The sequence below is a fragment of the Podarcis vaucheri genome (genome assembly GCF_965113315.1).
Source record: "Podarcis vaucheri genome assembly, chromosome: 7".
In the NCBI taxonomy this organism is placed as follows: Eukaryota; Metazoa; Chordata; class Lepidosauria; order Squamata; family Lacertidae; genus Podarcis; species Podarcis vaucheri.
The window spans coordinates 39,675,163-39,747,251 of NC_138765.1; the positions used below are offsets into that span (position 1 = coordinate 39,675,163).

The 72,089-nt window shown below is 44.4% G+C and overlaps 1 long non-coding RNA gene across 1 annotated transcript; it reads right to left on the bottom strand.

Annotated features, from left to right (window-relative positions):
- Nucleotides 1-10,536: 10,536 nt before the first annotated feature.
- On the bottom strand, nucleotides 10,537-51,810 carry LOC309538209. Its single transcript, XR_014222130.1, has 3 exons — nucleotides 51,416-51,810; nucleotides 12,391-12,948; nucleotides 10,537-12,040 (listed from the first exon to the last, which is right to left on the bottom strand). It is a non-coding gene; the product is annotated as an uncharacterized lncRNA (long non-coding RNA).
- Nucleotides 51,811-72,089: the final 20,279 nt, after the last annotated feature.

Genomic DNA, 72,089 nt, shown 5'->3' on the forward strand with positions numbered 1-72,089 from the left:
TTAATAAATTAAAAAATTGTCCAGTAGCACCTTAGAGACCAACTAAGTTTGTTCTGGGTATAAGCTTCTTCTTCAGATACACTTCTTCAGTGCACACTTCTTCAGATACACATGAAAGCTTATACACAAACTTAGTTGGTCTCTAAGGTGCTACTGGACAAATTTTTAATTTATTTCGACTGTGTCAGACCAACACAACTACCTACCCGAATCTAGATAATTTAATGTGTGTGTTAGAAAAGAGAATTACAGATTCAGTTTGCAAATACAACAATCTCACTACACTCTAAGCACAAATACAAACTATCTTAATACTGTTTAATACACAATGCCCAACTTTCCTCCACTCCTATTGAACTAAAAACTAGTTGATCCTGATACCCTATAGAAAAGACTTTACTATACAGTGGTACCTCGGGTTAAGTACTTAATTCGTTCCGGAGGTCCGTTCTTAACCTGAAACTGTTCTTAACCTGAAGCACCACTTTAGCTAATGGGGCCTCCTCCTGCTGCTGCGCCACCAGAGCACGATTTCTGTTCTCATCCTGAAGCAAAGTTCTTAACCTGAAGCACTATTTCTGGGTTAGCGGAGTGTGTAACCTGAAGCGTATGTAACCTGAAGCATATGTAACCTGAGGTACCACTGTAGTCCATAAATCACCAGGTGCCTTCATTCAACATTTAAAAAAATATTAATAGTAACTAAATTAGGGGTAGCCAATGAAGACCAATCAGTAATAATCAAAGAGCAGGTAAATAAAATATAATTTATCATTCTGGCCATATTTATCTATTTAAAGCATTTTCATTTAAAGCACTTTACATTTTAGGAAATCCCAAAATGGTGTACAAACAATAATAAAAGACATCATAAGGAATAAAAAGTCACAATATAAAACCCAATATTAGAACACCCTTCAAAATCAGCAGTGTGCCCCAACCCAGCTTAATGGCTAGAGAATGCATCATACAGTGACCCCAATGCCCAGTCACAAAAGGACAACCAAGATTCCATTTATGTATTTATGTATTTATTTCATAATACAGTGGTACCTCGGTTTAAAAACAGCCCTGTTTATGAATGATTCGGTGTACAAACGATGCAAAACCAGAAGTAGTGTCCCGGTTGTGAACTTTACCTCAGTCTAAGAACAGAATCCGAATGGTGGAAGGGCACTGGTTGCAGGAGGCCTCATTAGGGAAAGCGTGCTTTGGTTTAAGAACGTTTTTGGTTTAAGAACGGACTTCCGGAACAGATTAAGTTCGTAAAACAAGGTACCACGGTACCTTAATTTAGTAACTGCATGGACTTCACATTGTTGGGCTCCAGCTAAAGATACATTGCCTAACTAGGTGCACAAATCAGTATCCGACTGCTGTGATCCTGTGTCTGATGAAATGGTGTGGAATGGTCTCCAAAGCAAAACTTAGGAGGGATGGCTGAGGGAGCTGAGTTTGTTTAGCCTGGAGAAGAGGAGATTGGGAAGGGTGATAGGATAGCCACCTTCAAATATCTGAAGGGCTGTCCCATGGAAGATGGAACCAGCTTGTCTCCAGAGGGTAGGACCCAAAGCAGTGAATTCAAATGACAAATAAACATTAGGAGGAACTTTATGATGGTAAGAGCTGTTTAACAGTAGAACAGACTCCCTCAGAGGATCGTGGCCTCTCCTTCGCTGGAGGGTTTCTTTTTAAAAAAAAACAACAGAGGCTAGATAACTCTGTGAGGATTCTTAAACTGTGATTTCTGCATTGCAGCAGGTTGGACTAGATGACTGTTGGGATCTCTTCCACCCTCATAGTTCTGTGATTCTGTGGGAATTTGTCAGTGCGATTGCACTCCCCACTACCATGCCCTTCTCCATCCCAGGAAGCTGCAGCAACGCTCCAGACTCACTCCACTGACCTCTACCATAAAAAGGTGAACTTCCCTCCATCCAGTTTAGATGTGCACAGAGCACATCTCGAATCATAAATAGAATGGTTGGCTCCCTCAAGTGTAGGGCAGTCCACTGGCCACTTGACAGTTATGGACTTCTAAACTTCTATTTTATGCTGTTGTTTAATTTTTTTATGGATTTGGATTATCAGTGAACAATACAGTGGTACCTCTGGTTACGTACTTAATTCCTTCTGGAGGTCTGTTCTTAACCTGAAACTGTTCTTAACCTGAAGCTAATGGGGCCTCCCATGGCTGCTGCGCTGCCGGAGCATGATTTCTGTTCTCATGCTGAAGCAAAGTTCTTAACCCAAGCTAATATTTCTGGGTTAGCGGAGTCTGTAACCTGAAGCGTATGTAACTTGAAGCGTCTGTAACCCGAGGTACCACTGTACTGAACATATGAACTAATAAAGTAATACAGAGCTTGGCAAATGCAAGTAGGTATCAGCTGAAGGTTGCGACCACTTCCGTTGCAATATGGACAATCAGATAAAACTACTGCTCTATAACGTTACTTTTAAACTTCTCAATGAGCCAGTGACTCCACAATGAATTCAGAGCACAAAACAATGCTGTCTTCTTCCTTCAACTACCTCCTGTAAAGCCCTCAGCTTATTAGGGGTCACGACGAGGTTTTGACCCTGGAATAGCAAGAGCCAGTTATGCAGAGGGCTGCTGCTGCTGCGTCTGCTCTTCCTTACAGCTCTTGGGGCATTCCCTTCCCTCACACCAAGTGTGTGGCTGAGGCACACGGCTTTCGACACCCTGAAATGCACAAGGAAGTGGAGCGGCGGGTAGCAGCAAGACATCCTTGTGACTTTTTCACCCAGAGGATCATAGGATCCTAGAACTGTGGTGCTGGAAAGGATCTAAAGGGTCCAGCCCCCTGCAACGCAGGAATCACAGCTAATTGCAGCTCCAGGGCTGCATTCCCTTCTGGGTAAAAGGTTGGTAAGGAGGCACTCAGCTCTGGGAAGCAGGCACAAGGGCTCTGGCAGGGTGCTAGAGCCTTCCAACCTCCTTCCCAAAGCTGGGAAAGCACTAACTAGGCTTTGGGAAGATGGAGGAAGTACTCTAAGACCCTGTCAGAGCCTTATGCCTCCTTCCCAAAACCCAGTGCCTCACTTACCAGGTTTTGAGATGGTGCCCCATTGGCTCAGCGCCCAATGCGTGCCCACTGCTTGCACAGCTCTAAATCTGCTCCTGCTCTTATAGTTATTTACACTTCCAGCAACCCCTGCTGCCCCCTTATTTAATCCCCTCACCTCCCAGCGGGTGGTGCCACCCACTTTGGAAAGCACTGTTCTATTGGGTCTCTTCTTCCTTTCCTTTCCTTTAAACAAAAAAGCCCTAGATGCTGCAACCTCTCCTCTTGAGGGATTCGTTCTGTGGAAATGCCCGGCATGAGTTTTCTAGGCTAAGATCCACAAAGGCCACCATGGAACAAAAGAGGTGAGATGGGGATGAATGCCAGCCAAAGACGACAGAGGCACGGGGTGGTGGGGAGGCGGGGCACAGAGAACAGCTCTGGCAACTACGGCGGCTATCAATCACCGTGTTGAGATGTTTAGGGCTGCCAATGTTTCTGCAAAATTCCTTCCCTCTGCTGGAGCCCTGGAGTCAGCAACATTGGCTGGGAAAAGAAGCCAAAACTCTCCCCTTAGAGGAGTCAACCGTCTCCCGGCTCCAAGACAGGGTGCTGGCATGGAAAAGGAGCTTCACAATCCCCATTGACTGGCAACAAGCCCAAGCAAATTTGCACATCGCAGTCATTCCTCCGGGGGAATCTCTGGCTCATGCATTCATTTATTTGTGTGTATATTTGGTTACTAAGGTCAGAGCTGTGTCATCTTGAAGGGTTCCAAGTGGGCATTTGGCTGTGCTCCCCCCGCCCACCTCCACCCCTGGACCACAACTTTTCTGCAACCCTGTTAATAATAGGCATGCACTTTGCTTTAGTTGAACTAAATATAGATTTGGCTGAAACTTCATTGCAGGAGGCAGAGGGGAAAGTCAAGCCAGCTTGCTCTAATTGAGCTTCTTCAAGCTGGTGCCCTCCAGATGTTTTGGATAACCAGCATGGTAATCAGCTTGGGTAAGACTGTTCAAAAGGAAAAACAGCCATACTCCTGGTTCTGTAGTATTATTTCAATTGCTTTGACCATTGTGTGCCCCCTCCTGGAGAGATCCAGAGGGTGGCAACACAAGAATGGGTCTGTTCTGTGATGGCTCCCCATGTGTGGAATGTTCTCCCCAAGGAAGCTCACCTGGTACCATCATTATGTATATTTAGGTGCCAGGCAAAAGCTTTCAACTATAACCAGGCCTTTGGCCTTTCAAGATCTATGGCCTTTTAGTAGGGAGTGAGGTGTTTTTAATGTATTTATTTCCCCGCTTGGTTATTATTCTTATTATTGATTAAATTAATGGTTTTCTGTGGGGTTTTTTGGTCTGTCTGTTTGGTTGGCTTTAAGTCACATTGGGTTGCCCTGGGCAAGATAAAGTGACTAACAACTTTAAAAAATGATCATCATCATCTTCATGGAGGAGAAGACTATCAATGGCTGTTAGTCACAGGGGTGTACCATGGTCCCAGGTGCCCAGTTTTGAGGGGGTGTGGACTAGGTGCCTTCACGCAGGTGTTGGCTTCTGCGGGCATCTACATCCTGCCCAGGCGCATCCTGGTAGGCCCCATCCCCAGCTCCCTGTCCTTCCCTGCCTGCCTGCCACCAGGGGTCTCTTTTCCAACACTATATAGAGATGCCAGGATTGAACATGGGGCCTTCTGCATGCAAAGCAGAGCGCTGCATTGGGTTGGTCCACTGCAAAACAGAAGTACCTTAAGCAAACAAACTGCTCTGCTGCTGCTGAGCTTGAATGTGGCTGGCAGAGCCTTTCAATAATTTCTCCATTTGTTCTGTTCCTTTGGCCGCCAGGCTTAGCCTCATTGCTTTACTCTCCTCCTCCCCATACAACATACTGTTTTATTGCCATTACTTGCAATGAAGGTGGATATGGACCATTGCACGCGCTCCTCTGCAGCTGAGTTTTCCATACAACCTCTGTTTTTACCATCCTCCTGTGCCCCATAAACAGAGGGATAATGTTCCTGCCAGCTTAATCTGTGTAACTACAGCTATAATGGGATCCTGGGAGATAATCAATAAATCTCTAGGCAAGGTCTTGTTTTTAAATTTATTGTCATTATTTCTTTTATTATTATCATCAAGTGAATTCTGGTGCATCATCAAGAGTTGTTTGGCCGTCATGGAGATTGTCCTCCGCTCCCCCAATTGACAGCCGGAGAAACATATCCATTGTGTTAAGCCAAGCCTTGTTCTTGCAGGGTGTTGGTAGACATGAATGTGTAGAAGGGGAGTGGGATGGGAGCATGCCTGCCCTGCTCCCAAATGATTTTAGGTTTAGGAAGTGTCTTGGCTCCCCCCTCAAAAGAAACCACACATATGACAACCCTGGAGAGCCAACATACTGGGTGACCTTAGGCTAGTCACTGTATCTTAGCCTCACTTGTCTCCCAGGGCTATTGTGAGGATAAATTGGAGGGTGGGGAGAAGAAACATGTACACCACCTTGAGCTCCTTGGAAGAAATGCGGGGTTAAAAATTGAAAGAATAAATAAAATAAGTAATAACTTGATTAAAGCAGACACATGTTACAGAAAAATAAAATGGAAAGCATTGAAAAACACGAAAAGCATCTTTCTTTCTTTTTAAAAGAAAACATTGAAACTTTGGCCTGCTCCATGACACCAGGCCCCTCCCTTGAGATCAAACCCTGGGAATCACAGAATTGCAGAGTTGGAAGGGACCACAAGTGTCATCTAGTCCAACCTTCTGCAGTGCAGGAATCATTTTGCCCAGTGTGGGTTTCACAATCCTGAGATTACGAGTTTCATGCTCTACTATCTGGGCTATGGAAAAAGTGGGGGTGACCATGGGCAACTCAGCCTGCTTAGGGGTATCTGGTTCCTAGCTTGGAAGATGACTCAACTGTTTACATTGAGTAGAGAGTATGTCGCAAGCCGCCCTGGAGAGTTTCTGAGGGCCAGGCAGCAACACACTCATGTGGGGATGGTGTACTTCTCTTGGATTCCCTGCAGGTCCCATGAAAGAACAACATGGGGTGGGGTGACTGGAACCCAAGGAGATGCTTTGAGGCTTCCCCAAGAACTGCCTTGTCTGTCCCCCATGTAATCAGTACGTTGAAAGGCAGGGTAGAAATGATTGATTTGGTAAAGGCTCTGCCCTGTAGGCTCAGAGTTACTTAGCTACAACGTTAGGCCACAGAGTGAATCACAGAAAACAGAAGCAAGGCTGTGCCATGCTTTTACATTAACCAAGAGAAGCACCTCCCAGGAAGCCTAAGCAGATAAAATTAGTGCTAATACAAAGCATTATTTGGCACACAAGAGTGTTTTGCAAACACCCAGCAGGTTAGATTGCTGCAGCTGGCTCATCTGCACAGATAAGTGTGCAAGTGGTCTAGATGTGTGAGGAGCGGGATGGGTGGTATCTGGGGACTCACAGAAGAGCACAGGATGCAGCAGTGGCTGCCATCTTTCATTTTCCCTAGCACCAAACTGCTCACACATAGATCAGCTGGATGCAGTAGAACCTGAACAGGTTCTTATTATCCAAATCCATCTGATGAGGGAGGCAGCCTAAAGGGTTCATTGATGGGAAGAGATGGATCTTTTTGATCATCACTTAGACTGCAATCCAAGGGACCAGTATAACCTGACATGGTGCCCTCCATCAGACTCATGATACACCATCAGTCCCTTCAGACAGCATGGTGGTGTGTCCTGTTCTGAACCCACAGGGAGAGTGAACAACTTGTCCCAGCAAAGGCTAGAGTTGGACTGAGGCCTTTGGGGCCTGTACCTCTGGTCCACCACTCCTAGGCTCAGCCTCCTCTTTGAGAACTACCACTGTTAAAGTACCAAGCCCCTGAACTGCCGATGAGCACATCTTCTGTGCTCCCTGGCCTGGAGCACACCCTGGTGAGGTAGGTTGACACTAGGTTCCTTGAGCCCAGGTGAAGCTGCCTGCCAGGGTCCTGACTCTAGCTCTATGGGTCCCAGTGCTCTGGAATCTTGCCATAAGAACAAAAGGAGAGCCTGCTCTGGCTCCTTAGCCAATGATTCCACAGCCCAGAACTCATGGTTGCTGCTAGACTCTGGGGTCATGGCAACTCTGTGACAGGAGTGCTGTCCAAAACATCCGGAGGGCACCAGGTTGGGTAAGAGGGCAGTGAGTCTCATTTAGCTCAGTGGGGTTGCTTCCAAGTAGACATGCCACAACCTTATGTGCACCCCTCTACTTCCTGGTGATCACAATCTAGTTCAGAGTTAGCGTGCTCCACCAGACAGATTCCAATGGGTTGAACTGTGCTTGAAGTTGTGTTGGAGGAGAGCCAGTGTTTGCAAGCAACTTCCCACGTGCAAATCCCTCATTGACTGTAGAGAAGTGGTTTGCCTTGCCCAGATGTGATCCGTGGAATTTGTGTGTGTAGGTGGAGGCCTCCTCAGTGGGGAAATGCTAAGTTATTTCCATCAGACTGAAAACAATGGTTTAACTGCTGTTATGAAAAGAAGAAAAAAGAGAGAGGATTAAGTGACTGGAAAAGGACCCATGGTTCTGGCTTTCTTGTGAGAAAGAGGTGGCAAGACAGCCATCTGGGGATGTTTACCTTCCTTCCTCTAGGGATCTCAGAATGCCACAACTGGAGAAGAGAAGAGGGCTGCATTTATGCAAGGTGACCAAGACGATTTGAAGAACCACACTGGAAGAGCTCTGCTGGTTCAAACCAAGGGTCCCTCTGGTTTACTATCCTGCCTGCAGTATGGATGGGGAATGCATTCAATTTAGAGCACATTTATCAAATGCACACTTTCCGAAACAACGTGTGAATCACAACACAATTCTCCTATGAAATTTGCGCTTATCTGAATTTTGCGATGCAATTCTCCAACTGAACAGTGTTTACAAAAATGCACATATTGGAGGAAATGTGCACTAAAATTAAGGTAGTAGCAAAAATAACATGCAACATATTGGGGGAAATTGCTTGCAAGCATTGGCATATTAGTTAAAACTGAATATAAGATGTGTTTGTTAAGAGAAATTTGCACTAAAATGCAGGTGAATTTTCATGAGGTTTTAAAATATCCCCCCATAAATTTCAGATAACTGGAATTTAAGGTTTGAAAAATAAGAAACTGGGAGAACTAAAATGGACAGATCATTCCACCTTTACCCACAGTAGTGGCCAACCAGATACCTCAAAATGTGTCCAAGTAGAGCAGGAAGGCCTTCACCCCTCTTGTTGTTTGCTTCTGGTGCCTGGCACTTGGAGGTATACTGTCAATGAACATGGCAGTTCTATTTAGCCATCGAAGCTAATAGCTGTCAATAGGCAGCCATCCACCCTCTGATTCACTATTCTATCCTGTGGCAGCAAATTCCATAATTATGTGCTTGATGAAAAGCAATCATGGAGATGAAGGCAACTCTAGCACTTTCCTCCAAGCAGGAGCAATGATGTTACCTGCTGAAACACCAGGACCCTCTTTGATCTGGTGAGTGAATGAGGTGCTTGTGAGCCTCTCCCCCCAAGATCGTTTGGTTGGGGACTGCTCAGAAGTGACAAATGAACCCAGTGTGCCAGCCTTTGCCCAGGATTTTCCCCTTCTTTCCCTCCATGCAGCAGAAATGCTTCCAGTGCTTTCATGCCTGCTTGGCTCTCTTCCGGCATTGGAGTATGCGGAGGATGAAGTTTAGGGGAAAGATTGCAGGGGAGGGAAATTGAAGGATGCGGGGGAGGGTTCAGCATTCCTCACACTTTTTGGTCAGATCCTCCCCATCCCTTGCTAAGGAGCAATCTAATTCATGAACAAAGTACGCCTGGTTTGGCCTTAATTGGTCTCTGCTCTCCAAAACCGTGGCTTCTCTTTGTGGAAATTTTTATTTAAATAAATAAATAAGCACCCTGAAGGTGTGATCAAGGGATGGATAAAAAGCATTGGCTTCTTATGGGAAATCTGAGAGGTGACATGACAGCCATCTTCAAATATCTGAAGGGCCGTCACGTGGATGAAGAGCAAGCTTGCTCTCTGCTGCTCCAGAGAGTAGGACCCAAACTGATGGAGTCAAATGACATGGAAGGAGATTCCGACTAAACCTTAGGAAGAACTTTCTGAATATAAGATCTGTTCGACAGTGGAATGGACTCTCTTGAAAGGTATTTAAGCAGAGGTTGGATGGTCGCCTGACAGGGATTCTTTAGCTGTGATGCCTGGATTGCAGGGCGTTGGACTAGATGACCCTCAGGGTCCCTCTACAATTCAATGATATTTTACCAAATGCCACATTACCCCCATGGCTCTCCTATAGCTTTGTTGCACAGGCCTGCCCCACACATTTATAGCTGGAGGGCACAGAGACCACAGCAGATCTTGTCCAGAAATCCAGAGAAAGATTTCTGAATATTTTTTGTCGGTTGAATTTGCAGTCCTGGTGTTTGTCATCTCTCTCTCTCTCTCTCTCTCTCTCTCTCTCTCTCTCTCTCTCTCTGAAGGTTGGGAAATATCTTGGCTCTCATCTTTCCTGTTATGATACATAACTGATCTGTGGTCAGAGCCCTCAAGTTCACAACCTGTTCTGTAAAAAAAGGAAAGAAAAGAGCAAAAGGAGCAAACTTTCCCCTTGCAACTTCTGCTGCAACATTATGTAAAAATCGCAAACCTCTTTTCCTGGGGAGGGGTTCTGGTTTGCGACGATTTCTGAAAAGAGGAAGCCATCGCTCTTTATCCTGGTTGACCCAAATGTGCAACGCTTCCTGTGGAGAGACCCACAGCAAAATCAAAGGAGGGCAGCTCTTTTCTGCGGTCGATTGCTTCCTATCACACATTCTATGGAGAAAGGAAGACAATGACCATTTATTATAAACCCAGCACCTTCTGAGGCTGCTTATCTGATGCATCAATTAAAACAAAGAAGCTCGGGTAGTAAGACCACCCCCACCAGGGGTTATCTATCCTCCACATCTGCAAAGTTCCATAGCCAAAAGTGTTGGCAGAAACAGTTTTAACATAATTAGCAAGACAAAAACGAATGAGAGAGGAGGCTGTGTAAGGAGGGGGGCAGACAGCAGAGGAAATCTTAACTGTGCATGGCAGGAGGTCAAATCGAGCAAACCTAGAAGTCTCAACTTTGAGACAAACAGCTTGATCAGGGCTGGGCAATCTAAAATTAGACCCCAGCCAGCAACAGCATTCAGGGGAACAGGAATATCAGTCAGAGACTGTTACATAAACAAGCCACAAAATAGGTGCAGTCCCACATCTGACAGTGCCTGTTCAGTGACCACATGGTGTGTGTGTTTTGGGTGTGTGTATGACTGACAGGACCTATGTTAATGTGGCAATGATCACTGAAAGTTTAAAATTTGAAAAGCAAAACAAAACTCCCAATTACTCTTGAGACAAAGTATAGATAAAGGTATCATAGAACATTCATTATGGTCAACTTTTAATACAACTGGAGTAGAGAATATTACTTAATGCATTATATCAGCACTACATTGTAAATACATGAATACAGGTCATAAGCAAAAAAGAAACAAGCTGTTATCTTCATATGTGATGCACTTATGTGAATAGAAATAGTCCCAAACAAAAAAATATATTCTAAAAATGAAATAAAAGAAATAGCCAAAACAAGCAAACCCTAAAAAGCGCACTGTAGGATAGCGTGGTAGGAGAGAGATATGTTGGACTGATGATAGACAGTTCACTGATAAATAATGGTACAGCAATCAGTCATTCACGAGTCAATTCTCTGGTGCCCTATTTAAAGCAATAAACTTTTTTGAGCCTTTTTGGACACAAAGTTCTCAATCAAATCACTGTAATCCAAACCTCTCCCAATTTTATGTTCAGCTGAAATCATGTCTAATCCTACTACAGGCCCTTGCAACATAGAAGAGTACAGATAATGCTTTATGAATTTCAGCTCTCACCAGTTGCAACTATTACATATACAGTGAGAACAATGTGAAGTACTACACATAAATTGGGGTAAATACCTTAAATATTATACTCATAAATACATTGAAGGACTGTCAAAGCTGTGCATTTTTCTTGAGCTTCATTCTTTAACTTGATGCCATCTTTGTTTGCTCAAAATGAGAAGGCAGTTAATTGCATGCAAACTCTACTTTTGGTACTGTGTTTGCAACAATAAATATCAAATGCATGACAGAAATGCAGAAATGGCCTCTTCCCTAAAAATTCAGTGCTGCACATCCTAATTAGAAGAAAATGGTGCAATTATATGCATTACTCAGAAGCAAGTCCTTCTATATTCAGTAGGATTCACTCTCAAATGTGTCTAGGATTACAGTTTTCTTTGGGCATAGACGTTTGCATTGGTATGTGGCATTAAAAGCTCAACAACTTTTGCATCCAGATTTTCACTTTTTGAAATATGGCAACCCTACTGGAGGCTGGAGATCCAGCCTTCCCCAGCCTTATTCTGTCGAACAACTGAATTGTCTTCCAGTGCCATCTGCACCCACTTCTTCAGCTTCTAGTCAGAGCCAGTGGAAAATCCTCCACTCTGCTGAGATTTCATCGTGAAACAAGAGCTTCTTTTCTGTTTTCCCTTCTTGCTAGAATGAAATGGCAGCCTCCTCCTCCTGATGCCTCGAATGAACAGGGCAGTTGGCCTTGTGCAGGAAAGGGGCATAAGGGCAGCTCTTGGCCGAGGAACTGGCATACTAGCGATGTGCATGGGTCTGGCTTAAGGCGGAGGGGCAGGAGGAGGGCTTCTGCTTGTGTTTCTGTAGGGAAGGTTTGCATCCCTGTTATGCTGCTGGGTTTAAAGGCAAGGCAGACCGAGACTGACTGATGGTCAGGCAGGCAGGCAGGATTTTGTACCAGACTTTGGAGCACCCTAAGTGTGGGAACCAGTGTGGTGGCTCAGTTTGCCCACCCCAAAAGCCACCCCTGCCTCTTGTGGAAGCAAATTCTATAGTTTAGCTAAATGCACAGAGTCCCTTAAAATTTATTCTCTCCTATGGGACGCGGGTGGCACTGTGGGTTAAACCACAGAGCCTAGGACTTGCTGATCAGAAGGTCGGCGGTTCGAATTCCTGCAACGGGGTGAGCTCCCGTTGCTCGGTCCCTGCTCCTGCCAACCTAGCAGTTTGAAAGCATGTCAAAGTGCAAGTAGATAAATAGGTACCGCTCTGGCAGGAAGGTAAATGGTGTTTCCGTGCGCTGCTCTGGTCTGCCAGAAGTGGCTTAGTCATGCTGGCCACATGACCCAGAAGCTGTACGCCGGCTCCCTCGGCCAATAAAGCGAGATGAGTGCTGCAACTCCAGAGTCGGTCACGACTGGACCTAATGGTCCCTTTACCTTTACCTATGTGTGTTTAGGATTGCGGCCTGTGTGTAACATTATAGCGTTGAAAATAATATTTACCAAACTGGTACCCTCCAGCTGTTTTGAAATAAAATCATAGAATCGTAGAGGTGGAAGAGACCCAAGGGAATCTCAGCTGAAGCATCCATGACAGATGGCCATCCAACCTCTACTTTAAAAACTCCACTGCCGAGAAGGCCCCATCAGTACAACCAACATCAGTTCCAGTCCACACAGCTATGCTGACTAGGGCAGAGGGAACTTGTAGTGCAGAACATCTGGAGGCCACAGGTTGATGAAGAGTGCTGTAGAGTTGGTGGCAGCATCAGATGGTATTCCCTGCCTTGCCTGCTTCCTCTGCCATTATTCCTTATGTTCTTCCATGGAAACACTTTTTTGCTGCTTCTTCTTCTTTGCCTTGCTGATCTAAGACCAGTTAATATATCAGCTGGAAATCCATCATGGTCATGCTGGCATTTATCTGTCTCAGAAGCAAATGGAGGGGTGTGCCTTTGGGGGTGAGGTCAAGCTGTTGGAAGGTTGCAGCACCTGCTGTGGCTGTAAGTAACATAACAACATAAGAAGAGCCCTGCTGGATCAGGCCAGTGGCCCATCTAGTCCAATATCCTCTTCCTCTTCCTCCTTCACCTCCATGAATTTGTGTAATCCTCTCTTAAAGCCATCCAAGCTGGTAACCATCATTAGGGCTTAGCCTTTCTCTTGACCTTGCTATGGACCTGTGGTTGGTCGCCTAGGTTGCCCAGGGGGCCTGGTAGGAATTTTTCCAACTGGCATTAGGCCTTTGGGTTTTTTCGCCTATCTTGTAGCAATCGTCACAACTTTCTTGGTATTTGGCAGTTAGGCATTGGAATGTGTTGTTGGTGTGTGGAAGGGCAATGTGTGGCCATCGCCTACCCCTTCAAATTTGGGTATTCCATTAAAGGAATCCGGCGGTCGTGGATCCTGTCCGATGCATGTGTGGCGGGGGGGCCATGGCACGACCCTCGGTGACATCAGGGGAGAGCTTATAGTTGTATTAGCATCAACAGGCTCTTCCTACTGGTGAATAACCCCTCTTTAGGCTCACCCCTCTCCGAGTGGGTGGAGTCAATCTTCCGTGGTCCAGTGCCTAAGCCAATACCTTCTCACTTGCTGTAATCAATAAAGTTGTGGCCTTTTCTTGCCCATTAACCTTATACACTGTGTCCACATATCTGTTTATTCCTCAAAGCGGGGATTGGGTCCTCGAACCACAATTTAACCTTGTGCTGCATGCAGAAGTCTTTCTTTTATCTGCCCTGAATCTTCCAACATTCAGCTTCATGGGATGTCCACAAGTTCTAGTGTTATGAGAGAGGGAGGGAAAACTTTTCCGTAGCAACTTTCTGCATGCCATGCACCATTTTATAAACTAAAATGTGAGGTGTAGGTGACCTGATTGGAACCATCGCCTTCCTTGGTGGAGAGAGGAAGACGCCCTGTTGCAACACCGAGTTATGTTTTGGAATAATCATTATTGGGAGGAAACCAGCCCCTGCCGATCACTTTTCAATTAACAAAGGGTGCACAACAGGACAGGAAAAACTAACACCAAAGGAGTGCTCTGCATGTGCTCATCCTTGCACATGGGAACCGTCAGGCTCAGCAAGTGCAGTCCAGCAAATCAAAGCTCCGCAGAGAAGGATAAGACTGAGTTTATGGTATCCTGGAGATGCCGGCACCTGGGCCTTGCATCACTCGCGGCCCGGCTCAGGCAGCTGCTTTTGCTCGGCAGTCAATTAAGCAAAATTGTCAGGAGCAAACGAAGGATCTGCATCCTGGCAGCAGCGGCGTCCAAGTGCTTGTGGTGAAGAGCTGGCAGAGCAGGGGTGCAGGATGCTGTGGAAGGTACAATTATCCTTTCAGCCAGTGTCAATTAAAACCTGCACCTTCTCCACACATCTGTTTATGTTTCTAAGCCCCTGTCATCACTCTCTTGGCATAATAAGAATTTGGACACTGATCAAATCCCTCTTTCTCTGGAAGAATAAACACTGCTGCTCTTCTCGCTACCAACTCCCTGAGTAGAACGGTTTGCGATAAAGTGGAGCAGGGGGAGAGATTATTCATTCAAAATCAAAATTGGATATTCTTTTTTTAAAAAAGCAGACAAAACCGCAGGGTTTATGTGTGTGTGTTTTGATGTTTTGTGTGTTTTAAATTTTGATTTTGTTTATGATTTTTGGGTGATTCTTATCTCTTTTACATAATGTTCATTGTTTGGATATACCGCATTTTTCCATCTATAAGACGCCCCCGTGTATAAGATGCTCTCTATTTTGGGGGACTCAGATTTAAGAAAAGGGGAGGAGATGACCCAGAGTATAAGATGCCCCCTAATTTTTGACATTATTTTTAGGGGGGAAACCTAGTCTTATACATGGAAAAATATGGTAGTTAAATTACTTAATTTTGGTATTGTTATTGGCCTTTATGGGCATATGTTTAAACAATAAAATCATACAAAGTCATCCAAATGCATTGATAATCCAAACACATACAATATATAAAAGACTAGATAGCCACCATTTAATAAATCAGGCAACTTTAGCTTTAAAGATCTCGGCTAAATACCCTGAAACAATCTTGGTAGTTTCAGGAGTATCATCCCTCAGCAAATATTGGATTGATAGAATCATATTATGATTCTATTTAATAGAATTGTAGAATTGGAGGGATCCCCAATGGTCATTTAGTCCACCCCACCCCCCAAATGATGAGGATTATTATGATTAGGAACATATTGGTGGTAGTAGTACTATTTGGTTTGAATGTAGAGTTGGTATTGTATTTTTTTTATATGATTCCTTTTTGTTGGAAATTGTAAACTCCTTAGAGATTTTTGTTGAAATGAGAAGTGGTATATAAATTAATGAAACAAACAAATTATAAATTAACTAACTAAATCTACTACATATTTTAGAAGTTACCTGTCTGTTTTCTATCCATTTGGACACCTCTTAAATTATCATAACTAACATGATGATTTCTGAGACCAAGGAGCAGATATTCATCTATGTTTGGCTACATGCAAACACCATTTTAAATGAAGATGGAGGACTAGACATTTCAAAATGGCACTTAGTATGAAGCTGCTAATAAATTACATTTAACATCTGCTTTTTGATAAAACCTCATTTAAAATGAAATCAGAATCTAATAGAAACAAAGTCTAAACATAGCAATATCAAAACTGAGCCTCTATCAAAACACACTGAGTTCAAGACTAATTTTTTTTATATAAAAAATAACCACAGATTATTTGAACCATTTCAAACATGTCCCAAGAAGTCATGGTAAGTTACAAATATTTGTGACTGTCAAACTGATAGTTTGGTTTGCTTTCCCTTCAGCGCTGGCTCAAGGCATTTAGCTTGCTGGAGCAAGATGGCGTCCCTCCTGTCTCATTTTTCAAGAGCTGACCAGGCTAAAACAAGTGTGGTTGGAGTGATACATTAGGATGTGGGAGACGAGAAATCCCTACTCAGCCATGAAGCTCACTGGGTGACATTGGGCCAGGCACCATTATTTGCCTAACCTACCTCACAGGGTCATTATGAGAATAACATAGGGAAGGGGGAGCTGTGTATGCCATCCTGAGCTCCTTGGAAAGGTAGGATATCATCAACAACAACAACATAATTTCAGCACTGGGGATGGGACAGCATTCTCCACAGCCACTGAGGATGGCTGGCTGGCTTACAAGATATAGTGCAGGTTGCGTGGCACACACAGAGCTGTCCCCCATCACCTTTCTGCCACATCCTACCCTTCAGTATCAGTTCCCTGAGGAGGTGGCTACACCCTGTCTTGGTCTGTTTCCATGGTAGAGAAATTCTGCTCTACTGAGGGCTTAGGTTACAGGGGTTCCTGCCCTCTCGGCCTAGTTGGGCCTCCTGGATGCAGAAGTTAATGCCCGGTGGCTCAGGGTTGAGCCTGATGGATGGAGTGGAGCAGAACAAATAGCAAATGCTCTCAAGCCAAAGAACAAATAGCCCACCCCTTTGATTCTGCCATCTCCCATAATTGGAGCTGGCAGACAGTCCTGAACTCTGTAGCCATTTCAGAGCCTCAGTACATGTCAGTTAAAGAGCACCAGACCACCTTTTCTCCTAAACTGGGCATATGTCTGTGTCACCTTTCAGCCAGAAGGAGCCTATAGCATCCAAGCTCTGCTGCTGTTGACACTTCAGTGATTGTTATTTTGGTAACTAGCACGACGACTTTGCTTTGCTAAAACTTGTTGCTGATACTGGTGTAAAATTCATTGGACTAGAGCTATTCAGTGGTCTTTGTTGCAGGATTCTAATCAGCCATCTCTGTTTTCGTTGGAAGCTGCAGCAGTCAGTTCCCCCCGGGGGGGGGGGAGCTTATCCTAAGCCTGACATCTAAATTCTATCAGCCCCAACAATTGTAAAATTATCAGCACAAAGAATACATTCAACTTCCTTGGTGAAGTCTGGCAGTTCAGAGACAAGTAAATTGGTCCAAAAACAATTATAGATCGAGACACTCTGCCAATTGTTATAAAATCCCCCAAACCTTGGAAGACATATTTTGCCATTAGCAATATTTCTGTGGAACAATGAGGATCTGAAAATTACAGAACATATTCTTGGAAGAAGAAAGAGAGAGAGAGAGAGAGAGAGAGAGTCCTTTATTTTCAAGGGAAAGTACTGGAGTTAGTTTAACTTCGTAAAAATTCTCACATAGACACCATTAAAAAAGAAAAAGAAAAATGGCTGTAGGGAGAAAGGCAGGACTTAACAGGAAGCATAATTCCAACTGTTCTACCTACTGTCTTCTCAAAATAAGGAAGCTTCATTTGTGCCTGGTTCAAAAGAAATAACATCATGGGTTAATTAAAGAAATAAAGGAGTCAGGAGTGCCAGCTTGTCCCTGTGACTGTGGGTGCCTGGGGCCATGGGTGCCATGTAGTGTGCATGGTCCTGGCACCAAAATTTGTGGGTGCCTGGCCCCTTCATGGGGAATTTTGTGGGTGCTCATGCACCCAGTGCCCCAGGGAGTTGGAACCTATGTAAGCAGTACAACTAAACAGGTTAAAAATTGCTATCTATATATTAAATTAAAATATATTATATTGCCAGTGTTGAAAAGTCACTAAAGACTTGCTCCAGAATCATTGTGGACCACATCCCGGCTTCAGTTGTAACTCTTGTAGCAGAGTATTAACAGTATGCTAAGGATTGGCATCTAGCAGCAGACACCAGTTGAGGAGAGACTCCAGGTTCTTTCAAGGTTTGGCTCTCACTGTTTCCCATACAGTGAGCCTAGTGTTGCTTTGTTTGAGCAGCTTTTGCCAAATATTTTCAAACATGATGGCAAGCTAAGACAGAGTCTGCTACCCAATGATGCACATTTCCCTGAATCTGAGAAATGGGATCTCTTGGCAGAACACAAGGAATTCAGCTTCCCTCTTTGCAGAGATTAATGGGGTGTGAAACTCAATTAATGCTTTGTTTTTTTTCTCATTCAAATTCGTTTTTGAAACCTTCACTTATTAGAAGGGCATTCATTTTGGCATGAGATTTTGTCCTTCTTGGTCGCTCCAATTCATTTTCATCCCCATTGATTTTAATAGGAGAGCCAGCTCCATTTCTGCTGCCCATAACTTCAACGTTTTCAGTCCAATTGGCATGACATTTGATCACAATCATCTCAGGGGCAGCACCTGCAAAATTTCAGACAGGCAAGGAAAAGGGCACCTAAATTATAAGCAAGTGTCTTTTGGACACACAAGTCGCTTAATATAAACTATTAGGCAAGTCAGAGAAGTATTGTGTGAGCAGATCTGGATAATGCTCCAAGGCAGCAGAGGTTTCTAGTTGCACAGGAGCTGGCAGGCAGACAGTCCTGGGTGAGTTTTAAGCAGAAGACTTTGGCAAAGTAGAAGAGCAACCAGATGGATAGAAGATGATATGATAATATAAGATGATAAGATGATAAGATATAAGATAAGATGATAAGATAAGATAAACTTTATTCGCATTAGCCAACGGCCATAGCAACATAAAACAAGCCATATATATAAATAAAATATATACAAATAAAAAAGACAGCAATGGGTAAAAAGGGCAATCAAATGGCCAAGATTATCATTCAGATAGTGGCCCTTAATCTCATTGCACCCTCGATAAATCTAGCAACCTTTGCTGTTGCCTGATCATTTTGATCTGATGAAAGTAAGAACAATGTGGCCTCAGATGGGCGGCCTGGGATGGTAAGTAAGTGTGGGGTGATGATCTTATTCCTCAGATCTTTATAAAGGGGACAGGACAGGAGAACATGAGCCACTGTTTCCAGATTACCATCTCCACAGGGGCAGAGTTGTTTCTCAGTTCAAATCTTTTGGTATCTGCCCTCAAGTACGGCAGAGGGCATCACATCCAATCTGGCCAGTGTGAAGGCACGTCTGTATTTTGGGATAGTTAATTTATAGAGATATGGTGCCAGGGAATCAAACTGAGAAGGGGGGGGGGGAGGCATACCAAGGACAGAATTTCTTTATAATGGAAGATGAACAGAAGTTGAACTGGAACAGAGGCTCACACATATGTATGTGTTTGGGAGGGGACAAAGAGGCAGAGAGCTGGCCTTCTTACTGCAAAAGGGCCTATAAGAAAGGACCCACAAATCACACTGAGAACTTGGATAAAGTGGATAGTTGAAAACTTATCTCGTGACACTAGAGACATCTAGTGAAGCTGAATGTTGGAAGATGCAGACAAAAGACAGTAATGCTTCATGCAGCACATAGCTAAACTATGGAACTTGCTCCCTCAGGAGGCCACCAACTTGGATGGCTTTGAAGGTGGATTGGACAATTTCATGGAGGATATGGCTGTCAATGGCTTCTAGCCACAGTGCTCTGCCTCCACTGTCAAGTGCTCTTGTGCTCTGCTCAGGTTCTGCTTGCACAAGCAACTGGCTGGCCACTGTGAGAACAGGATGCCATTGGCCTAATCCAGGGGTCTGCAACCCGCGGCTCCGGAGCCGCATGTGGCTCTTTTACACCTTTGCCGCGGCTCCAGGGCGGATACTAGCGAGGGGAGGAGGCGCATTGTGCGCCCCGACACTCCCCACTGTGGCGGGCGCTGTACTGGCTGTGACGTCGCATGGGGGCGGTGCGTGCGTTAGTCACCTTCCCGCCCGCCTGCTACATTGTAAGGGGCATGTACGCTGGTCACTGCATTGAAAGGGGGCATGTACGCTGGTCACTGTTTTGAAGGGGAGTGAAGAACACACACACACAAAAAAGGTAACTTGTTAATTTAACGTTTATTTCTATGAGGAGGACTAATTCTGAGGGGTCAAACAAGGAAATAATAAAAAAGTGACAAAAAAGTTATTTTTATAATGACGAGTTTTGCGGCTCCCAGTTTGTTTTTTCTTCGGAAACGGGTCCAAGTGGCTCTTTTTGTCTTAAAGGTTGCAGACCCCTGGCCTAATCCAACAGGCTCTTCTTATGTTCTCATGGGTTTCAGCCCCAAAGGTTCAGTCCTGGCTGCACCCTATTTCCTTCACACCAAACTTTGGACCCATCAATCCCACAGCATCCCGGCATCTGGAAGAAGAGAGGAGGAAGTGGTTACTTGATTCCCTTGCAGAGCCAGGAGGCAGAGCAAACAGCTAAAATGCAAGCACCTCCTCTGGGGTTTCAGTAACCCAAGTTGTTTTAAATGTCTGTTGATTTTGTGCTTAAATAATGCAAACTATTCTGAATGGCATGTAAGCTATGAAAACAGGGGTTTAAATAACTTGGCAGGACGTTTGTGTGTGTGTGGCTTTCAGGGGTTGGAGTAAAGTTTCACAACTGGTCAGGTCAGAATCATGTCCAATAGATACAGGCTGCTGGGCTGTTTGTTTATTTATTTTGGTAAAATAAAACAGGGCAGGAGGTCGGTGAAAATTCCGTGGTTCAGCCATAAAGCCATAAATCCACTCAAGTGAAGATGGCGTATTGCCAGCCACTAAGGCTCTCTTCCTCAGCCTGGTGCCCTTCGAATGTTTTGGACTACAACTCCCATCAGCCCATCAGCTAGTGCATGCTGGCTGGGGCTGATGGGAGTTGTAGTCCAAAACATCTGGAGGGCAGCAGGTTAGGGAAGACTGATGTGAATTCTGAACGAGGAAACTGAGGCACAGCCAGTTGGCATAAGTAGCTTTTTGTGGAATTCCACAGTGGAGAAGGAAAAGCCACCGCAGGATCAATTCCATCCTTTTTCTCTATGCCCAGTGGTTTCTGTGGGTGTAGCTTTCTCTGCTGGTGGCCCTGGCTGGATTTGCTCCCCTCTCCTTCCTAGGCAGCTACTCCTGCCCACTCCCTGAAATGTCTTACATTGTTTCCCAGTTTTCAAGTAACTCAGATTGTACAGATCAGGAGCAGAGCTTCAGTCCTCCTTCTGATACCTGAAATTCAAACTTACCAGGTGTTAGCTGGTGCTTGCAAGGAAGTCCATGGCAGTTACATTTCTGTAGTCATCTTGGTCATACAAAGTTAATTATGTTTTATATCAGAGACCCAAAAGAAAAAAAGAAGAATTTTCCCTACTGCAGTTTTGCAAATTGGGCTCCCTAAGATATGCATCTTTATACACATACTGATTCAGTTCTTTTGATTTGAGAACTGCTCCACAAAATTTGAAGACGTGTGAATTTGGAAGAATATCTGTGCAACATTTCATGCATCATTTTGGTAAGCGCAAATTTGACTCTCATTTTAATGCAAACCAAACTGAAGCTGTTAATTTCACATCTGCATGTGTTCAGCCATATGTCTGTTGCATCCCATTTCTTCATGAATCTGTATCTTAAAAAAAAAAAAATGCCTGCATGAACATTTAGATTTAAGAACCTATTTAAATACATGTTTAGGAACATAAGAAGTTGCCTTATTCCAAGAACTGTGTGAAAGGAAGTGTGGAAGCTGGTGCATAATTAAGTCGTGATGTACACATTAATCTAGGAAGTGCAGATCAGGTCAAGTTTGTACTGAAACTGCCAAAGATCAAATTCCTCAAACATCTGTAATCTAACCAAGCTCTCAGAGCTTCTTAACCCAGCCTAAAATACAAATGCTTACAGATCTTGCCAGCTAAGCTCTCCTTTTTATTCTTGCTCCCTCAGGATTATAGTGAGATTTTTTTGGTCAGCATCCCCCCCCCCCGGCCCCCAATGACTTGGGTATTCAATGCAGAAACTTGTAACTGAGTTATTTGCTTTGCTGTTCATTTCCAGAAGTATAAACATCAGCTAAGATGTGCGTGTTTCTCTTTCTAAAAAATGCCCATAAATTAGCACTCCTTTCCCTGAAATTTGGCTAAGTTTTGATTCCTTGTAGCATTGTTTGGATGGAAAACATCAAAGTTACAAGCAGAAGAAGGGTGTCAGGGATTCCAGTAAATTAATCAGAAATGAAAACAATTGGAAATGATGTCAACCTGTTAAATTTGCCAGAAATGTGATTTTAATGAAAAAAATGACATTAGTCAATGTCAGGGATGCTGATGAGTGTGCACTGGGGAAGGGTAGCTGGGAGAGAGGGAGAGTGGTGTGTGGGAATCTGTATGAGCCAGGAGGCAAGAATCAGAGGCCAGGGAAGCTTCAGAGCTGGGGGAAGAGGAGGAAGAGGCAGGCCAGGGAAGTGAAGGGCGAGGTGCTTCCCCACGCTTCCCTGCATCACTATCTCCCAGAGCCAAAAGGGGATTGATACGGGAAGAGAATAAGCTTCTGTGCAGACATAGCCTTCAGTTACATGTGTGCTCCACATTTCTAAGCTCAGGTCCATGATTTCCAGGTCCATGTCTGACAGCAGGATACATGCCTAACCCTCTTTGCAAAGGTTTTGCTTTCTGCATTTGCCATTGAGCAGGACAGGGAGAGAGTGGGAATTATGGAAATGGAAGGAGAACATCAGAGAGAGAGAGAGAGAGAGAGAGAGAGAGAGAGAGAGAGATGCAATTAATGATGATGATGATTAAAAACCTACAATCTCTATTCAAGTCACAGAGGAAAGAACTGAATTTCCTGACAAACCAATCACACCAGAGTTTCTCATTGAAATTCCTTTGTTTCAAAATGGCTACTTAAAGGACAGAGTGTCCTATGGGGTTGGAATATTCAAGCCTAGTTTCTAAATACGGCCCTTTTGTGTCTGTTTATTATTTTGTTTAGAGACTGGCTTTTTTGTTTTACCTGGAATGTGAAAGGGAGTATGCCCTCCCCCGATAATTAACCATTGCTGCATATGGCCTATGGGCCCAAAACACTAGGCCACCCCTGCTGCAAAGCACTGTATGCATACTGATATGATGGTGCTGATGATGATTTACTGTTTCTGTTCTGTGGGGTAACAAACTCACAGCAAAACCACTCTGAAGATCCAACTGCTCTTGGATTTCTGAACTGAGGGTGGGAGGGAACAGCCCGGAGGAGGTCGTGGTGGGGATGGTTCAGTCGGCAACTTGATCAGAAAGGGCAAGGAAGGTTTACCTGTTGCTGACTTGCCAGACCTGAAAGGCATTACTGAGGAACCCGAAAGAAGCCACAATCTTCTGAAAAGTCTGCCACCTGGTGTCAGTTTGAGAGATACTGGAATTCAACAATGCCAATATCAAGCGGGTTTTGGGTGCCATTGGCAGGGTCTGGGCAAGCAAAGAGGCAAACCTGGCAACTACCCAGGGTGCTACCATCCTCCAGAGCATAACCGCAGAGCCACTGTGCAAAAAGCACCCCCACTTGCCAGGCAGTGACTCATGCTTCCTGCTCTTGGTAGTAATGCTACACTAAAGTGACACTGATGGCTCCTCTCTTTCTGCTCTGGCACACTCCCTTCAACTTGGGGCCTTGCCTGTGCTCAGACTCTGACATATACTCGCCATCCCTGCTCAGGGGACAAAATAGAGAGCTAGCAGAAGCTTAATGGCAGATGGGTTTTCAAAACCTCCAACAAGTGTCAGAATGAGTGGCAAGCCCCAGGAAGAGTGCTATTTGTCTGAAGTGAAACTGCCCTCCCCTTTGCCTATGCTTTGAGGTGGGTGAGTGGAAGATGCCCTGTCCTGTTGGCAGTGAGAAGGGAGTGTATCTCTGTGTTACCTGGGCCACATCAGGATATTTGCATCTCCTCCCATGGAGTTCTGCCTGCATTTTATATCATGGCGTGGAAGAAGGAAATCTAGGCCAGCCCTCAGCAGTCTGGTGCCCTCAGAGATCTATAGGAAGACAGAGATGTAGAAAACTGCATTATACCAAATCAGACCGTTGGCCCTTCAAGCTCACAATTGCTGACACTGACTTGGCAGTATTTCACATAGGAACCTTCTACATGCAAAGCAAGGGCTATGTCACTAAACTACAAGGATCCTTCCTTGCCAGCTGTCTGGGACTGGTGAGAGTTGAAGTCCAGAACGTCTAGAGGGCACCAGGTTAGTGAAGGATGCCCAAGATAGCCCAGTGACTTAGGGTGCATTCAGACATGGGAAATATTGTGTTAGTTTTCCTGATAATATGAATGTCTTGTTTTCTTATGTTCCTTTCACACAGCTGCACCTGTTGCATTGTGGAGCTGTGGCCTTCTGATAACCATGCTGGCATGTTGCACTGAATTCTGTTCACACCAGTGGGGGTGTGAACGTCATTGGACAACATTGCGACTTCCTCACCTTTTCTGTACATGCCTGCCTCTGTTCCCCCATGATTCCCCCATGAAAATGGCAGAAAAGAACAGTATGCCATTCTACCACCCCAAATTTCATCACTTCACGCTCACAATTTTCTGGGTTAAGGGGGCTGCCAATGGATTTTCCTCTGCAGTCAAAAAACATGGAAATTAATAAAAGACGAAAGATTTATACGATCTGAAGAGAAATCAGAGTCCAAACCAGACCTTGGACTGCTAAGAATGTTGACAGAAGAAGCCTTAGTGGTTGCATTATGTAAGATTAATGACTCACTGGAACAGCGCCATAAGAAGATGGATGTGATGATTATAAAAATTGATAATTTGGAACAAAAAGTGCCTAATTTGGGACAAAAAGTGAATATTAATACAGAAACTATTCAGGATTCGATACAGGGATTTACTTTGACATGGCAAATTGAGGAGAAGGCGGGGGAGAAAGTTGTTGTTGTGGAACCTAAAGTAGCACAAGCTCCAGCCTCACAGATGCAATTTGATGACTATAAGTTGATGCCTTTTATGACTGAATTTAGAGAAAGTCAGACTTTGATGATTGGAGCCCTGCTTGGACTGGAGAAGGAAAGTTGGATAGATCCCTTCATGCAGGGATTTATTGACCTTTGGGACCTGGACTTGGGTCAGGAGGAGACTGGAGTTGTGGGGACCGCCAGACTTGGAGGAACTTTGAAATACGACTGGAAATATTTTTTGAATTTTAGTGTTAACTATGGAGATTTGGCTGACTTGTCGAGAAGGAATAAAAACATTGTTAGGTGGGAATTTCCCCGAGATCTACTTTTCAGCATCAAAGGAAGGAAAATAAGAACAAGATCAGGAGAAGACAAAGTAAAGTGCATATATAAATATGAAGATCTGCAGAATGGACTTGGAAAAGAGTTAAGAGCCTCGGACAGAAGATCACCAGGTTGATGGACTATATGGAACTGACGGAAACGACTGGCAGAATCCGAGACCAGGGAGAAGAGACGGTGGAAGAATATTGGAAAAAGTTTAAAATCTATATATGGAAATAATGTAAATTTAATGATTGTTAGAAAAATGTTGGAAGGGAATCATACGGCTTTAGTAGAAATGTTTTAAGGAATTAAGCATAAATAAGTATTATAGTATTAATGGAAAATAAGGTTAAAATATGTTAAGATAGTCATATGACAGAAAATAGAGAAAGATGGAAAGGATTTGCTGAAATAATTAATAGAAATGGAATACAAAAAGGGAGGTGAGAGGAGGTCGATGAAACAAGGGAATGAAAGAGAGGATATTGAGATGGTATGATGTGTGTTTTTTGAATTGTTTTTGCTTTCGTTTTGTTTAATGTGTTAATGTTGTGTTGTGTATTGTTTATATATTGTATTGTATTGTTTATATATTGTATTGTATTGTTTTTTCTTTTTCTTTTTCTTTTTCCTTTTCTTTTTTCTTTTCTTTTCTCCTTTTTGTAAGGTTTAAAAGTAATAAATATTATTTTTTTAAAAAAGGAAATTAAGGCTAAACTTGCCCTATATCCCATTAATTTTCTAAAAGGGTTTTTTACAATACGCAAAAGCTCAAATATAATGCAGACATTCGGAGTTAGGGAAATGTTGGGGAAATGGAACAAACTGCTGTGTGAACACAGCCTTTGCCTCTTCCAGTGTTGTGCTGCAACTTGGTACTTGTGCAGCAAAAGAAGTGATTTAAAGGGATTAACATTGTGTTGAGGGGAGGAGATTTCACACCTCTGCCCCAGCTTTGTGATGTTTCAGATCAACACTGAAGATATAACCCCCCTTTTTTACTTTGCACCCATGCAAACCATGTCAGGATCTGCTCCTTCCCTCTGCCCAAGTTCAAGTATACTGTTCATTTAATAGCTCTGTTACTCTGAATTACAAAATTCTTCTTCTCCTCCCTGGGTTGATAAAACAGGGCACCTGAAGGAAATCTGTTCCTCTTTGATCAAAATGAGGAAGATCTTTATTAGGGATGCCAGTGGTTTTGTTTCTAAACACATCAAGGCTGCTGGATAACCTTAATTAAATACCACAGAAAATTGGGGGTGGCTTCTTGCATGTGGGGCTGACGGCATAATTACAAGGACAAAACTAAGCTCCTCTTAGGAGCGATTCCACTTTGTATGCAAATTCTCTGCTGCCGAACCTCATCAGAAATGTTCCCACCCAAAACAGTCTAAAACACAGCAGTGGAAAGTCACTATGTCTCCAGTTGCACTAAGAAGGTGAAGACAGACGGGCTGGAGACTGACAACATAAACACAATTTTGATTTTAAGAGGAAGTCTGTTGCCTGCCTCACACCTGGATGACAGCTGCTTCAGACAGATCTATACCACTTAGAGAAATGAGCCATTCTCACAGCTATACTACACTCACTGGTGACAAAGTCATGGCACCATGAACCACGTCCATGTAGCCCCAGCTCCAACTTTCCCTTTGTCAGGAACTCTCCAGGATCAGCCTTTGCCAACTTTGTTTCTTTCTTTGTTTGAAGTTCTGTCCAGGCATTTTGGACTATAAGTCCCATCAGCCTCAGCCAACACGACCTTGAGAAACTTGCAGCAGAATCACAGTTGCATAAAGGCAGGCTCCGTCTAGGCCTTTGAGTTCTTATGTGGAGGTTGTGGAGCATGGGCAGTTCTCCACATCACATAAGGCCCAAGGAAGCCCAAGCTGCAAGCTATTATGGGGACAGGAGCAGGATTTTCTCCCAACACAAATGGCAGCTTTGGGACAACAACTGGGGAGGAAAGGGTTAACACACACCCCAGCTGCAGTCACAGGAAGTATCAAGCTCTCCCTCAGTGGCTTCTATTTGCATTCTTCCTCATGTTAAAGAATTTATTTAGCTCATGTTAAATACAAAGATGCATGCAATGGCTTTTGGATAGTGGATGAGATTGTTTAAGGATGCAAAACTTGATCTGGATGCTTGAGATCCTCCTGCTCCTTTTGTTGAACTTCTGCAGCCGCTCAATGTGCTTCCCAAACTGAGGTTGCAAATCTTCTATGAAGAAAAGGTGTTGACCATGAAAACTCTGACATTGACAGCCGCTGGATTACATGGGGAGAGGAACGAGATAAACATGTATTGTTAAATTATGGAATTTTTGCACACAAGAGGCAATGATGGCCAACTTGAATGGCCTTAAAAGGGGATTGGGCAAATTGTTGGAGGATAAAGCTACTCATGGTTATTAGCTGCTGACAGAGGCAGTAATGTTTCTGAACACCAGTTGCTGGAAACCACAGGAGGGAGAGTGCCCTTGTGTTTGGATCCACTTGTGGGCTTCCTAGAAGAGGCATCTGGTTGGCCACTGTGAGAACAGGAGGCTGGATTAGATGAGCCACTGGTCTGATCCAGCAGACTCTTCTTATGTTCTTATGCCCTTATGTTATGTGCTTATGTACCTTGCGATGGAGAGTTTTACTTAGTGCTATTAAACTAAGAAGGAGAGGCAAACTGTTAGAGTTAAGCCCCCACTCCCTGCAGGCCAGCTTCCCCATTCTGACCAAAGAGCAAGATTTTAGCTTTTAAAGACTGGGTTCTCCAAGAGCAGATCCCTTGGCTCTTAGCCCATGGCTTCCAGTGCGGCTGGCAGAAGAACCCTTTGGAGGAGAACACAGTGTCCTCCTGCACCAACACCTGGCACCTGTCTTGCAGAGAGTGCCCAAATCGGTCCTTGCAAGGCCTTTAAAGTCCAGCCAATTGCTTCATAAAAATTTAATTGATGGGGTTAACATAACTTTTTTCTGACCCACTTCTGAGAAGTGCCAAGGCAGCGTGAGAAACCCAGGGGTTGGTTTGCATTGCTCACGCACCTGGGCTCAGCCCTGGAATGTGGCTGGAACCATGGCATCACCGTGTACACCAGCACCAAACTCCGCTGGTGAGTGCCAATGAGAAGGCAGCTGAGGCAGGGCAGGGTGTGGCAAGGGAGATATTGCCATGTTTGAGGGAATGCCAAGGTTTGCAGCAAAGCAAACAAATCTTTATGATCCCCCCCATACCCCTGAGAACCAGTCTGATGAGGTCCAAGGATTCTCAGAGCCCACCTGGGATGGCTAAGGAAGTCAGTTCAGTATGCATTTCAAATGAATCTCTTCCGTTCAGACTTTCTGAAACAATATGAGAACCAAAGTCCAGTATTTTTCAGAATTTGCACTTATCTGAAATTTGCAATGCGCTTCACCAACCAAGCAGTGTTTACAAAAATGCATATATTAGGGAGACATTTGCATAAAAAGGAAGCTACAAAAATGCATTATATTGCTTGCAAAAATATGTGTTTTTCAGTCAAAACTGAATATACAAATGTGTTTGTTAGGAGAAATGTGTGCAGATTAATTTTCATGAGTATTTTTTTTTAAATTGCAAATTTCTGCAAAATGTGGGGAACTGAATTTAATATGGGGAAAATGAGAGACTGAAGGAGGAGTGAAACTGACAGATCCTCCCATCCCCAGGGACCACAGGATGCTGAGTTTGGGTGGATGCAGAATGGGAGGAGGGGGAAAGTATCCTAAAAGAATGCTTCATTGATTGATTGGGTGGGTGGCCGGCTGGCTGGCTGGCTGGAACATTGATCCTTTGTACTCTTTACTGCAATATTTTGTTGCAGACTAGTTGCTTTCTAGACTAATAGTGAACTCTGATCATGGTACCATCCATGCAGAAAGAGGAGGTATCACCAGGCTTGGGGGAGCCTTGTAGATCTTGCCTGTTTTCACACACTAACAACACATCCTATGGAGTTCTATCCATTATATTTTATCTGCACAATCTGAATTTCAGCAAGCAAAAAAAAAAAAAATGTATTGAAAAACATGGCTTTTGAGCCGTCTGGCCCCCAAAAGGCAACTACGCATTCCATTTTCAGGAGCCATTTGGCGCCTAGTTTATATAACTTGAGTTTCTAACACTGGCTGCACTGCTCTGGCTGGAGATCATGTGAACTGCTTGCTGGGCAAAACATATGGCAGCTGCCAGCAGGTTGGCAAAAGCAGTTCTGGTCCCTCTTGTTTTTAGAAATCAAGTAGAGAAATCTTTATATGGATTTGCAAACCCAAAGGGATTCTTCCTCTTTCTCTACAACACAACCTAAAGCGGTATTTTAGTTACTCCCATCTTCAGATGGGATCATGGGATTTGTAACTCTGGGCACAACCAAAAGATCTCAGCAGCCTTACCAAACTGCAGTTCCCAGCAGCTGTGCCAGAGAAGCTGCAAGTATAGGTCTTTGCAGAGGAGCTGGTTTCCTCCTTGCCCTCTCCTCTAACCACCTCCTTAGCTGGGTTTCTTTTACAGGCGAAGAATGTTTTAGCTAATGTGATCAGTTTGTTTGCAAGGCAGCCCTTCCTCAGTGCCTGGTAATTAAGGGATTATCATCATAACAGCGCTGGTGGAGATGTTGAGCCTTAGGATTTAAGCAGACCAAGCCCACTGATTTCTTTTCAGCTGTGCTCTCAATTAGCGCAATTCCACTCATGCTCTCTCTGTCACAAAGGAGGCTTTTGTCTCCCTGAAGCTTCTCGATACCTTAATCCTACTGCTTCCAGTAATGCAGGTTGTACTCCCCAGGTAATGCTACTACTGAGTGGGGAAGAGTGCAAGCATAAATATACTGGCTTTTTGAGAAACCCATGTGGGGCAGTCACTCGGCAAAGAACAAATCAAGCAGCAACCAAGTTAGAGCACACTGCTGCTGCATATATGTTTCAATAATAAAAGAACAGCCCTGCTGGATTATAGCAAGGTCTCCCCTAGTCCGAGTCCCTCTTCCCAAGGGCAGAGGAAGGGGGGGTGCGGTGGGTGTGGTCCACCCCAGGTGTCACCACTGAGGGGGATGACAAAATGCTGGGCGGCACTCACAGCGGGGCCTGCAGTGTGCCTGAGCCACGCGTCTCTCCTGGGAGAGACGCGGTGGCTTGGGTGTGCGCAGGCTCTGCACTGCCCAAGTGGTCAGCCCACTGCCCCCCCCCAGCTGTAGGGCAGCTGAGTGGGAGGAGGCAGGCAGACTCTGGAGGCCCCGGGCTGCGCCCCACCCCTATGGGCGGCTCACCCTGCCCTTATGGGCGGCTCGCTCCGCCCCTGGGCACACCGTCCCAGACGCCCAAGTGGCTTCCTCCGGCACTGCCTCTTCCCAACCCTGGTGAGCCAAATGCAAGAAGGGAATGTTCTTCCCTGATTTTGATTCTCTAGCAACAGGCATTCAGTGGTAGACTGCCTGGAGTGCCTTGGAGAAAATGGTGGGATATAAATGCAAGAAATCAATAAATTCATCATACAACTAAAAGCGCCTGTTAAAACCATCAGGGCAAACTACTAATATAAAAGTACAAGAATGAAACGAAGCAAGTTGTAATACTCCAGAAGACAAGGAGGGTCCACCTTAGTGAGCAGGGAAAGCAAGGTGTGTGTGGAGGTGTGCCTTCAAAAGGTAATTGAAAATGCTTCCCATATGGCAGGGCAAGGGTAAAGGTAAAGGTAAAGGTAAAGGTACCCCTGCCCGAACGGGCTAGTCTTGACAGACTCTGGGGTTTGTGCGCCCATCTCACATCTATAGGCCGGGGGCCAGCGCTGTCCGCAGACACTTCCGGGTCACGTGGCCAGCGAGCCAGCGCAGCACACGGAACGCCGTTTACCTTCCCGCTGGTAAGCGGTACCTATTTATCTACTTGCACCCGGGGGTGCTTTCGAACTGCTAGGTTGGCAGGCGCTGGGACCGAGCAGTGGGAGCGCACCCCGCCGCGGGGATTCGAACCGCCGACCTTTCGATCGGCAAGCCCTAGGCGCTGAGGCTTTTACCCACAGCGCCACCCGCGTCCCATAGGGCAAGGGTAGAAGCCAGTTAATGGAAAGTGCAAGAGTAGAGAATGCTCTTGTGCTCCGGTCCTGCTTCCCATGGGCTTCCCATGAGGGCATCTGGTTGGCCACTGTGAGAACAGGAAGCTGGACTAGGTGGGCCATTTCTTATGTTCTTATGGCAGCAAAACCACCACAGGCCAGTTTAACAAGTCTGAATGTAAACAGAGTCACACCTCCGACTCAGGAACTTGCTGTGATGTTTTGCTGCTTCTTTGACAGGACCCTTCATGCATCATAAAAGACGTAACGTTCACTTATTCTCTCCAGCAATGCAGGCAGATGTTTTGAGTCAATGTGGATTATTCATCCACTTTTTACACTCCGCAGGGTTGCCATCTTCTCAGGCGGGGCTCTGCTACCACTGGCCATTCTGCAGGATAAAGATAAATGCCAAAGGTCCAGCAGTTCACCCCAACCCCATTGCCTATGTTAGGGATCTTAGCATCCACTGAATTTCTGCCTGTTGTTTGCTCTTTTTAAAGGCACATGAGCCCTGCCAGGAAAACAGAGGCGGCAGCCCTCTGCCAGTACTGTATCTATTTTGTAAACCTCTTGTTTTAGGCTGTGGGACTATGGCTGGCTCATTCGTTTTGCACTCATTTCCTGTTTCAAAGCCATCTGTGACTTTGAGATAAGATCTCTCAAGCTGGTGGACTTCCTCTTTAGGGCTCCAACATCTGGTTTCAAAATGGCCACCCAAGATCATAGCAGGAGCTGGCTTTGGGCGTGACCATTGTAAGGACACAAGCCACAAAACACCCACTCAGAGATAGTAGCCACAATTTTCTTTCTTCTTTTAATGTCACAGTTGCAATGTGGCTGAAAAGCAAGGGGACGGGAATGTGGGGGCAAAGGTCCACAGCAAGGAGCAAAACATGTGGGTTCAGTTCTGGTTCTGGTTCATCAGCATTTCTGACTGGTTCAGATACTTGATTGGTTTAAATGGGCTTACTCTGAGCATGTCTTGGTTTTATACAACTGACTAGTTTTGAAAAATTACTCAGTAACTGGTTCAGGCACCGACCTGTTTCATAGAATTATAGAACTGTAGAATTGAAAGAAAACTCAAGAGTCACCTAGTTCAACACCCTGCTGTGCAGGAATTGTGGCTAGAGAATCCCTGACAGGTGGTTTAAAAACCTCCAATGAAAGAAAAACCACCACCTTCTGAGAGAGACCGTTCCACTGTCCAACAGCTCTAACTGTCAGAAACTTATTCCTAATGGTTAGCTGGAATCTCGTTCCTTGTAATTTGAATCCATTTGTTCAGGTCCTACCCTTTGGATCAGAAAAAAGCAAACTTGTTCCATTTGGCATGGACTGATGCACTCTGAACAACTTCCAAGTTTTGACCCACCAAAATTGAAGGCAGACCCTGTGCCCGACAGTGTATGTTGTTTTTACAATCCCAGGAAGGTAGAAAAAATATAATGTTTCCTGCATGGCTCGTGGACTGCCTTTGCTGCCACTGTCTTGATTCAAACTGTCCCTCTGTGGCTGCTATACCGGGCACTGGATGCTTCTCCCTTCCTGACCTGCATCTCTGATGTCACATCAAGTATGGCCCTTACAGATGTCAAGTTCAGTTCAAATTCATAGGGGTGGGGGGAACAATATAATCTCCAAACAGATTTTTTTTTTAATAGTTTTGATTCAAGTTCTGTTAGCCCTTTTCTTCACCTTTGCAGGGCAGGCAGACTTGAATCTTCTGGGCCTTTTCCTGGCACTGAGATGGGGAAGGCTTCATCTGTTGAACAACCACCTGCCATGCAGGTGTTCGGGTCATGAGGGCCTTGTCAGAAGAAAAGGCCAACTGAGCCAGGTTCCCACTCTCCAGCTTCTAATATGTTTTAGTGATTGGAAAGTATGGAATGAAGGGTGACATCTTCAGAATTCAATTATCTGGAGTAAAATGTTGTGGGTTTTTTGTGTGCATTATGCCTTAAAGTACAACTCCATTGGGATGGCATTCTATAGGAAAGAACTTGTAGGCTGTCAGAGATAACAGATGTTGAAATAGCATTGCTAACTTATGAAAAGAAATGAACAGTTCTGCTGTTTATATTTGTTTGTTTTTGGCCTTGGGGGAAGTTGCTAGAAGTGATCTACATGGGGTTTCCTGCTATGTCACGAGTCAATGGCGGTTGTTCTTCGCAGCCCTCTACGGGTTGCAAGGAAGTTCAGGCAGGGGGAAAGGAGGATTTCTGAGGCATAAATCCTTGCGATGCTCCTCAGTGGGATCTGGGGAATTCACTGCATCCTGCAATGCCGTGCAATCCTGTGTCTGCCACCTTGAAAGGCAGAGCAGGAGCAACTTGGGAGTGTGTCCTTGCCATGGACGAGCCTCCATTACCAGCATGATTTATGGATGGTTCCTCCTTAATTTGGACAATTGGCTTTAATCAAGAGGCTCTCCTGGACTGACATATGCTAATGGGCTGCAATAAATCAGCTGCTGAAAGGAGTGGGCTTGGCTCTCTGAAGGTATTTGAATGTTTTTCTGAAGCTTGAGGATCTTTACAACAGTCAAGAAAGGAAGGGGGAGGTAAAGGTGCATTGTGCTTTCTTATGGTTTTCAAATGGTCTTTCCTTTTCTTGACCTTCCCTGCACAATGAAAGAGATGTATGTAGCTGTTGCATTGTTACTCTGCTTGACACTTTGAAAAAGAGAGGAGAGGCTTTTGATTTATGATCAAGAATGACTTTAATAAGGTTTTGCTACCCCCCCCCCCGAGGCTGAATGGATTTTATCAGCAATCATTTCTGGACAGGCGTGTTGTCACAGGAATACGGGGGGGGGCAGCGGGAGAGAATGATCTGCAGCTGAACAGATGTGGAAAAGAGGCTGAATTTGAGAAAAGATCTTGCTCTTAACTGTGTGCTGAGAAAGAACTCCAGAGAGGAATTTAATAGCAGAAACCTGGAAGTGCACCCTGTGAGTTATTTATGGCTGCAGCTCTTTGCTAATCTGTAAACAGCGGAAGTAATGGAATGTGGCCTTGTACCATCCAGATAAACACTGCAAAGACCTGAACAATGGAAGATAGTAATGAACTCTCAGCACACCAGGTCTGGAACAAAATGTATGTGAAGGACTACACACGTGAACTGGATTTTATATTTATAAGACATAACAGAGGTTCTGTTTGTAAGAAGGAAAAAGTGGTCAGCTGGAAGAATGGTTTAACGGTAAGTGATGGATGACAACTGGACACTAAATAAGAAATGATGCGGCTGTGGGGCGAAATGATGGACATATGTTTGCAACAAGAGTTGCAGGGAAACCTGCTTTTAAGAAATTGTATTAAATTAAAGTAATTCTGTATAAATTTTTTTAAAAGAAAGAAAGACATTATTTACATGGAAAATGAAGAGCCCCCAAAATACAAAAGCATCTCAATCGCACTAATGCAAAAAAAAAAAAACCCCAAACAACAACAACAACATGGAAATTTAATCAGCACATACAATATCACAAAATAAGAACAAAATGTTACGAGTTTGCAAGGTCAGTCTGGATGATGTCTTCATTCTTGGGATCCTGTATCTGTGGGGATAGAATTTATGGTAGCAAGCTTGCCAGACCAGTCCCTTGTCTACGTAATGGCTTCGACTGACTAGCTAAGCACTACAATTAGCATAACCAAAGAAGTTGCTCTATGCCCTAGAACAAATGGGTGGTCCTTCCTGCACCCTCATGCTGCTGTTAGTTAAGAGAGCAAAAGCCAGAGAGTTTTGTGTTAGCAGGGCAAGAAATAGGTTGGAAGCTGGAGACACAGAGACGTGCTTGCTCTGTGAGGGATCCAAATATCTTATTAATGGAGAAGCAAGGTCTGGTGTGGATGCTGTCAGCCCCTCCATCCTATTCTCAGGTTGTGTATATGTGTAAATAAAATCATATATCCTCCACTAATCACAGACTCCACTAACCTTCATCCCAAGGAAACTGAACCTGAGCCTGGAACTGAAACTGAGCCTGGAACCCCAGAGTCTCTCACCACTTGGAGATGTTGCTTGTGTATAACACAAATGAACCAGGGATATGTGAAATATTCAAATGAATCCTGGATCAAGCACCAAAAGTGTTTCTTGCCCAAGCCAAAGCAGAATCTCCCTAATGCACCCTAGTCCAAAACAGAAGTGCTTCAGAGCACTTAAGAAAAAAGACGTTGGAAAAATGCTACAGACAGTTCATCTTCAAAACCTGGAAACAAAAAACCTCCCAAGCTTGGAAAATGTCAGAGTGGGGAGAGAGGTGGGGAGATTTTATGTGGTTGACAGGTCTAGCATCTGAGCAAAGGGGTTGGCTTTAGCGGGACTCCCCAGCCACAGTGCCTTGGAAAAGGGATGTTGAAGCAATGATGTTGCCTTGTTCTTATCTGTCTTGTGCCCTTTGCTTGATCATCTCATGGTGCTCTTGCTTGGGAAATGCTGGACATTCAAGGCCTTTTGCCTCTGGGCCACCTGCTCACACATCCACTCCCATCAAATCAACTCTGCACTTGGTTTCTCTGACATTTTGTGTCAGTTGAGCAGAGCTCAAGCCTGAGGCAGCTTTTAAAAATCATAACTCCCTTATATTGTTAGCCGCTTTGAGACTCCTGAAGGGGAGTGAAAGGCGGGATATCAAATCCAAACTCTTCTTCTTCTTCTTCTATCTGCCCCCATCCTCTAAAATGTTGCTGATTACTTTCCTAGGAGCACCTCTATGATATATGACTCTTCGTAAAAATTCTCACATAGACACCATTAAAAAAGAAAAAGAAAAATGGCTGTAGAGAGAAAGGCAGGACTTAACAGGAAGCATAATTCCAACTGTTCTACCTACTGTCTTCTCAAAATAAGGAGAGAGTGTTTGGGGTATGGTGGTTCTGTGGAAGTACCAATAATGATTGTAGGTTTCAACCACACTGTATTGTTTACAAAGCATTTAAGTATTCCAAAAGGCAATGTTTAGAGCTTAATTTATGACCCAAGTTCTTCAAAACTGGACATAACGACAATATAAAAGACGAAACGTGCGATTTTATTTATTTGCTTCGTATGATTTGCGGCCAGGCTGAAGGAAGTCTCAAAAGAAAGAATTATGTTATGAGAGAACTATGAAAATAAGAATTTTATGTACTTTTTTACTTTTGTTGGTAAGTTTTTGTAAGTTTTTTTTTTCCTTCCCCTTTATATCCTTGTGTTTTGTTTATTCTGCTTGTGTGTTTGTCTTTATGGAACAAAAAATAAAAAGAATTTGGAAAAAAATAATAATAATTTATGACCCAAGTTCTTGTTCTGCTTGCCAGATAATTTAAGGCTTAGGCAAAATTCCCCTCACTTTCCTGAAAATATCCCTCCCCTGATGTAATCTCAGAGCCTCTGTCTATAATCTTTGAGAACTCTCAGAGAACAGGTGAGGTCCCTGCCGACTGGAGGTGGGCAAATGTTGTCCCCATCTTCAAAAGGGGGAGGGAGAGAAGACCCAGGTAACTACTGACTGATGAGCTTGACGTCAGTAACAGAAAAGGTCCTACTACGCATAACTAAATAGTCATTCTGAGCGTACTTCGAAAAGGATGCTGTGATTACCAGCATGGGTTTCTCAAAAATAAGTCATGCCAGAAGAATCTCATTTTTAAAATATAGTTACAAGCTTGGTGGATCAGGGGAATATTGTGGGCATAGTGTATCTTGATTTCAGTATGGCTTTTGACAAAATTCCTCATGATAGTATTGCTGAGAAGCTGGTAAAATGTGGGCTGGACAAGGTAACTATTAGGTGGATTTGTAGCTGGTTGACTGACCAAACCCAAAGAGTGATAACTAATGGTTCCTCCTCATTCTGGAACAAAGTGGTAAGTGGGGTGCCTCAGGGCTCTGTCCTTGGCCAATGATTGTTCAACATCTTTATAAATGTTTTAGATGAAGGAATTGAAGGGATGCTCATCCAATCTGCAGTTGACACCAAACTGGGAGGGGTAGCTAATGCTGCAGAAGACAGAATTGGAATTCAATAAGACTTTAACAGATTGGAGAATGGACCAAAATCAAAAAAATGGATTCCTCTAGGGGCAAATGTAAGGTTCTACAGTTAGCCAGGAAGAGCCAGCTGTGCAAATATAAGATAAGGGACTTAATATTTTTATTAAGTTTTCATTTTATAACAATTATGACACATTCTTATTATCCACTTTATACTTTTGCTCTTACGAGCTTGTTGACCTCCCTCCCTCCCGCCTCTTGGTTTTCAACATTAATATTATATATCATAGCATTTTTATATTTTCCAATTTACGTTTCACTAAATAAAAACCCCCAACTTATAAATAAATATAAAAGGTAATAACAATTGTCATTACAAGTCTTCTTACAACCCTGCTAGAGTTGTTAGTTGTTTACAATGATCCTTCAAATATTGTATAAATTTACTCCAGTCTTTTTGGAATGCTTGATCATGTTGGTTTCGGAGTTTCCCAGTCAGCTTCACCAGTTCTGCAAAGTCTATCATCTTCATCTGCCACTCTTCTTTCGGTGGTATTTCTTGTTGCTTCCATTTTTGGGCTAAAAGAATTTTTGCTGCAGTTGTTGCATATGTAAACAGTTTTTGGTAGCCTTTTGGTATTTCCTCTCCTACTATACCTAATAAAAATGCTTCCGGTTTTTTAACAAATGTATTCTTATACATTTTCTTTAACTCGTTATATATCATTTCCCAGTAGGCTTTTACCTTAGTACAAGTCCACCACATATGATAGAAACTCCCTTCCTTTTCTTTAAATTTCCAACATTCCTTATTTCTTGTCCTATACATTTTTGCAAGTTTGGTTGGTGTTAAATACCATCTATACATCATATTCATAACATTTTCTTTTAATGCACTGCATGCGGTGAATTTTATTCCTTCATTCCATAATCTTTCCCATGATTCTAACTGGATATAATATCCAAAGTCCTTTAGCTCATTGTGTCATTACCACTTTAACCTCTTCATCTTTAGTATGCCATTCCAACAATATATACAATTCCGATCAAATTTTCCTCTTATCATCCAATAAATCTACCTCCAGCCCGGATCTTTTTGTATCAAAACCATTATTATTTTTCTCCTCATTAAACTCATCATTTAACTGATGATATTGTAGCCAATCTGTCATTAACTCTTTAATTTCTTCAAATGCCTTTAATTTTAACTTATTTTCTGCGTCTCAATAACTCTCTATATGTGGCCCACTTTCCTTTCCTATTTATTCTTTTTACTGCTGTTGCTTCTATTGGAGAGAGCCACCATGAGGTTTTCCGTTCCAATAGGCTTTTGTATCTGTTCCATACCTCATAAATTGATTTTCTTATCATGTGGTTCAGGAATCCTTTATGAACTTTAACTTTATCATACCATAAATATGTGTGCCAACCAAATCTCTTATCATATCCTTCTAGATCTAATAAGTCTGCATTCTCCAACAACATCTAATCCCTCAACCAGCAAAGACAGGATGCCTCGTAGTATAATTTCAAGTCTGGCAATGAGAATCCACCTCTTCCTTTTGTATCTGTAAGAAGTTTATGTTTAATACTTGGTTTCCCCCCCTTGCAAGATAAACTTCAATAATGTTTTCTGCCAATCTTTGAAGTGTCCCACCCCTCTGATCACAGGGGTTGTTTGAAATAAAAACAACATTTTTATTTTGTTATCTGTGTCCAATTCTTGGCACCACAATTTAAATTGAGAATGTGGAACATGTGCAGAGGAGGGTGACCAAGAGGCTCAAGGGTCTGGAAACCAAGCCTTATGAGGAACAGTTGAAGAAGTTGGGTATGCTTAGCCTGGAAAAGAAGAAACTGAGAGGAGATATGATAATGATCTTCAAATACCCAAAGGGCTGTTACACAGAAGATGGAGCAAGCTTGTTTTTTCCTGCTCTGGAGGGCTGGACCCGAACCACTGGATTCAAGTTACAAGAAAAAGGGTTCTGACTAAACCTCAGGAAGAACTTTCTGACGGCAAGAGCTGTTCGACAGTGGAATGGACTCCTTCAAAAGGTGTTGGACTCTCCTTCATTTGAAGTTTTTAAGCAGAAGTTGGATGGCCATCTCTCATGGATGCTTTAGTTCAGATTACTGCATTGCAGGAAGTTAGACTAGATGACCCTTGGGATCCTTTCCAGCTCTGCAGTTCTATGGTTCTATTATTGAATGTATGTGAATATCATGTGCTACTAATGTTACTGCATTTGAACTTCCATTTGGATTTTGTTTTTTCATTTTAAATTATTTTGTTTTTGTCACCACATGTTTTTGTCACCACATGTTCATATTATTACTGTGGATCTGGCATTCAGAAATAATGACAACAGCTAAACACTGTTGCACAGTGTTTAGGAGTGCCTATCTCCTATTCCCACCACCCTTCTGAGTAATACCCCTCCCCACCTTCTCACTATATAGAAGGATCTGGCAACTTCTGTTTCAGTGTATCTGAAGAAGTGTGCATGCACACGAAAGCTCATACCAAGAACTAACTTAGTTGGTCTTTAAGGTGCTACTGGAAGGAATTTTTTTATTTTGACTGTTGCACAGGTCACATCTATGTGCCCAAAGGGGTTCTGATTGCAAACTCAGACATGAACTGGGGCTGAAACTTTTAAGTGGGTGTTTTCAGAAAGGTTCCCCCAAAGGTTAAGAGAAAACAGAGTCGGCTTGACATGGTAGGTCAGAATGTCGGCATCTGGGCTAGGACATTCTTCCATTGTTTGGAGACACTGGTTTTGTGCAGCTGGAACATATCCCCAGAGGCTGTGGTCCAGTGTCGTGGCTCGTGGTGAAGGCTGAGCTGTAGGAACAATGGGACTTTTATGAGAAAGTTTGAGCACACTCAGCTAATGTGGGTCTCAAGGGATTATGGGAAGCGTAGTTCCTGAGTTCGAGAAGTCTGGGACATTTTGCACACTCCTCCCTCTCAGGATTTGGGGCTATTCTAGAGTATGCTTGGTATGCGAGTTGCTCAACATGTTTGAAGCGGGGCTTTGTAATTGAGTCTCTGCTGGGTGAACATTTGTTTGCCAAGGTAGCTGATAGTATGTGGGGGGCAGAAGGGGAATGGGTCACGGTCACAGGAATGACAAAGGGGAAACTTTGCAAGAAGAGTTTAAAAACAACAGTAACAACATTTTATTAGTTTTATAATAACAGTAACATTAACAAAAATAAATAGGGCAGTTATGTTACAATGCAGTTTAGACATCCCAGTAGGTTTCACTGTGATATATGTAACTTATGTCAGTTGTGGGTGTCCAGTCTAATCCAGTGTATCCTACCACAGCTAGCTGAGCAATGGTGGGGGCTTCCAGCCTTGTTCCTTTTGTGAAATAGAGGCAAGTAAAGAATCTTTCTGTTACTGAAAAGTGTCTTTTGTGCTTTAATTTAGTTTGTTAGTTTCTCCATCAAAAACACTGTCCATATTTGTCTGCACCAATCCTCTCCCAGGGTGTAATCCACTATAGTGATGCTTATTCTAGCCACTACAAAGAAGATCTTTGTGTAAAATGAGATTTAAGGAGGAACATGATGGTGGTGTTTTGAGAGCTCATGTGCATTCAAATCCCAAATCCCAAATGACATATATTTGAGCTGTTTCTGTTTACCAGGACAGTCACACTTTACGTAACATAAGACCAGCCTGCTAGATCAGATCAACAACCCACTTAGTCCAGCATCCTCTTCTCACAGCGGCCAACCAAATGCAAGCAGGACACAGGCACAAGAACATGCTCTCCTGCTGTGGTTTCTAGAAAGTGGTATTCCGAAGCATCGCTGCCTCCAACTGTGGCGGCACAGCACAGCTTTCATGGCAACTAACCATGGATAGTCCTCAACTCCATTAATTTATCTAATCAACTTTTAAAGCCATCTGGGTGGGTGGCCATCTCTGCCTCCTGTGGAAGTGAGTTCCATAGTTTAACTATGTGCTGCATGAAGAAATCATTTCTTTTCTGTGTTTTGAATCTTCCAGCCTTCAGCTTCTTTCAGATAGTGGTGATAGTGTGGGTGACTTCAGAAATGCTGTTCCTGAGAACCTTTTTATTTGCCATTCTGGGTTGCTTTCTGATAATCAGTTTATTCAACATGCATTCTGATTTGTTTGCACAAAGTCTGAGGGAGGTTTAGGCCCAGTGGCCCCTAACCCACTCCTCCCCTGCCCCCGAAATGCCTCATTTTTGTGGTTTTTGCTGGGTGCAGTGGGTTAAACCACAGAGCCTAGGACTTGCCGATCAGAAGGTCGGCAGTTCGAATCCCCGCGACGGGGTGAGCTCCCGTTGCTCGGTCCCTGCTCCTGCCAACCTAGCAGTTCGAAAGCACATCAAAGTGCAAGTAGATAAATAGGTACCGCTCTGGCGGGGAGGTAAACAGTGTTTCCGTGTGCTGCTCTGGTTCGCCAGAAGCAGCTTAGTCATGCTGGCCACATGACCCGGAAGCTGTACGACGGCTCCCTCAGCCAGTAAAGTGAGATGAGCGCCACAACCCCAGAGTCGGTCATGACTGGACCTAATGGTCAGGAGTCCCTTTACCTTTTTACAAGAGGAATAGAATAGCTCATCAACAAGCCAAGGGACTCAAACCCCAAAGTGACCCAATCATTTTTTATTTATTTTTTAAGGTACCAAGGGTATTTTGTGTGGCATTCTGGCTTCCGTCTGTCTGAGTCCCTTCCCTTCATTTACTTTCCTTCATTGTCTGAGCACTTGCACCAGGTTTGGGGAAATGAACAATGCCCCTTGAATACAAAGTTTCTCTCTGAGAAGCAGACATGACCCCTTAACAACAGCAATGTAAACAGAACCCAGTCCAAGGCAAAGATCTCTGATATACCTCGAGGCTGTTACCACAACAATTGTATTTACTCACTTTCCCAATAAATCCTTAACACAGGAGCAAGTACAAGCTTGACTAGCTAAACAAACCTTAAGATTATTTGCAGACCTGCATGTGGAGAATACACATAAAGGGGCCAAACCTCTTCCCAACTGTTGGGTACTGACCACAGCAGTCTTGACCTCCTGTGTTTCCTGAACTTGCTATGTCATTGTCATTGGTTGCAAAGCATGTGCCTGCTAAGTGAGTTGTCTGACTGTTGGAGAAGATTAAGAGCAGGACAACTGTGGCTGGGCCAGCAAACATCAGTGACCACATTGGGTCAGCTAAAAATCCCAGTTGGTGACACATACTCACAAGACTGCTGCCTTCAGATGACAGGGCCTGTCATGTATCAAATGAAGTTAATCTGCTTTTAGTGTTGCATTTTAATGCTGTAATCCTCCCTGGGGTGAAGAGTGGGTTATAGATAGATACAGGCAGTGACCGATTGATGCACATCCGATTGACATACAACTGCATATGTGCGCATCGCAGCAACCTGGAAGTGGCTGGAAAGGGGAGCAGAAAGCAAGTGCTCTGCATCTTCCTTTAAGATATATGCTATGACCCTTCTTTTTTAAAGGATGTAGCCTGGGGCCTTCAAATGTATTATATGGTCCTCTTGTTAACCAGCTGAATTATTATTTTTCTTTATTTTATGTTGGATCAAGATGCAGATCAGTGACTAGTGAAATATTACTACTACTACTACTACTAGCCTTTTTGGCATTAGTTAAAATAGTCATAAAATCATAAAATCATACAAAGTCATCCAAATACACTGATAATCCAAACACATTAAATATGTAAAAGACTAGATAGCCACCACTGAATAAATCAGGCAATTTTAGAGCTAGCTTTTATTTTATTTTGACAAAGTTATAATCATAAATAAATAAGAATAAAAATGTGCACCCCACCATCGAGACCATTCCATTTTAACTATCCAACCTCCCAAAATTCCAACACCTCTAGCGATGGTTTGACCCTAGTCCATTTAAAATAGCTACATTATGGACAATACAAAATTCCATAAGTTTTAACCCCACTCTGTTAGTTAATCTGTCCTTAGAGGAGTGGGGAACAGACAGTGGGGTAGGTATTATATCTATTCCTTCAAAGCCCAATTGGGATACAATATTTTGGTTGTTGGCCCCAATTCATGCATTTAAATTGCCTGTAATAATAAATTGGGCAGACGGAAGTGTTTTGGGTAGAGAGAACACAACATCTGACAACTTGTCCCAATTAGCAGTTGGAATGAAATATTGTAAATGACCATCTATTATTGTTTCCATTGATGTTTTGTTGATTATACTGCAATTTTGTACGAAAAGTAGGTTGTCAAATACCACCAGTTATTCCATATAGCCAAGACTGCACTTGTACAAGAGGCAGCCTTTGCAAATTGGATTATGGGGTCATGTCATAGCAAATGCAGAGGCAGAGCATAGCCATCGTGGCTAGTAGCCGTTGATAGACTTGTCCTCCATGAATCTGTCTAATCCTCTTTTAAAGCCATCCAAGTTGGCGGCCATCACTGCCTCCTGTGGGAGCTTAACTATTTGCTTTCTAACAAATGCAGGGCATATTTTACTCCCCTGGCCAGCAAGTACTTTAACTGGAAGGGCACTCTGCGAAGCTGGGGAACTGAAGCTAACTGAGGCTTTCCGTGTGGCTCCAGTGGAATGTGAAGCCCTGTCCAACTTCCAGCCTTCTTTGTAATTCCACCAACCACACAGGTAAAGTAGATTTGGATTGGGTTGCAGCAGTCAGAAGAGACACTCCACATTCCTTATCCTTTATGAGCCCAACATTTTCCTTCAGCAAAGTTTTGCCAAGTTAGGCCTTTATTTTTTAAAACAACCTGGAGGGGGGCGGGAATCCTGTTTCGTCGGTGCTCCAATTAACTCTCCCAGAAATTGCATGGTTTATCAAAACTGGATATCTTAAAGAGCCACTTTCAGCAATATAACAAGGAGTGCCTTATGAAGGGAGAGAGGACTGTGAAAAACCCCCACAAAGCTTTCCCTCTCCACAAAGACTGACTCTTTGTTTATTTCTTTAGTGTGTGTGGCAGCTTGCCCAAGTAAACACAATGCTACATAAACACAAGAGATTGGTATTTATGATATTACATCAACATCCTGCAAATGGGGATTAATTGTTGTGGCTAATAATACCCAGCAGCAAGAGAGAGGGAGCCATGTTGTGTTACCCCGAGTGAAAAATAAAAATAAAATTTCAATAAAGTTTTAAAAATAAAGTTCAGAGCTGAGGTGTGGCCTAAAACAATGAGACCACCATTTCTCACTACAAATGCCACAGAAGTGCCTTGGAGATGACATGAGCTCCCAAGTCATCTGGCCCAAATCACTAGGGAGACCTCTTGGAGGAAAGGGCTTTGGTCCCTGCAGAGAAATCCAGTCCAGGGGGACTTGCAGGAGGCCAAAGGCAGCTGGAACAAGAGCCCACTTGGGGGGAATTCTTTGTCTGGTCCCCACAAGAACCTCTTTGACTCCATCTTGATCCCTGCCTTGATCCCTTAGTCTTCCGCCTTGTCCATGTAAGTCTCAAGAGTGGCAGCAGCCATGAACCTGGCAGGAAACCTGGAGCACCCATGTGGCTGCCAAGTAACTCTCTCCAGGATGGAGAAGACCAAGCTGCACGTAGTTATACAGAAGAGAGAAGCCAGGGCAAGAACTGGCTGTTGTTGCCTAAGTCTTCCAGTCACCTCTGGACCTTTCCTGAGTTAAGAGTTCCCTCTGGAGCTCAGTAACCAGCAGTTCTTTTGCTCGATTTCTTTCTGCCTCAGCTCCTACTCCATGTATAGCTCTGGCGTACCCACCAGGTCAAGGGCCACGAACACCAGATTTCTTCCTGCACAGCCTTCATTCATAAAACCCCAAATAAACAGCTCTGCCCCAAAATGGATTTAGGACCAGATGTGAAGCTGGTGGCCCCTGGGTGGCCCCAGTTCAGGAAGACTGCACACAGCCCTATTTTTAGTTCAGTCACTTAGCTATTTTACAGAGGAGAGTCCTGTGAAGGAGTTCTCTGAAGGGGTGTTGGGTCCAAGTCCAGTTTAAAGATAAAAGCCCCAAAAAGAAGAGCCCAAGAGCAGCACCTGAACCACAGACCAAGCAGGCAGACAGGTCCCAGTGAGATGGTATTGTGTTTTTATTCAAACTGTAGTACTTATTTCTAAATTTGCATCTCTGTGTGTGCCTGAGCATATCCTAATGCCATGCAGATCTGCACCCTTATTCTGCAATCTCTCTTGCTCCTATATTTCCTTCCTTGGGGGGGGGGGATGCAATGTGGGAGATACCAGGGGGGTTCTTCATGATGAGACTGCATGTGTATAGAGGGGGTGCTATTTTGAATCCTCCCCACCAGAAAAATCTTGCAAGCAGAAAGCTAGTTGGAAAACCATTGTAGAGCAAGGAGGTTCTTCCCAGAAGGTTGATTTTTCACTCAGAGGTTCTTTTTTGTTTGTGTTTTGTTTTTGCACTAAAATGTAAGGTTCTTCTCAACTGCAGTCTGAAGCTGCACGTTCTACCACAAAGGACTCTTTCACTTCGTTCTACTGCATTAGGAGGCTAGGACTCGGTTTTAGCTCCAGTGCAGTGCTCTGGAACTCAGGGGAAAAGTTACAAGCTATGCCAGAGTTTGGAAAGCTATGTAAAATTTATTCAACTCATCCAGACTGTTGGTTATATATCATGCAGTAGGGAGGTGCAGGGGCTATTGGTGACGTCTGAGCTGGATGGATTACGTTTTTAATTTGTGGAATGTGACTCTGGAACAGGCGTCGCTGGAATCAGATTAAAAGTGCTAACAATCCATGCCGAGGAGTGATGTGTAGCCAAGGAAACTTGTCTTTCTTCTTACACACACAGACAATAATCTTGTAGTACCTTAAAGATGCTCACTTTGTCTTCATAGGTCAGAGAGCCACTTGAGATGTGACTCAGAACTGTAGTTGCAAAGGTGGCCTACATAGTTTTCTTCCCCATTTTATCCTCACAACAGTCCTGCGACTGTTAGGCTGAGAGTGAGTGACTGTCCTAGGGTCACCCAGGGACTTTCATGGCTGAGTGAAGATTTGGTCTCGCCCAGGTCCTAATCCAGCACTCTGACCACTGCACCACACTGGCTCCCCACCCATAGTCCTTCGTTACAAAACAGAGAGTTAATCCATTGGAATATTCCATAAAGTAGACAGAATGGAGAGTCAACCTCATCTAGCTTTAATTCTTCAAAGCCATCCAATATTGATCTTTGTCAGATCAGAGTCTGGTGAGGAACTCGTCATCATCCGATGACACACAAAGGAAGATATATTTTTAATTAATGCTTATGTAAGCAAGCTAGCTTCAGATTATGACTAAACAAGGAGCCCTTTCTAATCAACTGGATTTGACTCCAAACAGTCTCACTGAAGTATTCTTACAAAGTTCATATTAATAAAGCCCAACAGTTGGGAGGCCTAGATATTGCATTGCAACATGCCTTGCCTCTTTCCTGCCTTGAAAAATAATGAGCACAGAAATCAAGCTGGTGTTTGAATGTCAGATTATGAACTATATCACAAAACTGAAGCAAATTGAGGCAAATTGGCAAAAGCGCAATTCTCCCTGCAAACCTGCATGTTGTTATACTTTCACCTAATACCTTGTTTGTTTCTCTTTAACCAAGTGCCCTAAAATATATTCCAAAGATACATACATTGAATACAACAGATACTTCTTTTCCATTCTAACTGCCCCCTGGATATTTGCATGGCAGCTGTGCTGTGCCTCCATGGCACATCAAGTACCTCTCTCAGTTCAGATGGAACAGAGAGAAAGAGTTGGGTGCCATCTGCAAATTGGTGACGCTTCACTCCATATCTCCCAATTGCAGCTCACAGTGGCTTCACATGGGGAGGCAAGATGGAACCCTGCAGGACACTACAGTGGTACCTCGGGTTAAGTACTTAATTCGTTCCGAAGGTCTGTTCTTAACCTGAAACTGTTCTTAACCTGAAGCACCACTTTAGCTAATGGGGCCTCCTGCTGCTGCCATGCCGCCGGAGCACGATTTCTCTTCTCATCCTAAAGCAAAGTTCTTAACCTAAAGCACTATTTCTGGGTTAGCAGAGTCTGTAACCTGAAGCGTATGTAACCTGAGGTACAGGACAATTTCCATGGCACTAGAGAATACCCCTGCCATAAATACCTTCTAGAAATGGCTCTGGAGCAGAACCACCGAAGGACACAGTGCATAGTTAAACTATGGAACTCTCTCCCACAGGAGGCAACTTGGATGGCTTCAAAAGAGGATTAGACCAATTTATGAAGGATAAGGCTATCAGCGGCTACTAGGCATGCTGGCTATCCTCTGGTCAGAGGCAGCAATGCTTCTGAAACCCAGTTTCAGGAAACTGCAGGAGGGCAGAGTGCTCTTTTGCTCAGGTCCTGATTGTAGGCTAGCCATAACCATCTGGTTGGCCACTGTGAGAACAGGATGCTGGACTAGATGGGCTACTGGCCTGAGCCCACTCAGCCAACTAAACAGTCTGTGATGGCAACTCTGCATTGAGGCCAAATGTTGCCAGTCAGCAAAGTGTGACGAAGATTTGGAGTGCATTAGCCATTCATCCACAACCACAGGCATCTAATGAGTATTGTTTATGTGCCATCAGCAGTGGGGCATGCTCAGGCTTGAAAGACAAGTACACTGACCTTCCCTTCATAATCGTTTACACTCCTTGTTTCAAGGACTCCACCTCAATTATTCTTATGAGTCACTTTATCTTGAAGGAGGGAGAGAATTTTTTTTAAAAAAAACCTGAGGAACTTCTCAGGTTCCCAAACATAGGACAGAGTCCTTGAGATGAAAGGAGTCTGTGCCATGGTGATAGGAATGATAAGCATCACATCATAATGTGAAAGCATGGAAACAGTGAGAGTGGCAAAAGTCGGATAATGGTCAGCATTTGTACCGTGCTTTTGCATGTCCAAAGCACTTCTGCGACACTTATCTTGATGACAACAACTTTGAAAGGTGGGCTATCATTTTTATATGACATGTTGCAGATAAGGGTGGGGTCTTGAGGCTGATAAATTGTAATCTTCCTACTGTATGTCACAGGTCAGATCTGAGTCAGGGGCTTCATGGTTCACAGCTAAAGTGCTTTTGGCTCTGGGGCAGTGGCTCCCAAATATTTTTGCCCATGGACCACTTGAAAATTGCTGAGGGTCTAAGACTCCAAGTGAACCACTTGATTTTTCTGCCTGTAATAAGCATAGAATTCAATTTGTAATTCAATGAAATACAATGTAAGAAATAAAAGAAGCAATAAAAGTACACTGAATAATCAATATCAGTATTCAGTTTGATGGATGTGCTGTCTTCCATTGTTAACCACAAATCCATGGACATGCAACAGACTATCTGAATGAAGTTCACAGACCACTGTCTGGAAACCTCCGCTCTGAAATATTTCAATGAATTTCAGTCCAATTCTTCATGCCTCTTGTATTCAACGAGCTGAGCTCCAAGCTATGTATGATTCAGTGCCAGAATTCTCATTTGTGGGGTGTGGAGTAGAGGAGCCTAATTCTCTTACTTTATTATTATTATTATTTACATCCTTTTTCAGAAGGTTGTAGGTGGAGAGTCAGGGATAGGGCTAGTGGCTTTCATTAGGGCCCAATTATTCTTCACACCCACACACCGAACAACTAGTTTTGAACCCTTATGGTACAACTAACACATTACATTACAACAAAATAAATGAAACAAAGATGTGGCAACTTCATTATAAATCAGAATGCTTTTATTGAAAACTGTGAAAAACAATTTGAAGCAGGCTTCCAGTTCCTGTCCCGTGCTATGGGGATGGCTCTCTCAACATTGGAGGCTGAAAAAGGGGGTGGAAGGGGTTAAACCATTCCTTATAATGGGCACGGGAGGTACTGGTAGTCGCCTAAATGGCTCGCCCCCTCACGGATCAGCATGGGGACAGGTGGAGGCACTGGGTGCTACGCTCTTTGCCTGATGCAACCCCCCCCAAAAAAATTGCCATTGGATGCAGAGGTTCTCCTTATAGTTGGGTTTTAAATGGCATTAAGAATAGGCATGCACTGGAGGAGATGGAGGTTGTAACTGCAATCAATCAGCTGCATGGAACTAAGATTTGAAATTGGGAGAAGATTTTATCCTGTACTGGAGGTGGATGGAGGAGGAGGGGCCCTCTCTGCTATATTTTACGGAAGTTTTTACATTTATGATTCGGCAACCCTCTCCTAATACTGAATTTTAAGATATACAAGTGAGGATGTTTTGATGTACAATGTAACATTGAGAGTTAAAAGAAGATGCAAACCTGTGTGCAGCTTGAAAGGAGTAAAAAGGGGGGGGGGAACCTGGTTGTTTTGTTTGGCAGGATGTTGCGGGGAGTTGGAGCCTACCCCCCCCCTCGAAAAAAGATTGAAAGAGATCATGGAGATGTTGAGATATAACCTGGGTTGTTGTTGCTTTTAAAGCAAAATGCTATGGTAGCAGCGAAAGGAAAGTGGTGTGAGGGCTTTTTGGATGTTGGAAGAAGAATAGTACTGTCCCTTCTGAGCCAGAGGCAGACATGGCAAATCTCTGGAACTTGTAGATTCTCAGTGTCAGTAGAAGGGAGGGATCGTCTGTTGTCGATTTGGAACTGCTTGAGTATTATGGGAAGGAACTGAGCCAGAGAAAGAAGAGGGTTTAACCTTGAGGTTGCACCTCTGCCCCAACCAAGCTGGAATACAACAGTGGGTGTAAGGAGATAGCCCCAGATGCCGCAGGAAAAAGGAGAGACATGTAAGGCCAAGAAATTAATAATTGACTTTTGGATGTAGCACATCCAAAAAAGCTATGGTTCCTCACTTGAAGCCTTTTTTTGGAAGTTAAATAATATAATAACATGAATAGAAATCATTAGGAGTGCAGCTGTTAATTATGTGATAATTTTTGAAAAATTGAATGTAATAGAAATAAATAAGAATATGAAACACAGTATTATTAGATCATAAAGATCCATCAGGAATGGTATGCGGGAAGTCTCTTAACAAAATTGTATTAATTTGGAACTAATCTGTGTAATTGGGTTTATATTGGAAAATCAATAAAAATAATTGGCACTGAAGCAGGAGTCTGGTGTGCCTACTGAGAAGTAGGTTCCACTGAGTTCAATGGGGCTTACTCCCGAGTAAATGTGCACAGTACTGCAGCTTTAGATGATGCTGAGGCTGATATTTGTTAGCCACTTTACTCACAGAGGGACCCAAAGCAACATACATTATAACCAATTAAGAACACCCAATAAATATCTAAAAACACAGCTATACAGATAAAAGGCAGATTATACTCTACTAAAGGAGAACACAATGCTACCCTTCAAATTAAGGGCCAAAAGCCTGAGTAAAGAGAAAAGTATTTACCTGGCATTTTAAAATAGAAACAGATGGTGCTAGGCATACTGTACCTCCCTGGAGAGAGAGCATTCTATGAACTTTCCTTATAATTTTGATGAAATGTTGAAAATGCATATTTGTTAGTGTGAATGCACCCACCTACTTTGCTGCAAATTTAACTTCTATCATTTCTACTTCTGGTTAATATTTATTTATTGCATGTATAGCCCACCTTTTGTCCAGGGAGCTCAAGGTGGTATGCACAATACTTCCCCTCCTCCTTTAATCCCCACAGCAACCCTGTGCAGTAGGTTAGGCTGTGAGGTGGTAACTGGCCCAGTGAGCTTCATAGCTGAGTGGGGACTTCAACTCTGGTCTCCCAGGTCCTGGTCCAACACTCTAACCACTACACGAGCCTGACAGATAGGTGATTTGAAACCAGAAAAAAATGCCAGAAACAAACCAAACAGGAATGAGCATGCTCAGTAGTTACAGAATGCTGTCTGGCTATTGAGAGAAAACATGGAAAACAGGGAGGAGCAACTGAATGGAATGCAAAATACCACATTGCAGAAAAAGTATTTCCAAAGGACAATAGCTAGAACATTTTTGGCAAAAGCCTTCTGTTTGTAGGTGGATACGCATTCACCCCTTTCTCTTTTTTCAAGTATATATACTCATTAAGAGATTCCCTGTTCTACTCAAATATCGGTCTATATCAGTGGTTTTCAACCTTTTAAAATCCATGGCTCCTTGACCAACTACATTCTTTCTGCAGCACACCTGTGGGGCTCAGGAGTCCAGTTATGTCACCCCTTGCCTGGCAGCTTCTCACCCTTTACCAAACATTCCCCCTTGTGGAGTGTTCCCTCAGCCTCCTCTCCCCTCTCCTTGGGAGTCCTCTGGGCAGCCACTGCTGCCACCCCTGGTCTCTGAGCTGTGTCCCCCCCCCGCCCCAAAGAGAGGCGCTTCCTCACACTGCCCCACAGGGGCCAGGGAAAAGGATGCCCCAGCCTTTGTGGCCCAAAGGAGACTGGCCAAAGTTGAATGTGAAGCCAGCACCTTACCTTGGGAGGCAGCAGTGGCAGCAGCAGTCACTGCCAGGCTTGAATGGCAGAAAGGCTACCCTTCAGCACTGGGCACTCAGCTCCCAGGCAGGCATGGCACACAGCAAGCACAAGAAAGACCAGGGCAGCACCCACTTGTCAATCCATTCCCAGCAGCAAGGGCTGGCAAACTGACTGGCTGGGCTCCCTCACCCACTTGCTTGCTTACTCCAAGGCTGCCTCAGCTCCTGGCAACCAGCACCCCCTGGCCAGCCACAAAGGTACCATTCGCCTGCAGAGCTTGTAGCCAGGGCTGCTGCAACAAACAGCTGTGCAAGCCTTTGGGAGGCAGAGAAACAAGAGGTCATCAGAGGAGAGAGGGAAGGAAAGAGGGACAGAGGCCTGTATTGCCTGTGGCATCCCTGACCACCATTCAAGGCACCCCACTGGCTGAAAACCATTGGTCTATATATCTTCATTAATGGCATGAGCAAGTTTCATGAATGCACATACTTCAAATTCAGTAGATGATATCAGGAGGGAGAGGAACGGCAGGTTGCAGGTGGCAGCTCGCTGTTCCTTGATCTTGTCTGCATCAAGACTGTAAGGCCTATGTGAAACTTTATAGCAGGAGTAGTCAACATGTTGCCCTCCACATGTTGGGGCCTACAACTAGCATCATACCTGACCAGGTTGTTTTTCTTTCTTTTTTTGCTTCCTGTTTGTTTGTTTTTTAAAAAAGAAAAGAGAATCTGCTGCCCTTTAAACTATGCTAAGGTAAAGGGACCCCTGACCATTAGGTCCAGTCACGGACGACTCTGGGGTTGCGGCGCTCATCTCGCTTTACTGGCCGAGTGAGCCGGCGTACAGCTTCCGGGTCATGTGGCCAGCATGACTAAGCCGCTTCTGGCAAACCAGAGCAGCGCATGGTAATGTCGTTTACCTTCCCACCGGAACGGTAACTATTTATCTACTTGCACTTTGACGTGCTTTCGAACTGCTAGGTTGGCAGGAGCAGGAACTGAGCAATGGGAGCTCACCCTGTTGCAGGGATTCGAACCACCGACCTTCTGATTGGCAAGCCCTAGGCTCTGTGGTTTAACCCACAGCGCCATCCACTAAACTATGCTAGTCTATTGCAAAAAAGAAAAAAAGGGGGGGAAGAGTCTTGTGGCACTAGGAAAATGAACACAATTATTATGACACAAAATTTCATGGACCAGAGTCAACTTTCATTAGTCCACAGAATTTTATGCCCTGATATGTGACCTTGATCTAGATTGGGACAAGCACAACTTTTCCCCTACTTTCTGATCTTTCTGTGGCTTTCAGTACCATTGATCATTGTATCCTTTTGGATTGGCTCCTTGGGATGTGAATGCCCCCCCCCAATTTTACAGTGATTCTGATTCTACCTACGGAGCAGAGTTTAGAGCATGGTGCTTTTCAGACCTCTGGAAGACGTGCTATGGGGTGCTGCTGGGCACCATTCCCCCCCCCCCAGTGTTATTTAACACCTACATGAAACAGTTGGAAGCAGTCACTGAGGGATCGGGGGCAAGTAGCCGTCATTATGCTGATGATACCCAACTCTGTTTCTCCATAACATCTGAATCAGGAGCGGCTGCGCAGGCCCTGGATTGGTGTCTGGATGCAGTGTTGGGATTGTTGAGGGAAAATAAGCTGAGCCTGAATTCTGGCAAGACAGAGGCTCTTAGGATGAGTGGTCTTATGCTTGAGAAATTTATCCATCTCCTGTTCTGGACAGCGTTGCACTCTCACTGAAGGAGCAGGTCCATAGCTTTGAGGTGCTTATGGATCCTGCTTTGCCACTAGAGGCCCATATGGCCTTGTCAGCTGGGGTGCCTTTCACAGGCTATGACCATTCCTGACCACAGTAATTCTGGCACTGGAAACTTCAAGACTAGACTAGTGCAATGTACTCTACGGTTGACTTTTTTTTACACTTGGTCCAGAAACATCAGTTAATACAGAATGCTGCTGCACACTTGCTTACAGGAGTGTGTGTCTCTCAGCATATTAAACTTGTGCTCAAAAATCTGCTCCGGCTGCCAGTTTGCCACCAGGCTGAATTCAAGATGTTACTACTGATAAAGCCTTTAATGGCTTGTGGCTAGTTTACTTAAGGGTTTGCCTTGCCCCATATGTACGGATTCAATCTGCAGAACTTTCACGCCTACAAGTGTTATGTAATCTCCGTCACAAGTCATGCCTTTAGTGTGGCAGCACCTGTACTTTGGAACTCCCTGACTCTTGACATTAGGCAGGCATCATTATTGCATTCTTTCAGATACCTCCTGAAAGTGGTCTTGTTTTGGTGGACCTATTCAGGTATATACCGGTAATTGGTTACATGTTTTGTTGTGTTTCATTGTTTTAGATGTTTTTCACCAGTTTTTAAATGTGTTTTTATTTTATATTTAGTTGTGGGTGTGGTTTTTTTTATTACTGTCAGGGAACTGACATCGGAGCCAGAGGCGGAGGGAAGGCTCTCAAGTGATGCTGGAGAGGGACCCAGCAGGGAGAGAGGCAGCTCAGCTGGGGAAGGAAATCAGTGCAACACCAGGGATAAAGGGGGGCAGATGGGGGAATTGGCGAGAGGGCTCCAGGACTCTTCGCTGGACACCAGCAGGGAGAGCATGAGTCCTCCGCTACCCACACCCTCCCTGCGCAGAAGACTTCCGCGCAGGGAGAGTAGGAGGAGACTTGGCGTCAAACAACTTTTATGCTGGAAAAGGTTTAAGAAACGCCCACTGACGGATTCTGCTAGCGACTGAGGCAGCCACGAAGTGAAGGGCTGTCCAGACAGGAAAGGTTTAACAAGCCAACTTAGCCAGGAGTGGCGGTAACTTACGCACGAGCAACCCATATTCATTACAATTACAGATGTGTTTGCCACCCAGAGTTCCTTTGGGAGGAGGAGGAGGATGGAAATTTGATAAGAAATGATACGTAAAATAAATGCATTGGCCTTTAAGGTGCCATGAGGTTTGGTGCAAATGGTGCCTTGTGCTGCTGGTGAGCAGGAGTGTGCTGGAGGAACAAGTAGCCTGCCTTGTTGCAGTTTGGGGCAAGCATTAAACTGCAGGTATGAAATGTTTCATGTGTGAAAGAGTGTGGTATGTGAATGGCCTCTGTGGGTACTTGTTGAGAGCAGCAGGAATAAGAGGATGTGTGGCAGAGCAGCCGAAGATTGACACAGAAATAAATCTCACACGCATGAATTTCTTGGGGGGTCCTTTTTTGTCAGTTCCTCTGCAAAGTTCCTCCTCACTCTCTGGGCTGGGATTGGAGCTGAGTTGCTGCCTGACATGCCCTACTTTCAAACAAATTGTTCAAAATGTCACAACAACGGGGATTTTAAATGTTCTCATGAAATGGCTCAATGTTTTAGCCCCAGAAAGAGCCACAACAGTGGCAGAGGTGGCTTTGGACCTCTGGCCCTATGTGGTGGCTCCTCATTCTTACTGGATGGCCTCCAAACTATTTGTGCTCACCTTTTGAACTCAGCCCTGGCAAATGTCAGAGATGGAATGTGAGGACAAACCAACTAGGGCAGGGAGGCATCGACTTGGAATTCTATGTGGTCAACTGAATTTTGCATTCTCCCCCGTCTCTTGACACTGACACAGCACTAGACAAATATTATTTTCACGGGAAAGATGCTCATTTTTTACACAGAGAGATGCATTGCACAGCTGAAGGCAGCGCCCAGCCCATGAAGGGGAGATCTAGGCAGGATGCCAGTGCTTTGCAAACAGACAAATTTACGAGCTTTCAGGTACAAACAAGAGTGAATTGTTTTGAAGGTCTGGACTTTTAATATAGCTCTGGAGATACCATCAACCCACACATGCCAAGAGAACACCCTTTCTACCTTGGAGCAAAATGCAAAGCAGTACAGGGACAGCCCATCCTAATAGCCTCCAGTCTTCTGGTGCCCTCCAGATGTTTGGGGCAACAACGGTGCCCCACGCTGGCTAGGACTGCCCTTGGGGGGGGAGTTGTACTGCACAACTCCCATCAACACCAGCCAGCACACCCATGCTCCCTTCTTCAGTCATAAGAACATAAGATAGCCCACTGGATCAGGTTAATGGCTCACCTAGCCCAGCGCCCTGTTTCCACAGTGGACAGCCACATGCCTGTGGGAAACCAGAACCTGAGCATAAGATCACTCTCCCCTCCTGTGGCTTCCAGCTCATAGCTGTCAACTTTTCCCTTTTCTTGAGAGGAATCCTATTTGGAATAAGGGAATTTCCCTTAAAAAAAGGAAACTGTTGACAGCTATGTTCCAGCTACTGATATTCAGGAGCATTACTGCCTCTGTCAGTGGAGGCAAAGCACAGCCATTGTGGATAGTGGACAGTGATAGCCTCACCCTCCTCCATAAATTAGTCCAATCCTCTGTTAAATCCATCGAAGCTGGTGGCCATCATTGCCTTCTGTGGGAGTGAGTGCCATAGTTTAACTCTGCACAGCCCAAATAAGTCATTTGTTTTATCAGCCCTGAATCTTCCAACTTTCCATTTCATTGAATGTCCATGAATTCTGGGGAATAAGAAAAAAACCCCAGTATCATGCAGCCATTCTGCATGGGGGCTGTAATCCAAAACACATAGAGGGCACAGATCGGCACAGGCTGAGGGATCAGAATATGTGTTTACAGATATCTCAAAATGCTCCTCTCTCTTTTTGAAACTGCTCTGAGTTTGCTTCAATGGGGTCTTCTTGGAATCTAATAATATGTAAAGCATCCCCATTACTCCACCCCCAGTTATGTACCCTCTGATCCATCAGTTTCTTTTCCAAGTTGGCTAACCCTTGCTTTTTGATATGGTATTTAAAGGCTGCCAGAGTAGATTAAAACATGTTTATAAAAACATCAGCATAGTAATAAAACAAAACAGCAGAACAGTTAAAAAGTGTCAGCATTAATAGGGTGAGATCTGACAGGCTCTAAGCTTTTTTTTTTATTCTGAAAATTTTAGGATGCCATCAAACAAGCATCAGTCTTGGCGCCACATGGATCTGCTTGGGGCGAATATTCCCTATTAATATAGGGGAGGGGGTCACAGCTGAAAATACCCTATACCATGTCCCAATGTGCCTGACTTTTGGAGGCAGAGGATGCACAGAAGATCCTCTGGGGATGAGTTGGTCAGAATCAAGGGGTAGGAGGTATTTTGCTTGGTCTCTGGGATTCACTAGGTTGACCACTTACGTATTGATACAACAGGAGGCAGATTTGCATAAGATTTGTCTGTGCTAAGAGCCAGAGAACATTTGGCTCGACTCAGAACCAGCCCCAAATCAATTTGTGTGGTGAGGCTAATGTTTAGAGGTGGTGTTTCTTTTAAAGGGTTCAGGTGGTAAGCAGAGGAGGTCATCCTGCTCTGTTTGGCTGCACCTGTGTGTTCTCCTGCTGGGAGTAAGCAGGTACAATCAAAGCTCCTTCTTCTCATTTGATACCGGGCCCTCTGACTGCCCCAGATCATTCCAGGAGGCCTGACCTGAGTAAGATCTGTCTAGAGGTGTCCTCATCTGACCTGGCATAGACCCACCTATTGGCCTATTCCAACCACTACACTGCATCCTGACTCTTATTGATAAGAAAAAGACAAGCAGTTAGGCTCCAGCTACTTATAGCTGTCCCAGCCAATCCAGAGGCTTCATACAACTGCTGGCCCACTGCCTTGGCTGCTGTGACACCTGTCTAGCTCCTCCTGTGCAGCTGCACCATTGCCAGGTTGCTCACCTGGGCACTGGCTGGAAAGGCCCCAGGATATAAACCCTGAAGTCCTGTTAATGTGCTGCTGTCAGTCCTGCAGGAAGCACAACTTAACCTTGCAATTGAAATCTGAGCATCAAGCCAAGTCTCTAAAACTCAATTGTTTGTTTTGGGCTGCGGTTTACAATCCCCGACAAGCAATAACCTATGGCAAGCTCTGAATGCCATCCCTGTTGATGGATGTTGGAGGGTGAAAAACACACAGTAATTTCTTGCAATTATCTTCAATTTTAGGATTACAGACATTTGTGACTCATAGGAAGGGTAGACTATAGTATCTTTGTTTTACTATGTGGCTCATACCTGAAGATCCAGGAATGCAAGATAGTGCACAGGTTGGCTGTGAAGTTTGGCTGCAGAGAAGCGTCAGAATGAGAGATGACTGAGTTTGATAGCAAATTTCTGTTGCACTTACTTATCTTTGTTTTTATCCCAATCTCCTTCCAAAGACATCAGGCCAGTGTACATGGGTCCCCATCCCCATGTGAATGGGTCACCGAGTGAGTTTCATGACTAAACATCCATTTGAACCCAAGTCTTCCCAGTCCTGTTCCAGCACTCTGTGCAAGCCTTCACCAGCTTGGCACTCCAGATGTTTTAAATTAAAACTCTCATCAGCCCCAGCCAGCATGGCTGAGTTGTAGTCCAAAACATCTGGAGGGTGCCAGGTTGGCAAAGGCTGCTCAATGGACCAGAGTTATTGTGCAGTGGTGAAAGAGTTACAGCCCCCAGGCCAAACTCCACAGCAAGCTGATGGCAGCCTGCAGGCCAAGTATGGGGTCTGCAAGGTACTTAAAAGGAGCCTTGCTAGATCAGGCCAATGGTCCACTAGTCCAGCATCCTGTCCTCATAGGGGCCAACCAAATGCATGTGGTTTATAGGTACTTCACAGCCTTTCCTAATTTTGCAGGTCCAGAGAGCTAGCAGAAAACAAGAAGGGTTATTGAGTCCCTGCTGGTGGGCTGCCTTTGATTTATGGAGACCTGCTGTGCCATGATGGTCCCTGGGCAGTGCTGGAAGTCGTCATGGGAAGCAACCCCTCTGCCATTGCTAGGCAAGGGCAAATGGGGCCTTCACTGAGAAGACTTTGAAGTTCCTCAACACCTTCTAACAGTATATAGAATCAGCTTCTGGTTATGTGAGAGCACTGGAAAAAAAGAAGTGGGAGCAATTTGGGCATCTTCTTTGGGGCATCTCTTACCCGGGTGGCCACGTGCCCTGCTGGACAAAGTCCTAAGTGAAGTGCAGAAGCTCCTGAGATAGACAAGAAGGAGCTGGAGGAGAGCAAATCACAGCAGGGACACAGAGGGATAATTGGAGTGAGTGTGTGTGGTGCAGGGGAAGCAGGACAAATTCGAAATCGGAGAAGTCTTAGCACAATATTGAATTGCGGGTTTCTCAGGTTTGTTTCACTTTGAGGGGCCAGGCACTGGTGACTAGGGTTGGTTTAGTTCAGGAGTGGGGAACCTTTTCTGGCCAAAGTTGCCAGAATGCTCTCTCTCCCCACCCTGATGCGCCAAAGGTGACTGTTGTCAGTCAGGTGGTATCATGATATACTTTATTTCAAAGCCCTAATTCTCGAGAGCAAGCCAACCATCTTGCTTACTGGGCTTTGTGAAGGAAGTATAAGGTATACCGTGACCTTCCCAGAGCCCAGTAAGTAGCCCTCCACCATATAGGAGTTCTGGGGTTTCTTGACTTTTGGTGATTTTGTATGTAGATCCCTGGAACAGAACCTTCACATAAGCAGCAGGAGCATTGTACAGAATGTAGTAAGCAAAATGGGGCAAAGGGGGCCTGTGGCCACCAATATCCCAGCTGCTCAGACCCAGGAGTTTTTATTATGGGTAAGGGTGGAAGCCTCCCCTGGCCTATTGGTGGAAGGAAGGCCCCACAGCTGGTGTGGCGGCTCTCTCCTTTAGCCATTGTAGGGCTGTGATAGGCCATTGTCTAGCAAGGTTCAGGTCCCCAGTTTTTGACACCCACACCATGCTTGAGCTGTGATAGCAGGAGAGGCCACTGATCCCCTGATATGTGTCTCCTAGAAGTTCCCTTCTTCTTCGTCCTCATTTTCTGCTCCTGTCCTTCCCAGGATCCTGCCTCCCTCCCTGGCTGGCTATGCTCTTAACACTGTTATGAACAGACTCCCATTCTTGGCAGCGAAGTTGTCCTCTTTGCTTCCTGGCTGGCAAAGAGCAGCATCATTGCACTCAAGGAGTTTGAGCCATGAGTCAAACGTCATTGCTCCTCTCTAAAGGGTGCAAATCCATGTGTGCGTTTGTGTATCTGAGAGAGAAGGAGGGGGGGAGAGAGAGCGTCAGAGAAGCAGCAGCGAGTTTCACTGAGCTACTACTGGTGGGAAATTGGAAGCCAAGTGAATGAGATTCAAAGTAGGTAATTATGTATGATTAATTTACTGAGTAATGATTGCACCTGGTACAGAGGCTTTATGAACTTTCATGCCACAGCATGTGATTAGCAACAAATCGGGTCAGTGTTTCTTCACAGGCTGTTGTTTACTTTGGAGTCCCAGTCACAAACTGAGGCATGTGCTCCCCCTATAAGTTCATCACCATGACATTCTAGCTTTCTACCCACCATTTACTGAACTCCTAATGGTGGGGAATGCAGGGACAGAGTCAGGGTTGTGTACATGCAGCATTTCTGCAAGAATGACTGGCATACATAGGTGTTGCAAAGTTCAGATGAATCCCAGTTTCTTTCTGGCCTCCACTCACCACAACAGTGAAGGTGCTTTTGAGAATTGGTGGGCAATGCCTGCCAACACCTTGCACATCAGAGAGTGGAGTAAAAGAGTTTCCAACAGTGCTTTGAAAAACTCCTTGCTACACACCACAAATATCAAAACCAGAATAAACTATGTAAAATCGGAGAAATTAAAGAAATTCACACCATATATACAGGCTACAGAATTCACTCTTCTTGGCACATAATTTGGATTTCCTGGGCATAGCATTTACATTTTTGAAATGCATGACTCCGCTATAGCGAAGCACATTTAACTTTCCTATTGAAATAAAGTGATTATCTTTGGCTGGATTGTGTGTCCTTAATTTTTTTTATATCCCTATGGGACTTCGGTTTTGGTTTTTGGTGACTGCTAGGAATGAGGTGGAAAAAATGCAGTGTTCTGCAAAAATCACGTCTGTCTGAATAGTGCTCTGCTGTCCATTGAATATCTCCAAAAAACTTAGTCATAATGCACACAATTCTCAACCCTTGGTTATTGGTTAAAATAGTCTACTGTCTGCTTGCGAGAATCCCCCTCCTTTTTATCCACACTAATTAGCCATGCTATCAGTCCAGAGTGGCCACATGCCCTCCTTTACACAGGACAGCCGTCTATTTAAAGAAATGTTTGGTCCAAGTCCAGTTTAAAGGTAAAAAGAACTCTGAGTAGGGAGAGCAGAAGAGGCCTTGAAGCTGCCCATCAACCGGGAGAGCAGATGGAGCAGACAGGTAGGTCACTGGCTCACCACCTGCTCCACCATCTGCCCACTATGGTGAGAAGGAGGGATGGGGAAGAAATTTAATGAGAACCTACCTAATTCTCATTAAGTGGACATCATTGTCATATATAGGTAAAACTACAACCGACCTATGTACACGTTTTTAGAAACCACAAATGGGTGATTTTGACAAAAGAAAGTAGAGCAACCTGTTAATAAACACTTCTGAGTACCACAGCCTATTGGACCTGCCAATAATTGCTGTTGAGATGCCAAATGGTCCAACAATGCTACCAAAAAGGATGAACTTCTGGGTGTGCACACTGAGCACATTAGTGTCACACGGCCTCAACTGGATGGATAGTCCCAGCATCTTTCAGTTCCAGTGAATGAAGCTCTTTTTTGAGCTTCATCCTCAAAGTTCTATAACCGCCACCTTGGAAACAGCATCACTCCCCCCCCCCCCGAGCAACTGCTGAAGGCAGAAGCTGAATTTTTTTGCTTTAATAAAATTTCTGTTTTGTTAGTCATTTTCACTTTTGTGAAAATCATTTTATAAGCATATTATGTGGTGCTAAATAATACTAAATGAATCTTGGTTGACTTGCATGCGTAAAATTGTGCCAGATGATGAATGTATCAAGCTGCCTTCCAGGCATGCCAATGTGGTTATGTGAATTGGTCATGAATGCTCACCAGGTTCCTTGTAATATGACATGGAATCTCTTTGAGTAAGTCGTTTTTTGGCATAGATTTCTAATTGATGATAATCTTAGTTCTGATAACATCCTAGTCCATTTGTGCCAAGGTACCTCCCTGTGCATCACCCAAAAAGAGGACAAATATGTTGCATGCAGATTTCCATACACTAATTTATATGTATGCAAATTTATAAATAATTGCTATAATTTAAATAGAAATGCAATACTTCTCATGGGATCAAAGGACTTGCCAATTTTAGTTCCCTAAGTTTCTCATTTCTCCAATCTTAAGTTCAGTCCTTCACATTTCACAGCAAAAGAGAGCATGAAATGATATTGTTAGGATAGTCTTCTTACTCAAACTGTATTAAGATTATGTCAATAATGTCTGTGTAGGAAAAAATTAGCCTTGAGCTAGCCTATTATTATTATTATTATTATTATTATTATTATTATTATTATTATTATTATTATTATATCTGTACACTGCCCTTCATCATCAGGTCTCAGGGTGGTTCACAACATAAAAATACAAGATAACTAACACAAAATACATAATAAAAGCAAGAAATAGAGAGTAGGCATCACAATCTTCTCACTAAACCAAGCATCCAGCTCTAATAATGCAGGCATACATTTCCCCTGAAAATGTGACTTAATTTCTATGCATGCATAAAGCTAAGGTGATGGAATGATTCTGTATAAGCCTATGTAATTTATAGACCTGTGGAGTCCTCTTCTGTGGGTTCCCCAGCAGCTGATGCATTTGCCAAAATAAAGCTGACTCAAACATCACAATCATGTGGTTATTAAAGAAATCCAAAATAGTTAGCAGAGCATGGAGTACAATGGCCAAGTCATCTCTGTCCAAAAGGGGTCATAGCTGGTGAACTCCCCAGAGCTGGGAAAGGGCATTCCTAGCCACTCAGGCCACCTGAGCCTCCAGTGATAGTGCTAAACCCGGGAGCATCCCCCAAATTGCAAACCTGCTCCTTCCAGGGGAGTGCAATCCTGTCCAGGGCAGGCCACCTCCCTACCTCCTGGATATGAGAACCTGGAACACATCACACCTCTTCTTTTCAGAATTCAAATTCAGTTTACTGAGCCACCAGGCACTAATCTAACACCTCAACTACCTCTCCCCATATCAATGACACTTCATCTATATGAAGTAACAACACCCTCCGTGGGACTTGCCAGGAGAGGTGGTCCCATAGGTACGAGGGTCCTAGGCCACATAGGGCTTTAAAGGTTAAAACCAGCACCTTAAACCTGATCCTGTACTCCACCGGGAGCCAGTGCAGCTGGTAAAACACTGGATGAATATGATCCCATGGCAAGGACCCCATAAGGAGTCTCACCGCGGCATTCTGCACCCGCTGGAGTTTCTGGGTCAGTTTCAGAGGCAGCCCCATGCAGAATGAGTCACAATAACCAAGCCTGGAGGTAACTGTCGCATGGTTCACAGTGGCGAGGTCAAGGTGAGAGAGGTAAGGGACCAACTGCTTAGAGTGGCGGAGTAGCCTTCCATGACTACATTCTGGAAATGGCCCTGGAGACGTGAAGTACAGTGCCTCCAACCCCCACCTCCCTGAGTTGCCCTGGAAGGATGCTGTGGTAAAAAGTATCAAAAGCCACCAAGAGATCAAGGAGCCTGAGCGGGGTCTCACTCCATCTCTCCTGAGAAATGTCATAAACAAGGGGGACCAAGGCACTTTCAGTGTCATGACCAGGCCTGAAGCCAGACTGAATGGATCCAAGTAATCAACCAAAAATGGTTTCACTTTTTATTTATTTGTTTCAATTATTAAATTTATTAGCCACCTTCCTTTTTGCCATGGCAACTCAAAGCGATCCAAGTAATCCAAGCATGTCTGAAGCTGAACTGCCACCACCTTCTAAAGCACCTTGTTCAGAAAGGGGATATTTGCCACTAGATAACAGTTGTTTGACACTTCTGGGTGTCCAGGGATGTATTCTTAAGGAGGGGGTGCACCACCCCCTCCTTCAAAGCAGAAGGTACCTTCCCACCGCCCAATTAAGCATTAATCACTCCTAGGAACTGACTAGTCAATGTACTTCATAGTCAGAAGGTGCTACATTCAGGAAATACTTTTCTCTGCCTGAAATCCTGCTCAGAGGTGGCATCAAGGCTTGGCATCTGCCCAGGGCCCACAGGGGACTCACTGACAAGAGACCCCTGGACTGGCTGCAGCAAGTAGGTAGACACACTGAGAGAAGGAGAGAGCGCCATGGTGGGTGTCTTGTCCAAGGGCTCTGCAGTGACCTTATTCAGCCCCTCTGAATGGACGGATAAATAAGATAGGTGTTACGTAAGTTTCCATGTTGTCATTACGTAAAGGCATATACACAAATCTCTATAGCTAAGCACCCATGTAGAAGTCATATTGCTGCATGCCTTATCACTGGTTTTCAGCAGTATCTTTTTCATCTATATTACTCTATTGTGAAAGAAGGGTTGCCCTCATATCGCTTGGTGGTATTGCAACAGCAGGTGCTTTGCCTGAACAATTCCTGCATAATAATTGCAAAGCCTGGATGCATATACTCAACCTCTTTCACCTCATAGGTGCTTGTGTGTGTGTGACAGGTGGGCAGTGCAAAACAGCTGTATCCTTTCTTAGGAGCAGGAGAGACCCCAAAGACCATCTTACCAGAATTGTGATTTAAGATTTCTGGTACAGTGGTACCTCGGGTTAAGAACTTAATTCGTTCTGGAGGTCCGTTCTTAACCTGAAGCACCACTTTAGCTAATGGAGCCTCCTGCTGTTGCTGTGCCGCCGCTGCATGATTTCTGTTCTCATCCTGAAGCAAAGTTCTTAACCCGAGGTAATATTTCTGGGTTTAGTGGAGTCTGTAACCTGAAGCGTATGTAACCTGAGGTGCCACTGTACTGCTCCAACATCCTAATTCTAATGTAAAATCAATTTCAAGCTTGCAATTTGCAACACACCAAACCTGTGGCAGATGTTTGATTGATAAATGGAGCATTTTCAGCATACTCAGCTGATCGTGTCTCTGGTCACAGAAAACCCTGCTGGAATTAACAGCAGCCCACTTCTGTCGCTTGGCAAGGAGGCAAAGAATGGAAAGGGTTCCCCTGTTCATATTGCCTTACTGTTGTTTCATCCGCTTGTATGGACAGGGGAGAAAGGGGCTCAAATAAACAATGAGGCAGTTGCTGCCATACCATGGACCATGTTTTCTAAAGATCTGGGGTGTAAAATTGGGCTGGGATTTCCCCATTAGACCAGAGCACCCTCATCCTTTGACCGTTCTAGGCAAATGGGTGATTTTTGAATTGTGCTCAGATCAACTGGGAATTAGGTTGGCAAATTTTGAGCGCAATTGAAGGATGTTAACCCCCCCCCAAGCTTAGCTTGTGGTTCCCCTACCCCCTGAAGTTCTAAAACGGCTCATAATACGCAACATTGTGATTCATGGGCATTTTTGCAGTGAATATAGGCACTTAGGAAGCTGTCCTGCTCCAAGACAGACTATCTGTCAACCTAACTCATTAATGTCTACACCAGCTGGCAACAACTCTCTAGGGTTTTAGACAAGGAACCTTTCCCAGTCCTACTTGGGGATGCTGGGGATTGAACCTGGGACGTTTCACATGCACTGAGCTACAACCCTTTCAAAGCGCTGGCTGGGAATTGCCATCTAAGAAAGAGGCAACCTTTATTCCAAGCACTGCTTGCAAATTCAAGTACCATCTTCTACAAAAACACCAGAGGACAAATGAGGGCTTTTGATCTGAATGCAGGGGGAGGCACATAAACTATTCACAAGAAACAAGAGCAAACAAGTCAAAAGTCTACTTGGGTGTGTGGTCTTCTGGTCACATCTCTCAGAAGTCCAGGAACATTTCAGTGAGAGTAAGGCATGGAATGGCTTTTGGGCATGTGCTTACAAGACAGCTGGTTTGGGGTGCCTGATCTGCTGCACACTGGCAATGCATGTGCAGAATATTAATCTCTGTTTATATTCCAAGCCACAGGGCAACATCTCGGGGAACCCTAGTGTCCATAAGTGACCAGGACACTGAGTCAGAGGCTGCAGTGTCACAAGTTAAAGGAGCCACTCTGAGCCTTATGAGTAGTCAGGGGACCAGGCAGGAGCCCATTGAACCTGATGCATAACACAAGGGCCTGTGAAACTGGAGCCAGGGTGCTTTCCCCTGACCTTCCAGGCAGGAGTATCTGTCTTCAGGCCAGAGCACTGGCTCTTTAAATCTCCAAGAGGGGCAGAGCCTAGGAGATGCGGTCTGGAGGCAGAGACTCCAAAGGCCTCAGTTCCCCTCCAACCTTTGTTCAAGCAAGTTGCTCATCTGGAGCTCTCCATGGTGTTGCCTTATCCCATGGACATCTCCATGAGTCCAGAACACAACAATAATACAGCAGAGCATAACAAGCTGTATACATGCATAATGTGAGCCAAGTATTTATGAACTTATGAACTTCAGCAACATTTTTGTTGAGCTGGGCTGGCCCTGCCTGGTGGGTCACGTGACTTGCAGCCCTGCCCTTAGCACTGCTGTGGCTCTAGCCCTGATCCAGCCTGATCCAGCCTGGGAGCTGCACACATGCAAGGGAGCATGGGCAGACACCACTGTTGCCAGAGGCAGTTCTTTGGTTAGCATGTCCTTTACTGCACTACAAATGAAGTTAAGAAAAAGCATCCTAGCCAAGACATGCCAGCAACACCCTTATGTGGCTATTGTAACAGTTCTGATTGTCCTGCTAAGAACTAAGTTTGGCTTTTCACAGGTGCAGGTAAAAAGGGCTAAAGAAACTTGCAAAACCAGGCTTCAAATGAACAAAAATAAAGCACGAATAAGCCCCACTGAAATTAATGTTTATCCATCATATTCCAAATGCATGGATATATTCATTTAACATAAATGCTGAAAACTCAACAACCCTGATTTCTGGAATTTTGCAAGAATTAGACCTTGCACAAAATTTTGTTTATTTGTTTAAAATTATTAGTTATCTAGGTTTTTGGGTTGTTGTTTTTTTGCTAAGGCAACTCACAACAACTTACAAAAACACACACATACCTACATTAAAACCAGTGTGTGTATGTGTGTGTGTTACATGAAAGCATCCCACCCAGTCTGAAAGGCCATAGATAGTTAAAAGCCAAAGGCCTGGTTAAAAAGGATGATTTTGCCTGGCACCTGAAGATATGTAACAATGGTGCCAGTTGAACCTCCCCAGGGAGAGCATTCCACAAACAGGGAGCCACCACTGAAAAGGCCTGTTCTCATGATGCCACTGTCCAGACCTCCCATGGAGAGGGCACACAAAGAAGGGGCCTCAGATGATGATTGCAGGGTCCAGGCTGGGGGCCCCTGGTTCATATCCTGAGAAAGGACTGGGTGGACTTTCCATGGAACAGCCCACCACAGTGTCACCAGACACCCCAAGCACCATGTCACAAAAGACTGGTATCACCCCAGCAATGCCTCCTGCCAGCAAAGTCTTTCCTCTCTGAGGAGGGACCTGGGACTAGATCAGACAGTGAGCTGGCCAGTTGGCTCTGCCTTCAACACCAAGGATGTGGAGATGACTACAGTGGTGTGAAGAGACCCAGCAAACCCAACCAAGGAGTGCTTGTCCACATCAACCATATGAATGAATGTGCCCCCCTGCTTTTCCAAATCAGAGCTTTGCAGACATGTCAAGTGCTGGGACAACAGAGCTTATGCTTAGCCATGCACTTAGACCACCACTGCTCCTGCGACGTGAATGTCTTGCAGCCTGACTTATGCATTGTACTGTTCTATGCATTAAAGCCTTTGGCAAAAACAGAGTCGAGAGTCCACATACTGCATTTGCCAGTGAAAACCTGGACTAGGCGTAGGATGCAAGCCCCATTTGCACAATGTTTGTTGTTATGCCAGAGGTTACTTTCCAGCCTGCAGCCATGAAAGTAGCAAATAAATATATTACAGTTGAGAGTTCGAAGTGGATAGGATCAAGGCAGTCAAAGCAATCGAGGTTGAAAGCTTAATTGCCACAAAAAGAATCAACGCTTTAAACCTGCAGTGGGGCAGAGTAAACACCAACACAATGAGCTTGAGCCAGGAAGATCCTGAGAAAATGATTCATTTGCCCTGCCATTAATCACTGCAACGATTCATTCCAGACCAGCCTCCATCATGGGAATCCGCAGCCCATAATAACCACTCCGTTGCCTACAGCAGTATGTGAGTCAGATGCTTTTTGAGCAAAAGAGACTAAAAAGAGATCTTTTCAGCACCCACTGGAGGGATGAGTGTTTTAATTTCCTGATGGATTCCGGAGGGGCTGCCACGCCTAGCGATTGCATCTGCATTGTTGTGAGAAAAAGATACATCATAATGCCACCAAGCCAAAGGAGCATTGAACAAACATGCCATCTTGCTGTGGAACATCTGTGGCCCACTGTGCACACTGAAATATTTCCATTAAAACCAATACCCCAAACCACTTGCAAAACCCCAAAGTGGCAATGGTGGTGGTGAGGGCCCCCCAGAGGTGCCCAGGGGACGGGCGGCGTTGGTAAACATGCCAAGTCCAGCCATTCACACTTCCAGCACCTCCTTGCTGCTTCAAAACAAGTTTAACAAGGATCTAAGTCAGCACCTGCTTATCTCTAAACCAGCCCATAAAAAACAATAGTTAAAACAATACAAGCAATTAACTAATTCCAAAGCATACGTGCAGGGTAACCAGGAGATCACATCTCACAGAGAGCTGGAAAGGAATCAAAAGCAATCAAATTCAACCCTTTACAACAAGAGGATGCCCAAGCAGTGGTGCAGTTAGGGCTGGATCTCAGGACTGAATTTTGAAGCCCCCTCCAGCCCAGAGAGCCCCAAAATAACTATCTAGAGTGCAGCAGTTGATGGGGGAAGAGACAAATAGGCCCAGTATCAGACCTGGGCTGACATGGAATCATAGAATTGTAGAGCTGGAAGGGGCCACCAAGGGCCATCTAGTCCAACCCCCTGCAATGCAGGAATCACAGCTAAAGAATCCCTGACAGGTGACCATCCAACCTCTATTTAAAAAGAAAAGAAAAGTGGGGACATGATGAGGTCCACCAAGGCTGATGCTGTTTGCCACAGAATACTTTTTTCTTATTTAAAAATATTTTATAGTTGGGAGCAGCCAGTCAAGCATATGCATGGTTACCTCTCCCCCTCCCCCAAACATATATTATCATTTTCCAAGACAAACTGGTGCTTGTTCCAAAACGTATGTGTTTTGCTGCAGAGCAGCAAAAGCAAATTCCATTTTACACCTATACTCACGATGGTGATATGATTTTAAAATGCAAAACGGCACATTCTCAGAGGGTGCCTTTAAAAAAAAAAAAAAGGTGTCTGGGCAGACTGTTCTTATTTGACTGTCATTCTAACATAGCCTATAAAAGCAGCTGTAAAGCATGCAGTGGGGGAGGACAGAAATGCTAAATATCTAAAAGCAAAGCCTGGCTCTGCAACTGTCTGGGGCTGGGAGTTGTAGTCCAAAGCATCTGGAGGGCACCAGCTTGGGAAAGACAGCTGTAGAGTCAAGTCAGAAAGGAGTTGCTATGAAAGGCAATGAAGAAACTGACATTCTCTCTCTCTCTCTCTTTCTCTCTCAGCAGTTTTGCCAAAGTCTGTTTGAGTGTCCAGATGCATTGTTAACTTGGTCAGTGCAAGCATCCTGACTTCCCCCGCTTCCTCAAACATCGTTACAAGCTTCAGCTGGAGTTATAGGGGATGTGCCTTTCTGCCAAGTTATGTCCCTGCTTAGAAAGCCCCTGCAAATCCCATAAACTTATTCCACGGGGTTTACACATCTTTGAGTGCTGTGTTCAGGAGTTCTGGCTTCCTTACAACGCAGCCCCCCTCCCAAGAATAACAGTCCCCTGTTCTTTCAGTCCCCCTTTAAAAACGGTAACTATGTGCATTGAGTTTTTCTGCATGATCAATCAGAGCACAGCACTACCACATTTTGTCCATGATAAAATAGTATGGTTAAGTGAGCACAATAGCCAGGTTTTTTTTGTGGTGGTACTTAAGGGTACCACCCTTAACATTGCCCAAATGTTAAATCGGGTCCTCCCTTAAAGAGGGCACGTGTTGCAGTGAGACCTGGCAACCAAACCCTGTGTTGTGGGTGGGTTCGATTGATTAGCCACAACACCCAATTGGTAGGTCCCTTGATGCTGAGTTTAATCAGGCCAACGGGATGCAAGCTAAATGGATCAAGGGACCTATATATACCTATGCACGTGACCCAGAGCTTCCTTTTTTGGCGCCTGCATTCAGAACACCCACCCACCTCTCCCTATATTTAGGGCTGTGTGCTTGACCTTGCTATGCCATCGTGTGTCGTCTGTCATTGGGACAGGGGCACGGCAGGAATTTCCCCCACTTGGCTGATTGGCTGTTGCCATTTGTGTTTCGCCTGCCCCATAACAAATCGTCACAACTTGTAAGGTTGCGGATAGGCTCTGGTTCAGGTGATAGGGATGGGAGAATGCTCTCACCATCCCTATCTGAAGAGTATTTTGTTAAAGGAATCCATGGATTCAATGGTTTGGTCAACCCCTGTGAGGGGGTTGTGCCCGTGCCTGAGTCCAGGGAGGCATTTTGGTGGCGGAGATAGCCTGTTCCTGGCTTTCCACTTATCCAGGTGTTCACAATAGGCTGACCTATGCTGGTGCCCTGGGTCAGCGCTACCTGCAACAGTGCAGGGAGCTAGTCAAACCAGAGCCTATGCAACCATTCACTTGCTGTAATCAATAAAGTTGTGGCCTAAATTCTGCCGAAAGCCAAACCAAAATTTGAGTCTTGTCTGAATTTATTTAAGGGGGAGGTTTAAAGGGCTAAACACACAAAAGTGTGGCACGTACTATAACAACTTCAGGGCGAGAAACTGCACTTTTTTTTATTTAAAAAAAGAGCACTGAAAATAGCCATTCAGTATTTAATGGTTACAAGCATAAATACCAGGTTGTGTAACATGGGGATGGGTGGGTGTTGGTTTACATGCCGTTCACATTCTTAAAAAATAGTGATGGGAGCCACTCCCTGCAGATCAGTTCAGAGCGATTGGATCAATACTGATCAGCTTTCTTGATATGCATTTAGAACAGGCACGGGGAACCAGGTTGAGCCTGAAGACTATATTCCTCTGTTGGCAATCTTCCAGGGACCACATGACAGTGGATGTAGAAAGAAGAAAAGTCAGAGGAGGTGTGGGCTGGGCCAAGGGGTGTTGCCATGGGTTAGTCTTAGGAGTTGGACAGAGAGACCTCTCTTGCCTTTGTAGAATTCAGCAGGGGGTGAAGGATGATAGGGGGGAAACCAGACCAAGGAGACAGGAGGAGGAAGCAGACAGTCAAGACCACCCCCTGGACTGGTTCTAAGTAAGAAAGCAGACAGGTGGGGGCTGACTGAGCTTGGAGAAGTGCCCTATTTGCCCTAATGGACCAGCATCTAGGAGAGAGACATTTCTATCCCACTCTTACAATGCAGAACCTAGGATCATTCATTGAGGCTGATTGACAGGAGTGTTAAAAGATTCCGGTGATAAACAACTACGTATTAGCACAATTCGGGATGCGGGTGGCGCTGTAGGTTAAACCACAGAGCCTAGGACTTGCCGATCAGAAGGTCGGCAGTTCGAATCCCCGCAACAGGGTGAGCTCCTGCTGCTCGGTCCATGCTCCTGCCAACCTAGCAGTTCGAAAGCATGTCAAAGTGTAAGTAGATAAATAGGTACTGCTCCAGCGGGAAGGTAAACGGCATTTCCGTGCGCTGCTCTGGTTCTCCAGAAGCGGCTTAGTCATGCTGGCCACATGACCCGGAAGCTGTACACCGGCTCCCTCGGCCAATAAAGCGAGATGAGCGCCACAACCCCAGAGTCGGCCATGAATGGACCTAATGGTCAGGGGCTCTTTACCTTTATTAGCACAATGCATAATTAAAACTATGGCACTCACTGTCACAAGACATGGTAACGATCACCAGCTTTAGGTGACTATAAAAGAGGATTAGAGGAGTTGGTGGAGGGCAAGAGGTTCCTGGATATTATGACAATAGGATCTCCAGGATCCAAGGCAGCTTGCCTCTGAATACCAGTTGTTCACCGGTGGGAGACAGATGTTGCCCTCCAACTGCAGAGACAGAGCTTTGCCACCATGGCTAGAAGCTATTGATAGTCTTCTCCTCCATGAATTTGTCTAATCCTCTTTTGAAGCTATCCAGGTTAATGGTCATCACTGCCTCCTGTGGGAGCAACCTCCATCGTTTAATTCTGCCCTGCAGGAAGAAGTACCGGTACTTTCTTTTTTCTGTCCTTTCTTTTTATCTGCTGCCCCACCTTCTTTCAAAGAGGTGGTCAATAGTACCAATACTACCACAGTGAGCAGATGCCTCACAAGCTACACAACCTTCATTCTTTTGGGTGTCAAATGCAGACTAGGGTTCTATATCTTAAAAGGCTTTTGGAGAAGATGAATCCCCTGCTGTTTTATGTGCTGATTGCACATTTACTGTGATTGTTTCCATAACTGTGGTTTTTTAATTTAGAAATGTTAGTTGCTGGTTGTTTACTGCACTGCTCATCTTGGTTTGCTACCATTGTTGTTCTGATGCCGTAAGTTACCCTGGGTGCATTTTAGAACTATTACCCATACATTTG